The sequence below is a fragment of the Gadus macrocephalus genome, chromosome 14 (assembly GCF_031168955.1).
Source record: "Gadus macrocephalus chromosome 14, ASM3116895v1".
In the NCBI taxonomy this organism is placed as follows: domain Eukaryota; kingdom Metazoa; phylum Chordata; class Actinopteri; order Gadiformes; family Gadidae; genus Gadus; species Gadus macrocephalus.
Genome location: NC_082395.1, coordinates 23,324,276 through 23,392,077, shown reverse-complemented (window position 1 = coordinate 23,392,077; position 67,802 = coordinate 23,324,276). Strand labels below are relative to the sequence as shown.

Below are 67,802 nucleotides of genomic sequence, written 5' to 3'. Positions count from 1 at the left end.
CTCCTTTCTAAGTAAAGGAGCAGCGGCTCTAATCCGAGTTCCTCACGGATGGCTGAGCTTCTCACCCTATCCCTAAGGGAGACACCAGCCACGCTTCTGAGAAAACTCATCTCGGCCGCTTGTACCCGCGATCTCGTCCTTTCGGTCATCACCCAGCCCTCATGACCATAGGGGAGGATAGGAACGAAGATCGACCGGTAGATCGAGAGCTTTGCCTTGCGGCTCAGCTCTCTTTTCGTTGCAACGGTGCGGTAAAGCGAACGCAATACCGCCCCCGCTGCTCCGATTCTCCGGCCAATCTCACGCTCCATAGTACCCTCACTCGCGAACAAGACCCCGAGGTACTTGAACTCCTTCACTTGGGCTAAGGACTCATTTCCTACCCGGAGTAAGCAATCCATCGGTTTCCTGCTAAGAGTCATGGCCTCAGATTTAGAGGTGCTGATCCTCATCCCAGCCGCTTCACACTCGGCCGCCAGCCAATCCAGTGAGCGCTGAAGGTCACAGGCCGATGATCCAATGAGGACCACATCATCTGCAAAAAGCAGTGACGAGATCCTCAGACCACCGAACTGCAACCCCTCCCCACCACGACTACGCCTCGATATCCTGTCCATGTATATCACAAACAGGATTGGTGACAAGGCGCAGCCCTGGCGGAGACCAGCACCCACTGAGAACGAAACTGACTGGCTGCCGAGGACGCGAACACAGCTCTCGCTTTGGGAGTACAGGGATTGGATGGCCCTGAGGATAGACCCCCTTACCCCATACTCCCGCAGCACCTCCCACAGTTTCTCCCGGGGGACCCGGTCATATGCCTTCTCCAGATCCACAAAACACATGTAGACCGGATGGGCATACTCCCAGGCCCCCTCCAGGATCCTTGCGAGAGTGAAGAGCTGGTCCGTGGTTCCACGTCCGGGGCGAAAACCGCATTGTTCCTCTTCAATCTGAGGTTCGACGATCGGCCGAACCCTCCTTTCCAGCACCTTGGAGTAGACTTTACCAGGGATGCTGAGAAGTGTGATACCCCGGTAATTGGCACACACTCTCTGGTCCCCCTTTTTGAACAGGGGAACCACCACCCCGGTTTGCCACTCCTTTGGCATTGTACCCGACTCCCACGCGATGTTGAATAGGCGTGTCAACCATGACAGCCCCTCAACACCCAGAGCCTTTAGCATTTCTGGCTGGATCTCATCAATCCCTGGGGCTTTGCCACTGCAGAGATGTTTGACTACCTCAGTGACCTCCACCAGGGAAATTGACGACGAAACACCATCAACCTCGAGCTCTGCCTCCAACATAGAGGGCGTGTTATTCGGATTCAGGAGTTCCTCAAAGTGTTCCTTCCAACGTCCGACGACCTCCTCAGTTGAGGTCAACAGAGTCCCATCCTTACTGTACACAGCTTAGATGGTTACCCGTTTCCCCCTCCTGAGGTGCCGGATAGTCTTCCAGAAACACTTTGGTGCCGACCGAAAGTCCTTCTCCATGGCCTCTCCGAACTCCAAGCTTAGCCTCCGACACGGCAGCAGCTGCAGCCCTTCGGGCCTGTCGGTACCCTGCAACCGAGTCAGGAGTCCTCCAGGATATCATATCCCGGAAGGCCTCCTTCTTCAATCGGACGGCTTCCCTGACCACCGGTGTCCACCACGGTGTCCGAGGGTTACCGCCCCTTGAGGAGCCTAAGACCCTAAGGCCACAGCTAGCCACCGCAGCTTCAGCAATGGAGGCTTTGAACACCGCCCACTCCGGCTCAATGCCCCCAACCTCCACAGGAATGCCAGAAAAACTCAGCCGGAGGTGTGAGTTGAAGATACCTAGGACGGGGGCCTCCTCCAGACGTTCCCAGTTCACCCGCACTACTCGTTTGGGCTTACCAGGTCTATCCGGAAATTTCCCCCATTCCCTGATCCAACTCACAACCAGATGGTGGTCGGTTGACAGTTCCGCCCCTCTCTTTACCCGAGTGTCCAAAACATGCGGCCTCAGATCAGATGACACGATCACAAAATCAAATCATTGATCATCGGCCTAGGGTACTCTGGTACCAGGTACACTTATGAGCACCCTTATGTTCGAACATGGTGTTTGTTATGGATAATCCATGACTAGCACAGAAGTCCAATAACAAACGACCGCTCGGGTTTAGATCAGGGAGGCCGTTCCTCCCCACCACGCCTCTCCAGGTGTCTCCATCGTTGCCCACGTGGGCGTTGAAAACACCCAGCAGAACTACGGAGTCCCCTACTGGAGCCCCATACAGGACTCCATTCAGGGTCTCCAAGAAGGCCGAGTACTCTGAGCTGCTGTTTGGTGCATAATTACGCACAAACAACAGTCAGAGTTTTCCCCCCTACAACCCTTAGGCGCAGGGAGGCGACCCTCTCGTCTACCGGGGTAAACTCAAACACCGCGGCGCTCAGCCGGGGATTTATGAGTATCCCCACACCCGCCCGGCGCCTCACGCCCTTGGCAACTCCGGAGAAGAATAGAGTCCAACCCTTATCCAGGAGTACGGTACCAGATGAGACTGTGTGTGGAGGTAAGCCCCACCAGATCTAACTGATAGCGCTCCACCTCCCTCACAAGCTCCGGTTCCTTTCCCCACAGCGAGGTGACGTTCCACGTCCCCAGAGCCAGCTTCTGCCGCCCGGGTCTGGTCCGTCGAGACCCCTGACCTTCGCTGCCACCCATGTGGCTGCGCACCCGACCCCAACGGGTCTTCCCACAGGTGGTGGGCCCATGGGATGAAGAGAGGGGGGGTGCCACGTAGTTTGTTCGGGCTGTGCCCGAACGGGCTCCGTGGCAAACCCGCCTGGTGGCCGGCTCCTGGAGCCCTCCGTCTGGGCCTGGCTCCAGACGGGGGCCCCGGTCTTCCTCCGGGCTGGGTCACATCTCCTCTTCTTACGTTATTCATTGAGGATTTTTGAACCATTCTTAGTCTGGCCCCTCACCTGAGACCACTCTGCCATGAGAGACCCTACCAGGAGCACAAGGCTCCAGACAACACAGCCCTCAGGTTCACAGGGACACGCCACCACGATAAGGTGACGGTTCCAGGAGAGATATACTATATTGTATAACCTAACGTCCCACCAATATTTATACCACTTGCTTACTCTCTATATGTCATTCATGGTTTTATATTTATAATTTTTATTTTACTTTACATTTAATTCTTCATAATTCAGGCATTACAGAACTTTCATGGTCATAAATAAAAACTACGAACTGCAGTTTAATTTCTTTGTTTGTTCTTGAATTGACGTAGAATGGAGCAAAGGCTCCTGGGATTGGGAAATGCGTTTATCCAATAAACAGATGGAGGTCAAGTCTATTTTCGGAAATGTAGGGGGATATATGAGTGTCCCCACGTCGAATGGTATGACCCAAGATACGTCAGACAGAGAAAGCGCACAAATTCGACGGTACCACCTTGTCATTTGTTTACCCAGGTGCCATGGCAACACCATTGCTACCTCTTATTGGCTGAATCTTTGAGAACGTTGTAGACTCAATCGATACAAGGTCGCGGGGAGACGAAGCTCTGTTCGTTTGTATATTTTATTTACGTGACCATATTTTTGTTTTATGTTAAAAAAAAAAGAATCAAAGAACCAGTTCTTCTTGTTTTGGGGAACAAGTTCTTGTCGTTCACGTTCGGGATTCGTTCGTTGTGAACGAATCGGTCGCGACCGACCAATCCCTACTCTCCACTCAGTCTCTGCTAGATCAGTGGCGTTTTCTCCCGGAGGCCAAGGGAAGCCAGGCTTCCCTGTTTTTTTAGGCTGTAGTTGTCATCCAATAAAAACATTTATATTAACAGTTTCGTTAATTATTTTGTGCTGTGTTGCTGTAATTTCTTCCCCATTTTCATCCTCTCATTGACCATTTCACAATGCGCGATACTGCGCCCCTGTTATATACTGAAGACGCGGCGAAACACGACACTGCACACGGCGAGGAAGCCAGCCCGAGCTGGCATCCCTTGGTGAAAAAAAATGAAAGAATTGACCAATCAGGTGAGGCTACCGTCATGACACTGCCCTCCTCTGATTGGTCGGGAGGGTGTCAGGAGGGGGCCAAGGGAAGCCACTCGGCCCTTGGCTTCACACCAATCAAATCAAAGCATCATTATCAACGTCACCGAAAAATCAATAACAAAACAAATAGCGCGAAATTAGCATAGTTTGAATTGTTTACATTTTTGAGTAGCCTACTTAGCAAGTGCAGTTATGGAGGGTGGAGATTTAGATTATTTACTTAAAAATAATTTTACCAAACTACCACAACAGCAGTGAATCTAAATAAAATCCGATGGCAGGCCAACACCGAAGCTGAAACTGCGCGTTGAGAGAAAGCAAGGCTTCTTTCGGATGTTCAATGAAGAAAACTACGCGAACGGAGTGGCTAGCTGGCAGCAGCAAACCTCAGCGACTATTTTGCTGGCCATGTCTTCTTTTGGACAAGGATTCATGCTGCCTCAACAATCCCTGGGTCACTACAGGATTCGTGGACCTTGCCAACTTGTCCCGGGCAATCAAGAGGCACGGTAAATCAAAATGCCACATATTATTTATCATATCAAATACTGTGATTGTGTGAGTCGTGTTACACGTGAACATGAAACTTGAAATAGCCGACAGCTGCGCTGTCGATTCTTTGACCATCAGCGGCTTGTGCATTTCGGTCGGGGAGGGGTTGCATTTATATAACAATGTGTGTGTGTGTGACATACGAAGCTGTGCACCATGGGTGATCGGGCCTTTTCTGCTGCTGCCCCTAGACTATGGAACGCCCTCCCTGACCACCTGAGGGCTCCACAGACTACAGCTCTTTTTAAACGGAACCTCAAAACCCATCTCTTTAAAAGAGCATTCAGCTAAACTTTCTTTGAGGTTCCCCCTTTTTTTAATAGTTTTTTGGTATTTTTTTCTCTGAAGCACTTTGAGATTCTTGAATATAAAGTGCAGTATAAATAAAATTTATTATTATTATTATTACAGCTCTTTTTAAACGGAACCTCAAAACCCATCTCTTTAAAAGAGCATTCAGCTAAACTTTCTTTGAGGTTCCCCCTTTTTTAATAGTTTTTTGGTATTTTTTTCTCTGAAGCACTTTGAGATTCTTGAATATAAAGTGCAGTATAAATAAAATGTATTATTATTATTATTATTATTATTATAATAAAATGTATAATTTAATGAGATGTTTAGGAGTAGGCCTAGTGTTTTTGTGTGTGTGTGTGTGTGTGTGTGTGTGTGTGTGTGTGTGTGTGTGTGTGTGTGTGTGTGTGTGTGTGTGTGTGTGTGTGTGTGTGTGTGTGTGTGTGTCAGATTACAGGCATGTGTAAGTCCTGGTAAATGACCAGGCGCTCAAATAACTCTTGTAGTTGCGTTAAATACATCCAAGCTGCAACGTACTATTTTCTCTAAAGGTTTGGCCTCACTTGGCTTCCTCAAAAAAGATCCCCACGCCACGCCACTGTGCTAGATCGTCTCTCGTAACTCACAGAGCATTACCGCAACTCCAGAACTGTTTCCACAATGCTGATCCGTCCTGTTCCGAACCCTCGCTTGTCTGACCACCCGCCTATTGTCAAGTCCCTGCCGGCCTGTCTGCTTCCCTGTTTCCTGCTCCTCGCCTGCCTGTCTGCCCTCCTGATACCGACCCCTCGCCTGCCCGACTACCCGCCCGCCGACGGAACCCCCAGTCTACCTGATTGCCTGCCGGTCCCCGAACTCTGGCCTGCCCCCGTTTACTCTGCCTGCCCGATCCTGATCATCTGTGCCAACAATAAACCTTTGGACTGCCCTGTCACCATTGTCAGTCTGTGCACTTGGGTCCTGCCTAACCCCCCCGTTACAGCACAGTCTGGCCAAGAATGGACCCAGCCCAGGCTGACGACCGGATCTCCCGAGTAGAGAGTGCCCTGCACCAGGTGATGTCCGCTACCATGGCTGCCACGGCACAGAATCAGCGGGACCTGGCGCACGTCCGCCAGGAATTGGCGAACACCCAAGTAGGCGCCGCCGCTCCACCTCTCGTCCCTTCGCCCCGTGAGCGCAATGTGGGGATTCCCGAGCGTTATGATGGCGACCCTACCACTTGTAACGCCTTCTTGTGCAACTGCTCCATCATCTTCGCCCTTCAGCCGCTCACCTTCGCCTCCGAAGAAGCCCGGGTGGTTTACACCATCAACCACCTCTCTGGGCGGGCGCGTCTTTGGGGCACAGCTGAGTGGCAGAGAGGGACCCCCACCTGCCGCTCTTTCCAGACCTTCGCCGACAAGCTTGAGGAGTCTTTGGTACCGGACCTCTGGGGGCCGAAGCCGGATAGGAACTGTTGGCCCTTTCCCAGGGAAGCCGCTCACAGACTATGCCATTGATTTCCGTACCAGGGCCCCCATGAGCGACTGGAACCCAGCTGCTCTCTGTGATGTTTTCTTGCGGGGCCTGGCTGGGCACAACGAGGACGAGCTCGTCGCCCGTGATCCACCGTCTACGCTGGAGGGCCTGATCGAGCTCGCCACCCGCCTCGACCACAGTATCCAGGCTCGCAGGAGGGAGAGGCGTTCAGAGGCTCCGTCACGTCCTACCCAGCCACGTAGCCCTCCTCTCCCCAGGTTCCCAGTAACCAGAGGCATACTGGTGAGCTCCGTAGTAGACTCTACCTCTCCCAGAAGATCGAGCCTCTCCGGTGAGCTCCTGCTAACCTCCGGTTCCCCTCCCATAGCCGCCCCCGTCGATTCAGGGGCCGACTAGAGCATCATGGACAGGTCCCTCGCTCTGCGGCTGGCACTCCGGCCAGAGAGACTGCCGTCGTCGATTTCTGCTAGAGCCCTGGATGGACACGTGCTGGGGATGGTAACTTCTCGGACAAACCCTGTGCACATGCTCCTGCCGGGGGGCCACAGGGAGACCATCCAGTTCCTGCTTCTGCCTACACCCAGCCAGCCTGTCATCTTGGGTTACTCCTGGCTTCGCAGGCACACCACCAACATTGACTGGTCTACTTTTTCCGTCTGGGAGTGGGGAGTGACCTGTCAGCAGTCCTGTCTCAGGACGCCTGTTCCCCTCGTTCCTGCCCCAGCCTCGGACATCTCCGGGTTCCCTGCAGCTTACCATTACCTGAGGGAAGCCTTCAATAAGGCTAAGGGTACCTCGTTGCCTCCTAACCGTCCCTACGATTGTGCCATCGATCTGCTTCTGGGCACTTCACCCCCAGTGGGGATGTGCTCCAGTGGGGGCATGCTTCCCGGCCCATCTGCCATCCCGGCATCCAGCGGACCCGGGACTTCCTGCAGCGACGCTTCTGGTGGTCGTCTCTGGGGAAGGATGTCCGGGGCTTCGTCAATGCCTGCCCTGTATGCAACCGGAATAAGACCTCTCGCCGCCCACAAGCCGGCCTCCTGCATCAATTGCCCATCCCCCATCGTCACTGGTCGCACATCTCCCTGGACTTTGTGTCTGGTCTACCTGCGTCCAAAGGCCACACTGTCGTCCTCACCATCGTCGATCGATTTAGTAAGCTGGCCCATTTCATTCCCCTTGCTAAACTCCCCTCTGCCAGGGAGACTGCGGAAATGGCCCTCCACCACGTCTTCCGCCTCCATGGACTGCCTATTGATGTCGTTTCTGATCGGGGGCCCCAATTCACGTCGGTCTTCTAGAGGGAGTTTTACAGCCTAGTTGGGGCTTCCGTCAGCCTGTCTTCCGGCTTCCATCCCCAGTCCAATGGACAGACCGAGAGGGTGAACCAAGATCTGGAGAGCACCCTTCGCTGCCTGGTGAACCGCAATCCGGCTTCCTGGTCCGACCAGCTAGTGTGGGTAGAGTATGCGCATAACACCCTCACCAGCTCATCCACAGGCCCAGGCCCGGAGTGGCTAATCGGGAGGACTGGGACAATTCCCGCTGGGCCGGTCTGACTTTTGGGCTGCGAGGGCCGGTGTTCAATTATTATTTTTATTTATTTTGTGCCGGTGTTCAGTCATGGCACTGAGTGGGTATCACGTGTATGCTGTTACCGCTGTCGCTGGGCCGTCTCCACTTGCAGCTCTTTTCTTTTGTCATCTGTCATCAAATCAGGGAGCTGGCAGTCTTTTTGATCATGTCAATGAAACTGGGACGAGGACGCAGCTTAAGGGCACGGCCACCAACAAGAAACAGACGCAGACGCAGCCTGACGTAACGTCCGTGCACAACGTCCGTGCAAGGAAAATAATAATGCAACATGGAAAATAAAAAGAGCAAAGGTGGCGCAGAAAAGCGAGGATTAAAAAGAGAAAAGCCCTGGAGACACATGCAGCCAAATGTGCAAAAATCGGCAGCATTTTCAATCAAACGTGCTCGCGGTCTAAAACGACCAATGAAAACGATACGGGTACGACAAGATGTTGAACAAAATGCAACTTTACCTGCACCGTTCAAGTGAATTAATTAGCCTATCAAGTCAATGAATTGGTTGGCGTTGTAACATATAGCCTGTCTAACCTCACGTTACATAATTTAAATAATATTATGATGCAACGCCACATAACTGGCCACAAACTTTGTCTTGTCTCAGATACAAGATGCATCACCAAGCACCATGAGCCCACAGGTCCAGAGTGTGCAGGTAGGATTGCTCATTAAGAGAATATTATTAGAATTAATATAATGTAGAGTATTGTGTAGACCTAGCCTGGTCCTACCAGACTCGTGCTTCATTTCATTTGCACAGAGAGTCTGGACCTACTCGATTGACAAACGTTAACTCACTTGAAGGCGGGTGTCTGTTGAAGTTTTATCAGCCACCCCCCGACTTAGAGAAGGAGTCCTCCTGTGCCTCTGCACAAGCCCTCATTTGCCACTGCAGATGCACCTGGGACCAAATCCGCGGACCGCCACGCTGCCGCTGCCACCGCTCCACCCGCGACCTCCCCCTTAAGTTGGAGAGTCGCAAACTGGCCCCCAGGTCTGTAGGCCCCTTCCCCATCACTCGTGTCATTTTACCCCGGAGGCGGGACGCCTTCGGCTCCCTAGGTCCATGAGGATCCACCTGACATTCCATGTCTCCAGAGTCATGCCCGTCCAGGGGAGCCCTCTGGCTCCTCCCGTTCCGCCTCCTCCCCCTCTGCTCGTCGACGGCGGACGGGTGTACACTGTCTGGCGCCTCCTTCGTTCCCGCCGCCGTGGACGTGGGGTACAGTACCTGGTGGATTGGGAGGGGTACGGTCCGGAGGAGCACTCCTGGATCCCGGCTCGCTTCATCGTGGCGTCTCATCTCTGTCTTCCACTGGTCCCATCCTGACCAACCTGCCCCGTCCTCTCGTCTGCCCGCTACGGTTCCATCTGCGGGTGGTTCTTCTGACCTCCCGAGGAGAAGGCACTCGGATGTCGCGTCCACCTCGTCTACGGAGGACGCAATCTCCAATGCCTCGGAGGAATTCTAACCCTCCTCCGGGCCCCCTCCACCCTCCCTGTTCGATCTAGGACGTCTGGAGCCGTCCCTTGCCGGGGGGGGTACTGTCATGGTCCGCCCCTGGTTTTCCCATTCACCTGCCTGCCACCGTGATCTCCTCTAATTAACCCAACCACCTTCACCTGTGCTCCCTCTATATAAATCCTCTCTCCACTCAGCCTCTACCAGTTCGTCTCTCGTTACTCAAAGAGCTTTCCCGCAACTCCAGAACTGTTTCTACAACGCTGATCCTGCCTGTTCCCGAACCCTCGCCTGTCTGACCACCCGCCTGTTGTCGAGTCCCTGCCGGCCTGACTGCTTCCCTGTATCCTGCTCCTCGCCTGCCTGTCTGCCCTCCTGATACCGACCCCTCGCCTGCCCAACTAGCTGCCCGCCGACGAAACCCCCAGTCTACCTGATTGCCTGTCGGCCCCCGAACTCTGGCCTGCCCCCGTTTACTCTGCCTGCCCGATCCTGATCATCTGTGCCAGCAATAAACCTTTGGACTGCCCTGTCACTGTTGTCAGTCTGTGCACTTGGGTCCTGCCTAACCCCCCCGTTACACATATATCCAGCAGTTATTATTATTGAGACATTCTCAATATTTTATTCATATTGTATCTCAACAAAAGCATCAAAACAGAAGCTGCGATGAAACAGAACTGACTTTGATGCCATGTGATGCGTCCACACTTAAACTTCCATTAAAGAGCAGCCATACTGCAATTACCAAAAGCCGCTTTCATCAGCCTCGGCACGGCCGTCAGCAAGGATGGGCAGAACTCAATGGTCCCATTGTCTTCTGCTTTATTTCCCATCGCAAACATCGTTTTTTCAGTAGCCGTGCTGTTTGTGTGATCAGACTTGCAAATGTTTGAAGTCATTGGTTTGTGTTGTCATCTTTCTTTGAGAAGGATCAAAAGATACATAAGGTCCTTTACATCAATCCGAAGAGCCACAACGCTAAGGTTGGCTCTCTGGATTCAGTCATTTGCCCTCAGATTTGGATAACATTGTACAGCAGTAGCTAGGGAGACTAGAAGAAAAAGGTTATTTAAATGTGAATGTAAATATTTGGAGAGATTTGGCAGTCCAATCTTTTTTATAGTTCAAAACCTATTGAGTATCTTTCTTAAAAAGTTATTTTCCCAGACTTAAGGTCTAAGGTCTTAATTTTTTAAATGTTATTAGCTAGTGATTTATAAATAGGTTGGAGCACATAACCTAATCTGACCATTTATTTAAATCCATAATATCTGCAATTGTTCCTCTAATGATATTTGTCGGCTGCATAATAAGGCGTGGTGATCATCCCTTCGAGCGTGTTTGCTTTAGTCCACCGTTCGCGTCATCCTGCGGTCCGTCTGCGTAAACCCAAGTCCTTCTGAGCACAATGCACAGCAAACATCCAGGAATGTGAACCCGCCAGGTGCTGCTTCATCTTTTGTCCGGGCCTGAAAGGAGATTTGAAATCTGCCTTACGTAGCTTATCCCCTCCTCATCCCGTTCCTCTCCACTCAGGACGGACTCATTCATTCATTGTGCTTTTTGTGTTTGTTTTTAATCATTGTCCACTGCAAACATCCTCGGTAGCACTCCGCTGCTGTGGCCCAATACACCCCAGGAAACAATAGATATGCAATACCAATGTTTGTTGTATCAAAACGGTTTCACCAGCGCAATTGCTTTGTCCCATAGAGCTGTTCATTTTTAGTTACAATAGCCTACTATTTTATCCACTATGCAATAGGCCTATGCATGCTGTGAAAACACCTGCACCTCAAGGAACATGGAAATGACACAAGACATGGTCACACATTTGAGCTATTTGTGAGGAGGATCACTCAGGCATATGATTATGTTCAATGGGCATAATTAACAGGCCAGACGTTGGGATTATTCAAACATCCTTTCTACAGCGTTTCTTTATACGAATGCAGACCATTATGCCCATTTTGTATTACAGTTTAGTAAACAGACAACTATATTCACATTTTCACATTTAATAATTACAAAATTGATGTTAGTAGGCCTACAGAATAACAAAAAGTTTCAAATGAATAGTGACACTGCATTAGTCTGAACAATGTGTGGGATAATTCAGGTTTTAACGTTTGTTCTTTGGCCTCATAAGAGGTTTATTGAATGCCATATTCCTTGATCAGTCACTCAAGTTAAAATATATAGTAAATATATATATATATATACATATATCACTTATGTAGGTTTGTTAAAATGTAAATTAAAAAGTTAAGTAGACCTATATTTGTTGTTTTGACATTTCTTTTGCACTATTTACAATACGCCTACAGAAGGGAGAAGGTTTCTATTTGTTAAAAAAAGGCAAGATAAAAGCATGAACATTATAGATAGAAAAAAAAAAAGGAAATTGATAATGTTTTTTTGAAGGCTTCCATGCGTCACTCAGCGAGGGCGTGCCCTCCATAGTGGGGTATATCAAGCCGGGATCCACAGCATCCAAACATCCAATCCATCAGCGTCACCGCAGACACCTACCTCCACCTTGCATCTCCTCGTCTGTTTGTGGACAGAACTCAGGCACTCACTCGCACAATGGACGCAGAGGAATACAACCGTAGAGGTAGAATTCCGTTTAATTCCAATGCGATTGACCTCTTCACAGGCCTAATGTACCGTTGCAATGTAGAACCACTTTTAAAGTTCTGAAAAGGTAACAACGTTTGAATTGTAGTTAACGTGTCTGTTTTCCAAATAGCGAAAGAGTTAGTGGATTACATCACGGAGTACCTGGGCTCCATCAGAGACAGGAAGGTGATCCCGGAGGTGAAGCCGGGGTACATGAAGGAGCTGCTCCCCGACTGTGCGCCCTCCGAGCCGGACAGCTGGGACTCGATCTTCAAGGACATCGAGCGTGTCATCATGCCCGGGGTTCGAACCTTCACTCAAAGTCGCTGTCTCTTTTAATTAAAAGAGCCGCTCACTCAATTGAATGTTAATTGGTGTTAAAGCGCTGGAGTAAATTTCCTTCTTCTGCTGTTCCTCAGGTGGTTCATTGGCAGAGTCCCCACATGCACGCCTACTACCCGAGTTTGACGTCGTGGCCCTCCATGCTGGGGGACATGCTGGCGGACGCCATAAACTGTATCGGCTTCACCTGGGTATGTAACGCTATACAAGCGCAACACCATGTTTTTTCCACATTTTTGTCATACAGGCTATTGGTTTCTATTCGTCAATTTATTAATTATCAATAATTAATTTGGCACCATTCAACCCGTGTTATGTTCTAATACATACAATCATGCAATCAAACAATCAACAGTAGGAAATACTGACCTTTACAATGTGTGTGTTGCCTTTGTACAGGCCTCCAGTCCTGCGTGCACAGAGCTGGAGATGAATGTGATGGACTGGCTGTGCAAAGCCCTCGGGCTTCCCCCCTTCTTCCTCCACCACCACCCGGACAGCGTGGGGGGGGGCATCATCCAGGTATCGTACACGCACACGCACGCGCCACGCCCACATGCACACGCACCATATTCTACTGTAGGCTGTGAGTTGTGAGCTGGTAAACCTAGCGATTGTTAATTCTTGGCACTTGGTTCTGTGAACATCTTTACTGTACTGATAGTGATATATTGTTTCTCTTTCTTCTGACAAATGTACTTATGTCGCTTTGGATAAAAGCATCTGCTAGCTAAATAATAATCTAAAATGTAAGCGTAGCTAACATAAGATGTAACATATAGCCTGTTTTAAAGTAACACGTCACAAAAAGCTGCTGAGAAGTCTGAAGGGAGATGCATTGGCCTTATTTGCCGTTCAGTTCCTCCACTCAGTTAGCATTTAGCTCCCAGATGAAGCCAAGATGGCTGCTAGGTGAACGACCCCACTGACTCTAACATTCCGGAGGTGCCCCAAGACCTCCTGGGTGAACGGGTCCTCAAAAAGCTGACCAAGTACTACAGCGTGCCCAGCTTCTGTACTCTTCTCCGCTCCTCCGGTCCCCTGTGTTCAGAGCACGGTGAGTGAGAGCACCTTGGTGGCTCTGCTGGCGGCCAGGAGAGACCGGCTGCTACAGCTCCAAGCTGAGGTGGATCAGCCTGTGGACGACTCAGTGCTCAACTCACGGCTGGTGGCGTACGCCTCTGACCAGGTCAGTGCTGACTCACTACGTTATGATACTATATAACATCATAGCATAGTAGTGCATAGCATTTTGGAAAAAGTCTGCCGAGTCAGGATCGCTTTAACTCACTTTATTTGGTAAAGTTTTGGACTAGTCTTTATGAAGCAAAAGGAGGGGAATTGTATAGACACATGTGGTGATACACTTAGTAGGGCATTCTGAAGGATTACCTGGAGCGTTCTGCCCCCTGCGCTATGTGTTGTGACTTATCTACTGGGCAGGCATGGACTCAGTTATGTGCTCTGATTGGCTAAGCATGGTGCTGCCTCCTGGATACTCGTGTGTGTCACTATGCTGCTCTCTTGTGGCTACGTTGGCATTGCAACTTTGTTTGTGGCTATGTGCGGGAATTACACTTGTTTTTGTGGCCTTGAGCTTCTGGGTCTCTCGAACACCTGGGCCACTCGTATCTCTACAATTGGTACATGAATGAATTCTTCTTATTTGGGCCGGACGCCTCTCTAGGATGGGAAAGAAGCCTCTCTAGTCGCCAAGGACATACAGTATGTGGCGTGTTGGTATGAATGTGTGAATTATGTTACAGCTGTGATACGTGTGTATGAACGACATTGGATACTCTGAGTATGAATGACTCTTCTGCTGTAATACAGTGAGTATGAACGACTCTTCTGTGATATACGAGAGTATGAACGGCTGTGCTGTGATACGTGTCTCTGCAGGCCCACTCGTCCGTGGAGAAGGCTGGGCTGATCTCTCTGGTGAAGATTAGATTTCTGCCGACAGATGAAAATTTTTCTTTGAGAGGGGAAACATTGAAAGAAGCCATTGAAGAAGACCGGAAGTTGGGACTTGTCCCCTTCCTGGTACGTACTGACCGCCTGCTGAATCTATTATCACTTAATAAAGGACTAGATTGGCCTGAGTCTTCTTCTCTGTGGAACAGGTGTGCGCCACATTGGGAACCACGGGAGTGTGTGCCTTTGACAACCTCTATGAGTTGGGGCCTATCTGTAAGTTCTCATTTTAGAATGTGTATTAACCCAGACAACACACAGCCGCAACACATTAACCTTAAAACCCTGCTTAATGTGAGCATGTGATATGGATGCTCAGGTTCAACCGATTGATGTGCTAACAGCGTGTGTACGTCTGTGTACCGTGGGTTCTGTGTGTCGATGGTTCTGCGTTGTGGGTTCTGCTTGGCAGGCGCGGAGGAGGGCCTGTGGCTCCACGTCGACGCTGCGTACGCGGGCACCGCCTACTTCTGCACCGAGCTGCGCTGGTCTCTGAAAGGCATCGAGTTCGCTAACTCGTTTGTTTTCAACCCTTCCAAGTGGATGATGGTTCACTTCGACTGCACAGCCTTCTGGTGAGTCAGCTCAAAAACTTGCAGACATGACATTTGTATAAATTCCCATTGAAAGGGTGAAGCTCATTGCCCCGTCCTGATTGGTTTAGGGTGAAGGACAAGGTGAAGCTCCAGCAGACCTTCAGTGTTGACCCAGTCTACCTCAGGCATGAGAACTCCCAGGCCGCCACCGACTTCATGGTACGAAGCCCATGTCCCCCCGACCCACTCCAGAATCCAGCCCCCATTTTGTGCTCTCTTGTTGAATGGCGGTCTCTTATTTTACAGCACTGGCAGATTCCACTAAGCCGGCGTTTCCGTTCCCTCAAGCTCTGGTTCGTCATGCGATCCTTCGGCGTGAACAACCTGCAGGCTCATGTCAGACATGTATGTTGTATTGTTTTAAAGTATTTTCTTTCGTTTTTTGTATATTTTTGTTTTTTGTAAAATTGAAATAAAATTCAATTTTATTCGTATAGTCCTTAATCACATATACAGTCTCAAAGGGATTAACACACCACATATTTATAAACCAATAGAAGCAATGCTTTAGAGGGTGTGGTGTTTCAGGATCTGTTTGTTTCTCTGGATTCAGGGCATCGAGATGGCGAAGCTGCTAGAATCTCAAATCCGGAAGGATCCTCACTTTGAGATCCCTGCTCAGAGGCATCTGGGCCTGGTTGTCTTTGCTCTGACGGTATTTAAAACAGTTCACTGTGCATTCAAACTGATGTATTTTGATTTTAACTTTGAGTTTGAGTTGTTAAAAACATCTAAATTGTTGCGTACAAATGGTTTTGTTTGTAACAAATCTAGCTTGAAAATGGCAATATATTACATATCATATGTCATATTCTAGTATGTTATTCACATTTGAAATTCGGTTTCATTTCATTTTTTTTTTCAAGCCCTTAATCGACAATGTGCTGATCGCTGCACGATATTGGAATATCGCATAGTGATATTTTGCCTTTCTGCGATGCGTGTTGCGATATGACAATGGATTCATTGCATTGTCATAGTGCAATACAAAGATTCATTATTTATTATCATTGTAAAATTACTGGTAGTGAAGTATCCGGCAATGAAGTATCCTGTAGTGAAGTATCCGGTAGTGAAGTATCCAGTAGTGAAGTCTTCAGTAGTAAGGTATCCAGTAGTAAGGTATCCGGTAGTAAGGTATCCGGTAGTGAAGTATCCGGTAGTGAAGTATCCGGCAGTGAAGTATCCGGCAGTGAGGTATCCGGCAGTGAGGTATCCGGCAGTGAGGTATCCGGCAGTGAGGTATCCGGCAGTGAGGTATCCGGCAGTGAGGTATCCGGCAGTGAGGTATCCGGCAGTGAGGTATCCGGCAGTGAGGTATCCGGCAGTGAGGTATCCGGCAGTGAGGTATCCGGCAGTGAGGTATCCGGCAGTGAGGTATCCGGCAGTGAGGTATCCGGTAGTGAGGTATCCGGTAGTGAGGTATCCAGTGTCCTTCTCTTCAGGGAGGGAACGCGGTGACTCAGGAGCTGCTGCGGCGGCTCACCGCCTCCCGCACCATGTACCTCATCCCCGCAGACATCCACACCAAGCGCATCATCCGCTTCACCGTCACCTCGCAGTCCACCACGGCCGAGGACGTCCTCTCCGACTGGGCCACCATCTCCAGGACGGCCTCCGCTCTCCTCGCAGAGCTCAACCCTCCTCAGACCGGCCTAGAGGACCCGCCAGCCGCGGAGGACGAGGTGCTGAGCGTCCTCTCCCGGGCCGACAGTGTGGAGACCGGGGAGACCCGCTCTGAGAGGACGGGGGGCCCGGCGGTGCCGCTGGACAAGGCCCAAGTGGAGCTGTGGATCGACAAGGCCTGGAGCCGGCCCCGCAGGCCCATGCGGTCGCTCAGCTGCAGCAGCGCGCCGCTGCCCCACGCCTTCACCGCACCCTGGTCCAGGTTCGACTTTGAGGCGGCGCCCGGTCCTGCAGACCCCATCATTGTTCCTCCTCTGGGCGATGCCAAGACGCGGCCCCCGCCTCCGTCCGCAGGGGCGGATCAGCTGAGTAACATTCCGGAGGTGCCCCAAGACCTCCTGGGTAAACGGGTCCTCAAAAAGCTGACCAAGTACTACAGCGTGCCCAGCTTCTGTAACCCGTGGGTGCCCTGCAGCCGGTACCAGCCCTGCTGCCCCCTCAGTGTTCAGCTCAACCCCTGCCTCCTGGCCTCCGCGTGCAAAACCCTGAGCTGCGTGTGTTCCCATTCAGCGGGCGGCGCAGCTACCTCCACCTCCTCTGCCCCCCTGGACGCTTCCACCCAACAGGATCTACTGTAACAACCCTACAGGATCTTCTGTAAAGACACCACACCCTACAGGATCTACTGTAACCACACCACACCCTAGAAGATCTACTGTACCCACTCCACACCCTACAGGATCTACTGTACCCACACCACACCCTATAGGATCTACTGTACCCACACCACACCCTAGAAGATCTACTGTACCCACTCCACACCCTACAGGATCTACTGTAACCACACCACACCCTAGAAGATCTACCGTACCCACTCCACACCCTACAGGATCTACTGTACCCACACCACACCCTATAGGATCTACTGTACCCACACCACACCCTACAGGATCTACTGTACCCACACCACACCCTACAGGATCTACTGTACCCACACCACACCCTACAGGATCTACTGTAACCACACCACACCCTACAGGATCTACAGTAACGACACCACACCCTACAGGATCTACTGTACCCACACCACACCCTACAGGATCTACTGTACCCACACCACACCCTACAGGATCTACTGTAACGACACCACACCCTACAGGATCTACTGTAACGACACCACACCCTACAGGATCTACTGTAACGACACCACACCCTCCAGGATCTACTGTACCCACTCCACACCCTACAGGATCTACTGTACCCACACCACACCCTACAGGATCTACTGTAACGACACCACACCCTACAGGATCTACTGTACCCACACCACACCCTACAGGATCTACAGTAATGACACCACACCCTACAGGATCTACTGTACCCACACCACACCCTACAGGATCTACTGTAACGACACCACACCCTACAGGATCTACTGTAACGACACCACACCCTACAAGATCTACAGGATCTACTGTAACGACACCACACCCTACAGGATCTTCTGTGACGAAACCACACCCTACAGGAACTACTGTAACCCAACCACACCCTACAGGATCTACCGGATCTACTGTAACGACCCTACAGGATCTACTGTAACCAAACCCTACAGGATCTACTGTAACGACCACACAGGATCTACTGTAATGACCCTACAGGATCTACTGTAACGACCACACACCTACAGGATCTACTGTAACGACCCTACAGGATCTACTGTAACGACCACACAGGATCTACTGTAACGACCACACACCTACAGGATCTACTGTAACGACCACACAGGATCTACTGTAACGACCACACACCCACAGGATCTACTGTAACGACCCTACAGGATCTACTGTAACGACCACACAGGATCTACTGTAATGACCCTACAGGATCTACTGTAACGACCACACACCTACAGGATCTACTGTAACGACCCTACAGGATCTACTGTAACGACCACACAGGATCTACTGTAACGACCACACACCTACAGGATCTACTGTAACGACCACACAGGATCTACTGTAACGACCACACACCCACAGGATCTACTGTAACGACCCTACAGGATCTACTGTAACGACCACACAGGATCTACTGTAACGACCACACACCTACAGGATCTACAGAATATACTGTAATGACCTTAGATCCTATAGGATCTACTGTAAAGACCGAGTGTACCTCAACATCCAGACGCTTCGTGAAACAGGACTGTCACGCAGCAGATATTTACAGTCATTCATGTTTCAGACAATTCACTTTACTACTATTTTTTTTAATTATTATTTCCAAAACTCTTTTCATAAGGTCATTTGAAGCATGATTAATATTGATATGTTTCCCATAATGCTCTAGAAAGCAAACCTATTCATTGCTGACACGTTCCTCATTGAATCACATAACACACTATAGTTAATCAGGCTGCCCCCAACCCCCCCCTATCTGAGCTGTACAGCCGTGAAGTGATCAGGAAAGCCGACCTGATCACAGAGGACCCCTCTCACCCCCTCCATCACACCTTCCAGCTGCTACCACCAGGCAGGCGTTTCAATGGACCACTGACCCATAAAAACACCTACAAAAATATCCTTCATCCCCTCTGCAATAGCCCTACTGAACAGCACCAAATGAAGACCACAGTCAGCTGATACCTCAACACCCATCTCTTGTCTCGTCTTTTATGTCTGTGTGAATGTTTATATGTGACATGTCAAAGAAAATTTCCTGTAACCCTTGTACAACAGACAATAAAGTCTTATCTTATCAACTGCTATTCCGCCTGCAAACAGTTCTGCCGTGTTGCCCGCTGTGAAAGGTCAGAGCCTGATTCTCCCCTCTGTGATGCTGTTGAAGATGTCCTGGGTCATGGGGACATAGCCCTCACTGCTCTCCAGGTAGTACAGGGGGTCTGTGATGACCCCGGGGTGGAATCCCTCTTCCATTATCCCACGCTTCATTTTCTTATGGTTTCCGTTCACCGTCAATGCATCCTTATAACAATTTTCAATCAATTTAGGCATGTAAATGAATTTTAGATGGTTTCGATTTTATAAATATCTTTGCATTAGATTGCAGCAATGTTTGGCTATGGTTGTTTGTTAGCGATCATTGAAGCCCAGGAGTTGTCCTATACTAGAACTCCAAACAGGAACCAGGAAAACATTCAAGATAAATAATTTAATTGTAGGCTCATGTCTTAGCCACAACTAGGAACTTTGATCACAGCAGAATAAACAGTTCAACGGGAATAGGTTGTTGCAAATTGAGTAGAGAGTGGTTTATTTGGATGCAACTCAAGAACAAACATAATTATATAAATATAAATATATATATAGGTGAATGTCTTATTTTTAATACTGAATTGAAAGATTCAGTATACAGGTGGTACGCAACGTCTTTGATTGGGTTACCACAGAGCAACAAATTAATATATATATATATAGGCTAAATATATGAGCAGCATTTATACAGCACACCGAAATTTGTATGTAGTTACGTCAATATATTTTAAGTTAAATTCTCGTATTATTTGGATATAGCTCTTGAGTTTGACATAGGACTGATGGTGTCTAACCTCCCGTGACCATCCCCATATTCACGTTTGCGTTTCTCACGATGAGTCGGACTTGGCTTATTATTATTATTGGCTTACCATCCAATCAGAGGGCCGCATTAGTCGGCAAGCGGTGACTCCCACTGGACTTCTGCTCCTGGGACACGCCCACTAGACTTCTGACCCTGGGACCTAGTCGATCCAGAACATGGAGAGAGCTGGCCAGTGACCAGGCAGTAGACAGTCGACGTCCTCCAAGTTCACAGCCATGTTTAGTATTATTAATATACTTGCGGGTCTGGCCATTGTGCCATTATTTCTTTACATCAGGAATCCGTATATCTTTCACGACCTCGGCTATGCGTTTCGAGCAATTAGATGCGTGACTCGGATGAAAAGAAAGCAGAAGTTGAGTCCGTCGTTTTTGGGATGTTTCCTGGAGAAGGTGGAGAGGCATCCGCAGAAACCCTTCATCATCTTTGAAGGCACCTCTCACACATACAGTCAGGCCGATAGACAGAGCAACAGGATAGCTCGGGTGCTGTCGACCCACGCTCAGGTGAAGGGAGGTGACACCGTCGCCCTCTTCATGGGCAATGAGCCGCTCTTCGTGTGGGTCTGTCTGGCCCTGGCCAAGGTGGGCTGCATCGCCTCTCTGCTCAACAGCAACATCAGGTCCAAGTCCCTGCTCCACTGCCTGTCGTGCTGCGACGCCAAGGTCCTCATCGCTGCTGCAGGTGCTCTCTTCAACCGTCATGACTCCTTATCCAGACATGGGGATAGACGTTTATGATGGTGTATTCATTGTGTATTGGTGCAGTCGGCTCAACTCTTAAAATCAGGTGATTCGGCTAAATCAAACACGATTCTGTTTCACCCACCGGTATCTTAACCAGGCTGTGACGTCACACCTCCGCTATAAAACCTCCAGCACGAGGAAGGGTCTGCTCGGCATGGCTTGCCAATGGTAGCCATCGGTAGTCACCACTGTTTATAAACACGTTAACAAAATTAACAGGGGGAAAAACATGTTGGGAATAATGAGGTTAACCTGTGGCTCTTCCTCTCGTTAACTGCTCATGAAACATTTCTGCTCATGTTATATGTGACATCATGTCCAGGTGAACTCTGAACAAGTGAGGGTCACTCCTTGTGAGTCTTGATTCACTCATGGTGACTCATTGTCACTCAACACCTTGTTGATGGAGTTACCCCTTGACTGCATATTTATGTAGTCCAGGGGAACCTGTCTGACTGGAAGAGGCCAAACGGCCATCAACCAGTTAAACTCCTCCCCCTTCCGCCTGACCCAACGACCTGCCCCCGTCTCTCCTCAGAACTACGGGGGGCGGTGGAAGAGGTGATGCCCACCCTGCTACAGCAGGGGGTCCGCGTGTTCATCCTGAGTGACGACAGCGACTCTGAGGGCATGGAGGGGCTCAGTGCCAAGATCCAGCAGGCCTCGGACCAGCCCCTGTCCCCCCACCTCAGGGCCAACATCACCCTGAAGGGCCCAGCGATGTACATCTACACCTCAGGGACCACCGGTACGTGGCCCCGCTGGTCCTCTCTCCCCAGCCGGCTGAGAGAAGCTGTTCTGCGGCTGTGACCTCGGCTCCGTGCCGCATGTTTTACGGGCGTCCTCTTGTGTGGCAGGGCTCCCCAAGGCGGCGCTGGTGACTCATGAGCGGGTGATGCAGGCGGCGCTCATGTTTAGTTTGTCTAACGTCCGGGAGAACGACGTCTTGTACCTGTACCTCCCGCTCTACCACACCTCGGGCTTCCTGATGGGGCTCTGTGGGGCCATGGAGACAGGTAAAGGCGCTCGCTGGGAACACCTCTTTAAAAGAACATGTATTTCTGGGTCGTAATCATCGTCCACCATATTGACAAAATCACACAATGACTGAGACCTGGTAATGATTCTGAGTGAATCTATTCTGAATCAATTTAATCAAGTAGATTAGATAAGATTAGATTAGATTAAATTTACTTGATTGTCATTACACAGTAACAGCTTACAATGCAACAAAATGTAGGTGGGTTTTACCGGAGTGCAAACTTCAGTTTTAGCAACATGCATCTATAAATGTATGTCCTTAAGGTAATTAAATGAGGTAACTTTGTAAAGCAAACTCAACCAGTCTTGGTACTGAAGTACATCTCGGTTCAATACAGCCCCTACAGTAAGGACAAACAGAGCCCTGTCAAGCTTTGTCCCGGCATCCATAAGACTTTTGAATGGTTGAACCCCTCTTTGAACTGTATCCTCTCGTTTTAATGCCTGGAATCCTTTTTTAATTATTTATTTATTTCTCCTCCACTATGGAGGTAATACTATTTATTCATTAGGCTTAGGCAAGGATTTTATTTTCTGCGGGGCTGATGGGGTGTGTGTGCGCGCGCTTGTGTGTGTGTGTTTGTTTATTGTGTACTGTTGGGTATGGACACACCCTGCTGCTCCTCCACATCTGAAGTTCCTAACGGGAAAAATAAAGTTATTTGAATTGAATTGAATTGAATGATTCTCAGATATTTCCCTCTGCTTTTCCAGGGATCACTGTGGTTTTAAGACGAAAGTTCTCCACTTCCCAGTTCTGGAACGACTGTCGGAAACACGACGTGACGGTTATCCAGTACATCGGCGAGATCATGCGCTACCTCTGCAGCACGGCGACGGTACACCCAGAGCTCCTCACTCATCATCATAAGATCATCTGCTTATTCACCTGTATAACCCATCATGGCAGCTGCTTATTCACCTGTAAAACTCAACAGGGCAGCTGCTTCACCTGTATAACTCATCATGGCAGCTGCTTATTCACCTGTACAGCAAAACAACAGTTTGGATAGAGACAAGAGGAGACAAGTTAAGGGTACTGATTACATCCTACCTCACCTTTTGTCTCCTGCTCCTCTTCCTCTTCCCAGTCGCCCAGTGACAGAGACCACAAGGTCCGCATGGCCATCGGGAACGGCATCAGAGCTGACACCTGGTCCGACTTTCTGCAACGCTTCGGAGATATCCGTATCTGTGAATGCTACGGAGCGACGGAAGGGAACGTTGGTTTCATTAATTACATCGGAAAAGTTGGCGCTATCGGAAAAGAGAATTTCCTTCAAAAGGTGAGTGCAGATGATCTTGAATTTCTGAGCATTGGCGTTCATTCAGTAGATGTTTCGTAAGGATATTTTGAAGCATGCAGAGTACATCAAATCAATGCCTCATTAGGCATTGGTTCTAAGTTATGTCCCACGTGCCTTGGATGTCTGGTGTTTATGGTTCTTGGGTTCCCTCTAGATGACGATACCCTACGCCCTAATAAAGTATGACACGGAGAAGGAGGAGGCGGTCAGGGACTCCCGGGGATTCTGTATTGAGGTCCCGAAGGGTGAGAGACAACGCACCATGTCACACTTTGAGAAATCAAAAGCCCCGATGGTACGCAAACGTCCAGATCTGAACGAGTGTGTTGTTGACGCCAGGAGAAACCGGTTTGCTGGTTGGCAAAATCACCCCGAGGTCTGAGTTCAGAGGTTACGTGAAGAACAAGCAGCAGACGGAGAAGAAGAAGCTGCAGGACGTTCTGGTGAAGGGAGACGTCTACTACAACAGTGGGGACCTCCTTCAGATCGACCACCAGGGCTTCGTCTACTTCCAGGATCGGATCGGAGACACTTATAGGTCAGTGCAGATAAGAAAAGCCTAACGACTAAGATCCTACGAAGGCATTCCATGTCCGTTAACGGCTGTGGTTGAGTGAATGATTCAGTGTTTATTGTTGTGGATCTACGGCCTGACGTCTGCCCGTCACACACACAGGTGGAAAGGGGAGAACGTAGCCACCACCGAGGTGACGGACCACCTGGTGATGGTGCACTGTATCGAGGAGGCTAACGTCTACGGGGTGGCCGTGCCTGGTAAGAGCTTCCTACTCCTCGTCTCAGAGTCATAACTAACATCACGTGACCCTGTGAGTGACCTGAAGAGCACTGTGTGACTGTTTGATTTGATCAGGGCACGAGGGGAGGGTTGGAATGGCGGCTCTCACGCTGAAGGAAGGCCAGGACTTTGACAGCAGCGCTACGTACCAGCAGGTCAAATCCTGCCTGCCTGCGTATGCAAGACCCCAGTTCATCCGGATCCAGGTAAAGCGGGCGCAACATGTTCAGCATACCCGTCTAATACCAATATCAACTCTAACTCCTGAAATCAATTTGCTTTCCCAAAATAATTGGCATCGTTCATCAGGATGCATTGATGGTGACCGGGACCCATAAGCAAATGAAGCGAGGGCTAATGGAAGAGGGATTCAACCCTGCGGTCATCAAAGACCCGCTGTACTACCTGGAGAGCAGTGAGGGCTATGTCCCCATGACCCAGGACATCTTCAACAGCATCACAGAGGGGAGGATCAGGCTCTGAGCCCTCAAAGCAGGGAACACGGCAGAGATCTGCCCTGCATGGCTGACATGACTTCAAAAAATTGGTTCTGATTTAGGATCATCAGGGAGTAATTATGTTAATGAGATTAAGCTTTTATCTTGGTTTTAATAAAACACAATCATCTGTATATTAACTCTGTAATACATCTTAATATTGCATCCTATTTGTGTATCTTGCTAAATCATTGTATTAAATATATACTTTTTTTAAATAATGTACAGTGTTGTCATTTAAAAAAAATCAAAGCTTGGGCAGGAAATGTGTGCAGTACTAACAATTTGTCGGAAAACCTGAGTGACAATAAGTGATTATGCTGTTCATGATGAACTTGGCTAAAGATAAAAAGAGCAAACACTGAGTCACCTTTGGTCCATTTTGAACAGCGAAGAGTGTTTGCACTACGGGCAATCCTGAACAAGTCTCATTACTGGATGGCACTCTTAACCAGTTATTGCTTTAACATTAATCACTTTAAAAAGATGCAGGTGCACCGACTACACTAGGGGCCTTATAGTGAGAAACGGCTCATGGATGATGGTTGCCTAAACCTGCCATCATTCACACACTCGGACAGTTACCTATGCCCACCTATTCTAAATGATATTGTAACCTCCGATTTCTATTTGTGAAAGAAATTACACATATTTTAGTGAGTTGAAATATTCGCCTGGAACGGAAGGTTCTGCTCGGTCCGTAGTTAAACATTTATTATGTTTGATTCATGCTCCTTCCTACCAAACGCGCTTCAGTTACCCCATTTGTACAATAATTACAATCATGCCCTTTGTCCTTTGTTGTTAGGACCTGGTGTGTAACGAGTCGGCTGGTTTTAACAGTAACGATGATTCGTGACAAAACCTGATTTTGTTAATCTCTTTATTGTTCTGAAAACATTACATGACGGTCTTTGTCTTGGAAGCCAACATGAACTTATTTTAAGTGCCAGTGAAATAAATTGGATGAATACCTAAGAACGAATAATAATGTTCTTGTGCATCTTTTCTTTCTGTGTGTGTAGTAGTGTGTATTTGATAACAAAAAAAACTTCACAAACTTCACTTCTCAAACATCACAGTGTTGAGAAGGGAGAAATACGTTTCTTCATTGCTCTGCGTTTATCAGTGTCAATCATTAGGCAGAAAGAGGTTGTGAAATGGGCCTTGATAATATTGGTCAATCATTGATGTCGTTGACAGTCAGTCTTTTCAATGCAACTTGTATCAATCGTACGTCACATTTAACCACAGATGTTAACCGGCCCAAATGTGTCATGTTGCAGGCGATGTGGCTGTCGGTCAACGATGACCTCACAGCTGTGTGGACCACACACACACACACACACACACACACACACACACACACACACACACACACACACACACACACACACACACACACACACACACACACACACACACACACACACACACACCTCTCCAGGTATGATATCAAGGGGATGATGGTAAAGTCGGTCAGAGGCTCCCCTGTTGATAATGCTCAGCTAGTGATAGATAACGATAACGGGCAGAAACATTCTGTCCGAGCAGTATTAAGACTTCAAGCTAGTCGGTGGAATGATAAGTGTGGCCGAGGATTTCCCTCCATTTACAATCTGACCTCTTTCAAATTACAGTTTGACTTTCCCAGAGCAGATGGAGTCGTAAGAGTCCTGTGTGAGGGGGCTGTACGTCTTCCTGCCGGGGTCCACGATGAACAGCGGGTCCCGGATGGTGCTCGGATCAAAGCCTTCCTTCACTAGCCTGAATTTGACCTGTTTGAACGTGCCGGTGAGTTCAGGGTCATTCTGGAAAAGAAACGTCCAGTCAGAGCACAGGCGACCGGTTAGGATAGTATACACATAAAGCATCTGCAGAAAGAAACCATTATTAATGGTTAATAACGTAACAAAGTAAAGGAGATGATTATTCATACGACTCAATCCCCCAGCACCACCACCTGTCCACCTTAACGTAGGCGTAGCGCTTGGTTTTGGTTCTACTCAGATGCCGCCAGTGGCTGAACAGAACACAAAGTAGTTAATGGGAACCAAAAATAGGCAAATACAATCTAGCGTCCTCTGTAGGAGGCTGTGGTGGATGAAGTACTCGGACCACATACTTGAGTAAAAGTTGAGATACCTAGTGTAAAATATTACTCCAGTAATGGTGGAAGTACTCCCTTTAAACGTCGTAATTCGAAGGCTAAACAGACAGCCATCGAATTGCAAAGTTGGGAGAAACCCGCCCAAACTGCACGAATCACCATTTGTTCTGATCGGTACACTTTTGGATCTGTCACTTTATTGTCTATGGTCACGCATGCTGCACACCGACAGACTCGCACACACACACACACACACACACACACACACACACACACACACACACACACACACACACACACACACACACACACACACACACACACACACACACACACACACACACACACACACACACGCAGGGGCAACGCGCAGACAGACACACACGTGCGCACAATCACATTCACGCGCGCAGGGGGAACGCGCAGGCAGACACACACACGCACACACAGACACACAGCATGCATGTCTTGGAAAGGAAGGAACGACAGGTTTTTCGAATGGAGTGGAGTAAAAAGTACGATTTTCCTCTACGAGGTGTAGTTGAGTAAAAGTAAATAATGATACTCAAGTAAAGTACAGATATGCTAAAAAGTGACTTAAGTACGGACCAAATTACTGTCCACCCCTGGTAGGATGGTACGATTAATACGGTTCCACTTAGATAACATTGCATTGACATATCTGGCTTACATTCGACTGCTGAGGCAAAACATGTTTCTCTTTTTTGGTCATTTCCATCATATTCCGCCTAAATCTGCGTAGCTTGTGACTTCTTGTGATTCACAATTGCTCTCCCTTGCGCTTGCAACATGCACTGGAGTGGGTGTGCTGTTTGATTGACCTCCTGTCCTGCCTCTTCAGCCATTGTGTTGAAGCCCAGCAGAAAGCCACTCCTTCTGCTTCCTTTTTAGATTTCCTCCCTTGTATCTGCTCTATTTCCATTTCATCATTCTCTAAACACACAGGGTACTTCAAGGCGTACACAACACTTACTCATATCCTCTACACTCAACACGCAGACACACCCTGGACCATTCCCCCTCTGAAAAAGACTGTGTCTGCATGTTTACAGATTGTACCTCAAAAATAGAGATCCCTAAGGTGAGGAACCTTTGACCAACTAACTCCTTAGCACTAACTCAGGATCTTAGATCTTAACGAGTTGGCAATAACGAGATGGAACTAACAAGTTAGCAGTAATGAGTTGGCACTAACAAATGAGTGCTAACTCCTTCGTGCTAACGAACGAGATAGCAGTAACGAGTGTGTACTAACGAGTGGGCACTAACGAGTTGGCACTTGGCACTAACGAGTTAGCGCTGATGAACGAGTGGTGCGTCGACGTGTTCCCTGGCTGCAGGGCCGGTGTTACACAGAATTATGCGACCCACCGAAAAGTTTGACCCCAGGGGGCGCTGTTGCATATTTTCTGCAATATCCACGAGTTTGAAACGTAGACAGGCATGACAAAAACATACATAAAACATAACATCTCCCCCCCAACCATTTGCCTTTTTATTAAAGGCGCTTAATAAATACATTTGATTGATTTGATTAGCATTCTACAGACCCATACAATGGATAGGGCGTTTAGTACGGTCCTTCACCGTTGCTTCTTCACCCATAAAAAGCTACATTCAGTGTTAAATTACGCTGATTTACCTTTGAGCATTTCCTATTATAGGCTGCTGTGTAAAATGCTGTTTAGAATTAATGTTAGTATCAAGAAAAGAAAGACCCACCGGAAATCTTATGTTTTATTTATGTTTTTGTTATAATGCACACCTGCATGTTGCAGAAAATGTGCAACAGCGCCCCCTGGGGTCACACATTTTGGTGGGTCGCAGAATTCGGTGTAACACGGCGCTGGCCGTGTTACACCGAATTACACCGGTGCCCTAGGCGACTCGACATCAAAGAGGAACTGAACTGAAATTTGAAGTTTAGTTGATATAACAGATGTATTGTCTGCCTTCTCATTGGTACAATAACTAAAAATGGCTGAACTTGCTAAAAGGGATTAAATTGTACGGTGAAAGGGGTGAAAGGGGTGAAAGGGGTGAAAGTGTTACAGTGCGCCGCCATGTTGGATTTCAACAATCAGTGACGTCACTGGCATGGTAACCTACTCCGACTCTGTGGCTCTAGCAGCCATAGCAGGTAATAAGTCAGGCTCTGAGGCTCGCTGAAATGGCTACGGAAAAGCAAACAACCAGGTCTACAGGAGGATCATCTTTTGGATTCCCCTTGGCTGCATTAATGAATTATATAGGGCCAAGGCAGCTGGGGTAATCATACATTTCCACAGGCTACCTTTGAACAGGAAACCAGCCCTTAAAGGCCCACTATGCAACTTCGGGCATTTCTTCGCTGTTTTCTTGGTTTTGGCACGCACATTTCTCTACACAGCGCCCCCTACAGCTTCGTAGTAGATATTTCACAACACTGTCGTAACAACTCGTTGACGACCCTTCCCCATGCACTTCTACGCGAGCCATGTGCATTTGTTTTCAAAGAAGCCGGCGAATGCGTGGAGCCATGTCCGAAGTAGATGTTCATAAAGTGTAGGCAAGGTTATACATTTTTAAAAGGGTGTATTTGTATTGCAATAAACATAAATCCATCCTTTTTTATAGTTGACGGGGAGAATTTATATCCTAGATTATAATTGTTTTATCTTAGGTTGAACAGAACAATCAGTGTAAGAGGTTTGGCCAACATAATAATCTAAATAAACAAGAACCTGGATTCGGGGATTCAGTCTGTATCTGGGGGACGAGCCAGACGAACAGCAAAACACCCATGGAAACAAAGGTGTTTATATGGTTGCAACCAGTGTTGGGATAGTTCACTTTCTACGTGAACTAGTTCAAAGTTCAGTTCACAAATTTTAAAATGAACTAGTTCAGTTCAACGTTCATAATTCAAAGATTTGAACTAAGTTCACAGTTCCAAAAAATGAACTAATTCATAGTTCTTTTTTTCAATATGTTGCTGTGTGAGCTATTATTTTTTTCCGGTATTTTGAACATCGAGCCCACTTCGTGATTTGTCTAGGATGAAATAGAGTGGTTGAATCAAGCATCGTAGCGAAATAGTTTCTATCGTGTTTTATTGTACATTTAGCGCATTTTGTAAATCCCATTGATTTCTGTTGGAAGACTCATTGCTCGTTGGCCGGAAGCGGAAAGGGAACTAGTTTGGTTGTAGTTCAAATTTGGTTGTAGTCTTTTCGCTCGGTTCTAGCCCTACTGTTGAGTCGGAGAACCGAGCGAAAAGACTACAACCAAACGTAAACAGCCCCCATTTCCGTTTCCGGCCAACAAGCAATGATTCTAGGAGGTATTCTAGTCCGCTGAGCTATGAGCCAGAGAGCTAACGTTATGGATTTGACATATTTATAATTCGAAATTCGTCTCAGCCTTTATACCACAGACACTCTGGGGTCTATAGCATATAACCGTGTTGTCTGATTACAGTTTGATTCATTTTTCACAATTTAACAGATCTCGTTTTGAAGAATAATCACCGCGCCATTCGTTTCAATGGGAATCGGGACGGTCTATACTTTCAACATAAAGTGTATTTATATTTTTTAATTCGTCCCAGCCTTTACACCACAGACACTATAGGGTCTATAGCATATAACCGCATTTTCTGATTGCAGTTTAATGTAACAGTAAGCTGACAACACCGCAACTGCAAATTAACCACACGAAGATAACCATGGCAACCGGTCAAACAAATGTTCTCATTCTGCGCGCGCATCCGCCGTTTTGATAAACAAATAACGAAGTTAAACCGAGTGTGCGTGCCGTTCACAGACACCAGAATGAACGAGTTCACAGTAACGTTCATCAGGCAGTAATACAGTACGTTCAGTTCACGTTCGCCGAAAATATGAACGAGTTCATGAACTATCGTTCAATGAACGCGTTCAGGCACAACACTGGTTGCAACCAAGCAAGCTAGAAACATACAGGGCTCACAACAAAACGGTCGAGAAAACACATTTGTACAGAGACTATCAGACTATCAACATCAAGAATACCACGAAGACAAAGGCCACCCAAGGGTACTTTCAATTTCAAAAGCAACATGGCCGAGTCGGCGTCTGATTTGCAGTCTTCTTTTTCTTTCAGTTCACGCTATTCCTGAACAGCTTGCCCAACGTTTACTCGTGTCTGGCCTCTCTGCCGGTCAGTCTCCCTTTTCTCTTCTTCTGTTCCTCCGACATTGGGTTTCTCTGTCTCTTTTTAGTCGGCTGATCTATGATGAATATAACAATCCCTTTTAGTGACTTGTGATGATATCGAGCCGGTTCCGTGTTTGGGGGTCTGTGCCGTAAAGCAATTCGTTACTTCGCGAGACCCGAGACTCCCGCGAGAGTGGGCGGCGGGTCGCCGGCAGAAACATATTCCTTTTCTCCGCCAAGATGCGCAAGGGTGAGTCGAAACAACGAACAATCGAACAAAAATGTATAATAGAACCATCGCAATGACTCTTAGCCTGTTATAGTAAGGTAAATCAAGCCAAAAAAGTTGCATAGTTCCCCTTTCACTCGTGTCTGATCTCTTTTCTGGTCCATTCTTCTTTTGTTCCACCGACGGTCGCCTCTTGGGTCAGTCGATTGATCCATGATGAATGCAACAATTGCCTCGCAACTGGCTGTTTATATCTAGCCGGTGCCATGTTTGGGTGTGTGTCTGTGCCGTAAAGCATTTTCGAAACTACAATCTGACTACATTTTCGAGGATACTTCCGCTGCGTCACATCCGGATTGTGTCGGTCCGAACAGAGCAAGTACTTTAATGGTGGAGAAGAGCTGATCACCTTTAACCTAGATGTTGTGTGCCGTGTGACACCAGTGAGTGGGTCCAGGACATTCTCACCTGATGGGCCATGTGACACATCAGTCAGAGAGTCCAGTCTACTCCCATTTTGATGTACTCTCTGAAGACAATGCTTACATTCACACGTCTGCATCATCTCTGTTTGTATAAGGATAATATATGTTCTAAGGTCACATTGGGATTCAGAAGACATAGGGGTATGCTGACATCCACACAGTATGACCCTGATGGGAAATTCTATATTTGATGAAAGTCCAACTTTGTATTGTGTAAAATTCGGGGATATAAGGAGCTGCCTGGGATTCATTCAGTAGTGTGTATTCAAGGATACCATTCTGCTTTGTTGTCTCTCGTTTGCGGGTGGCAATAAACTCTTCATCTATACTTGACCTGGACTCTCCGATTTCTCTTGCTTATAGCTAGTTGAAGTGAATTAGATAAGTTGTTATTATTAATGTTACAACACAATCGACCCAGAAATGGATGCAGAACCATCAGCATAACTCTCAACCTGCATACTTAATGTAATTTTGGCTAAAAAAGTTGCATAGTGGGCCTTTAATACAGGGGTTTTCAAACTGTGGGGCGCCAGAGTTCTTCAGGGGGGGCGCGACGTGAGAAAAAAATAAACCCAAAAAAAAACCTGAAAGACGATCATTCAAATCATCAGTCGTACTTCAACTGTAGAAGTAACATAATACTAAATCCATTTTCAACCGTTTATCTTCGTGCAAACCATTTAACAAATCTACACACTTAATATCTAAACAGAATTTCGATATCATTTAAAATGTCTTCAGAATCACAGTTTTAGTTTCGTTTTCAGCTGTTTTCATTGAAGACGTCAGCCCATTCTGATACACCTACTTCTAGACATCGTAACTCATTCCTTTCTCAACCGTTTACCATCGTTCAAACCATTAAACAAATCTACACACTTGTATCTTCAATACTATCGAAACGGAATTTTGATAGCATTTATACTTTTTTCAGAATCACAGTTTTAGTTTTAAACCGGCGTCGTTTTCAGTTGCTTATAATAATTTAGGTCACCATAGCAACGCCGGTAAACAAACCCCGCCGAATAGTCGAATCTCTGGACTGAAAAGGCAGATAATAATAATAATAATAATAATACATTTAATTTAGAGGCGCCTTTCAAGACACCCAAGGTCACCTTACAGAGCATATAGTCATCATTCAAAACTATGTAAAACAGACTAGGAATAAAAGGAAAACAGAGGTTAAACATGAAGAATAATAATAATTAATAACACTCAAAGACGCCTAAAGTGAAGGGGGGACCTCACTAACCACCACCAATATGTAGCACCCACTTGGGTGATGCACGGCAGCCAATCGGTGCCAGAACGCTCACTACACACCAGCTTGAGGTGGAGAGTTAGGGATGAGGTGGAGAGTGAGTGAAAAGAACATATTTAAACACTATCGACCATATTTAAACACTGTCGATCACATTTAAACAATATCGACCACATGTAAACCCTATCGCCCACATTTAAACACTATCACCCACATTTAAACACTATGGACCACACGTAAACCCTATCGACCACATTTAAACACTATCGCCCACATTTAAACACTATCGCCCACATTTAAACACTATGGACCACATGTAAACCCTATCGACCACATTTAAACCCTATCGAGATCTGATTCGACTCAGAAAATTCAGAGTCGGGGACCCTGAATGAATCTGTAAACTGGCCGTTTACACAGATTAAGATGTTCAAATGTATTTAAAAAAGGTTAAGCTAAAACATGCTTAGATAAAGTTGTTAAATTGTGTTGTTTAAAAAAGATGTTGTAATGTTTCAGAAATATGTTTAAAAAATATGTTAAAAAATTTGTTTAAAATGTTTCAAAAATATGTTCCAAATGTTTTAAAATTATGATCGGAGATGTTTGAAATGTGTAAAATAATTAAAATAGCTTTCAAAACGCAGGTATTTAGAAAAAAAAATTGGGGGGGGGGCTCAGCTGAATTTTTTTCTCTGAGGGGGGGCTCACTCTCTCACACTTTGAAAACCCCTGCTTTAATACATGGCTGGCAGCCTTAAAACTGACAATCAGCCCCTGTCATCTCAATCTCCACAAGCTAGCACTCCGACCATAAAGTGTATAAACTATTACTCCGAGGATATCACAGATCTATGTTTCCAAGCTGCTAATTAAACCACGGCGGGTCTGTAAACAGAAGGTCCACAAATGTCCCGACGTTGTTCGCCGACTAGCCGATTGCTGATGCAGAGGGAGTTAAACTCGAAGAAGTAGTTTCATAGTAAGATGTATCTGTGCAATATCCATCAACATCAACCAGAAAGTAAACCTCCAACATCCACCTAAAGTAAACGAGACGCTCGTGAATCCTCCTCGCATCTATGCTCATCCGCGGGTGTATCTCCCAAAGTGCATCTAACATGTCTTTCAGGTCCCGTCCACCCGGAGCCGATTTTTTTGTGAAACCATGTCTTTAATAACCATGTTTTTAGGCAGATAATAAACCATGTTCTTTAATAGGTCCATGGTCCCAGGGTAGTTTCAAATAAAACCGGACCTATGCGGTTTCGTGTTAGGTTTCGTGTGGACGCCTGAAGCGACGTTAGAGTTGCGTTGAAAGTTACAGTTTTTTTTTTTTATTTGTAGCTTTAAATACAGCCCCTTGGTCAATTTAATTACTAACTGTACATTAAAAAGTATTTTCACTCAATCTAAAAAGGTTAAACAACTACTATCTCCTCCTCGACTTCAATGTTTGCATACAGCGCACAGGCTGGATGCGGGCAGGCTTGAGGCGCTCCACTTATTTTTGTGGAGAACCAGCGCCTTGAATATGTAGGTACAGTATTTGTACAGCTCGATGCGTTTCCGCAATGAGTCCGTCTTTACGGAGATATTCCTGAAACGCATCAAAGGATATCGGAGGGGGAATGATAGTTTTGGCCTTGTTACTTGGTTGCTATTTATGGGGCGCTCCAGCGTCTCCGCTCGGACGTCCCTTAGAGAGAACATGGCCACTTCCAAAACCTCTCTCTCGCCGCACAGCATCCGAAATGCCCTGTGCAAGGTTATGCAACCTAATCCCACCATTAGATGATCAAGGTTGACCCGAACCTCTCGGCAGCAGACCGATTAAATGGCGGTGTCCATGCTCGAGCAGCACCCACACGCACACCAGTCACACCCACACGATCAGAAAGTGGAGTGCCTAAAATTGATCCCTCTCCACCGCATGGCAGTCGGACAGTACAGGCATGTCCCTCACAGGCTCAAACGCGTAAGCAGCCATATTAAAATCACTATTTTCCGCCGTGCAGTGTAGAAGACGTTCCTGTGTCTGCAGGAACGACCTAGTCCTACCATGCCAGTGACGTCATCGGCGCTCTAATACTAAAAGACACATTTTCTTTTGTTGCCAAAAAAGAAGCTATGTATTAATTTTTATTTATTTTTTTTTGTGTAATTTCTTTTTATCATGGTCATAGCACGTTATCGATGTTGATTATTTCAGTTCAGTTTATCTTTAAATTGTGCCCTGGACAGGACTTCCGAGCGGGGGGGGTGCGCCTAGCGCCGGCCTTGAGTGATGGGCCTCTTCATAACTAATTTATATATTTTTGTAATTCAATAATGTAATATATATATATATATATATATATATATATATATATATATATATATATATATATATACATATATATACTGTATATATATATATATATTTTTTTTTTAAACCTTATTTTTTGGTGCCCCCCCAGGTACTTGATGCCCTTCGCACTAGGGAGCGGCGGGCCGGCCTGGCTGTTACCTGGATCCTGATAAACTGCGGCCAAGCGAACTGAGGCAGAGAGTGGCTGATGTGAGCGAAGGTCTCTCTGCAGTCCAGGGTCTTCCCCTCTTTCAAGGTCAGCGTGGCCATCCCAGCCCTGCCTTCGTGTCCTGGAACGAGTAAGTGGTCTTCGTCAGGTGATGGAGTTAGGACTTTAATGGTCTCCTACTAATCTTCATATCAACATGTCGGGCAGGACAACGTTTGAGACGCCATGCAGAAAAACTATTTTCTGACCTGGCAGCTGGACTCCGTACACATTCGAATCCAAAACAGAGTCCATCATGGTCAGGATGGAAGCCACCTCTGTGGTGGCCACGTTCTCTCCTTTCCACCTGCAGAATGTGAGTCAGACAGGATTTGAGGAAGATTTTCAGAACTTTGTGGCTCTCACAACACATTGTCACTATGGCTACAGCACGCCGAAACGGTGGTAGTGTTGAACTTCAAACATATGTGAATACTGAGCATTCATGTTATCAATGCATTCACAGTTTAACTTTAGTAGTTAACGACAGCATCCATCGCGTGTGACATCCAGACTCGAGCGCACCTGAAGGTGTCCCCGACGCGGTCCTGGAAAAAGACGAAGCCGTCCTCATCGATCTTCATCAGGTCTCCGCTGTTCAGGAACAAGTCCCCCTTCTCCACCACGTCCCGCACCTTCTTCCTCTCCGTCTGCCCGGGGTTGTTTAGGTACCCCCCGAAGGGATTCCTGGCCGTGATCTTAGACAGGAACAGTCCGGTCTCCCCTTCGAAAGGGAAGGAGAAGTTAAACTGACCTGTACTCCCCGAAACCTTTCAGCTGAATGCGAGTCTGTCCGTTCATACGGTGCATGTCCTTTACAACTGTTCTAAGGTTCTAGCTGTTTAACAGAACCTTGTCAGAACTCACCGGTTGGAACCTGGACACACAGGCCGTATGCGTCTCTGACCAGCTCCTCCCTCTCCGGGTCGAACTTAACGAGCACGTAGGGAGAGACCCTCTACCGTACAAAACAGTTCACATCATCATACACTCAATATGGGGCCTCATGTAAATGACATGAAAAGGGTGAGTCAATCATAAAAAGTTAATCATTCAGCCAATACAAACCATCCCCCCAGAAACATAGCGTAGATCAATGGTATAGTGTAGCCCCTTTATGATGTTTTTTCAGCCGAGTACCCCCGTCACCTAGCCTGGCTATTGCCAGACCAAGCTCAATCGTAGATTGCACGTTGGTCTGGGGAAGCTGCCTTCATTTTCTTCAGCACAAGAGTCAATCAATGGGCTTAGTTCAAATGACTCTGTACGCAATTGGCTGCTTGCCGTCGCTTCCCTGTCGTCATTGTGTTAAACCAGCCAATAACATTAAAAGGGTGCAATTACCGGTACTCACAATTTAATGAGAAACACGCAGATTCTCTATTGCAGACTTTTCAGAATTTAACCTTCCTCAGGGTGAAAATAAATCGATAGTTGGATTTTTTTTACAGCAGTACCCCCATTTGAGCACCACTGGCGTAGATCACACTGAGAGCAATAAAAGGACCTCCGATCCCAGACGTACCCGGTGGTAGAAGTTGACCTTCCCAACGGCGCCGACTCGTCCGGGGTAGTTCATCAGTGCCGTATTCCCGTCGCTCGACCCGTAGAACTCCGTGATCCTGATCTTCCCAAAGCGTTGCAGGAAGAGCCTCCACACGTCGGCGCGCAGGCCGTTCCCCACGACGACTCGGACCCTGTGGCGCCGGTCGTCTGCCCCCTGCAGGGGGGGGGCGTGGAACAGGGAGGAACAAGAGCATTGGTTAGAACCAGGAGACCCATGGAGTAATGTACACACTTATTGTATGTTGTACGTCCTGGCACTTAATGTATGCACTTATTGTGTGTTATACGTCATGGCACTTAAAAACAGTACTTAGCATGGTGCAGCATCTTACCCTAGCTATCTGTGTTGTATACTGGGAATGGGTTAACCTAGTGATAGTTAGTGCTTGGCATTTGGTTCTATGAACATCCTTAAGGTACCGACAGAGATGTTGTTTCTCTTTCTTCCAACAAATGGACTTATAAATGTAAATGATCTATGACATCTAGTAGAACACATGAATGGATACATTTTGAGGTGAATGAATGGCTGAATGTCTGGTGAAAGGCTGCAGGTGAGGTGGTGAGCGGACCGCGGGCGTGTTGCAGAGGTAGCGGAGGATCTCCCCGATGTAGAGGATCACCGTCACGTTGTGCCGCCTGCAGTCCGCCCAGAACTGGGAGGCCGAGAACTTCCTCTTCAGGACCACCGTGATGCCTGGAGGAGGAGGAGGAGGACCATGAGGTAGAAGGGGTTCCCCTCGATGTGTGCATGTAACTCAATGTTATATTCTAGTCCCATTATGGTATGTCACTAGAATTGCTTTAAGTACTGAATTCAGCATCACCAAGCCTTTGCAAAATAGATTTGAAACCATTGTACGATAAAAGTTAGTAGAATTTATAGACTGATAACACTGATTCCGTACTGTAGAACCACACACAATCCTCTCTCTCGGCTGGTTCAGACTACACGATTCTCAGATATTCCTCCACAATTTAACATGTAACACAATACGATCACAGAGCCAGGAAATCGGGCCTTGTCTCGTTGGAAGACACACTACAAGATTCGAGGGTGCGATGCTCTCTACTTTGTATCATTCACGTTTGTAAGATATTTAGAAAATCGAAGGTTTAGAACTGACATAAATGTTTTTTAACATTTTTGTCATAAAGGTTCCAGTAGATTTTATTTCTGCTCAATGCAGCATCGCCTCACAGTAGTTGCGTTGCGCGTGACATGAGCGATATAAAGTACCCGCAGCAACAACGTAGCCTAGCAACAGAACGTCAACAATGGATCCTGAGTACCTAAAATTTTTAAAAAACAGTCAGTTCTAAACCTTAGATTTTCTAAATATCTTACAAACGTGAATGATACAAAGTAGAGAGCATCGCACCCTGTGCCCAGTCTTCCGACGAGACAAGGCCCGATTTCCTGGCTCTGTGATCGTATAGTGTGACATGTTAAATCGTGGAGGAATATCTGAGAATCGTGTAGTCTGAACCAGCCATAAAAGCTGGAAGAAACATGCTTTTGGGTCATTGAGTAACGTGATAAATTAAACATTAAGACATTATGTCCCCACTATGAAAGCCGCGGTCCAGAACGACCTGTTCCCACATCCTCCCACAAGCCTGACCTTCAGTCTCACCAAGGAAGAGGCATGTTAAACATTACCTTCCTCATTCTTATAGCACATCAGAATGACGCCAAATGGATTCAAGTGAACACACACACACACACACTCACTCTTTGCCAGCAGGTGCAGGGAATCAAACCAGCAACCCTTGGCTGAGAGATGGCTTGTGGTCCCTCTCCCTCTTTTCCCCTCCCCTAACCTCTCTCTAAGCCCCGCCCCTCCACTCTCTCTATGCCCCGCCACTCACCTCTAATGGCCCTGCCCCTCACCTCTCTCTTTGTCCCCGCCCCTCACCTCTCTCTATGGCCCCCTCCCTCATCTCCCTCTGGCCCCGCCCCTCACCCCACCCATGGCCCCGCCCCACCTCTCTCTGTGCCCCGCCCCACCTCTCTCTATGCCCCGCCCCTCTCTCTGGCCCCGCCCCTCACCTCTCTCTATGGCGCCGTGCAGCCCGGCGTGCAGCCCTGACATGTGGTACAGAGGCAGTGTGAGGTAAAGACGGTCCTGGGCGCCCACGTGGGCGTGGGTCAGGAGGAAGGCCGCCGCCCAGGCCTTGGCCTCCGTGCTCACCGTGGCTTTGGGCAGACCTGGAGAGCAGAACACACAGAGCACCGGGACGTACATCCTTCAGAAGGACGTCCAGAGCAGCGCATCCTGATGCAGCAGAGAGTATCACTACCAGTCAACTCAGAGAGCAGCTGTCTGATATTTCTGACCACCAGGTGGGACGTTGATTAAAAGTCCTTCAGTGGATAAAGTCATATAGTGACAACACACAAGGCCGTGGGCCCCAGGTGAAGGCTGGGTGCAGGCTTGTGGATATGTATGTTGTATGTCCTGGCACTTAATGTACGCACTTATTGTACGTTGTACGTCCTGGCACTTAAATACAGTACTAAGCATTGTGGGGCGTCTTATCCTAGTTATCTGTGTTGTATATGGGGAATGGGTTAACCTAGTGATTGTTCGTTTTTTGCACTTGGTTCTATGAACATCCTTACTCTACTGACAGCGATACGTTGTTTCTCTTGGATAAAAGCGTCTGCTAAACGCCCGTAATGTAAATGTAAATGTATGTATCATACTACTCCCTTAGGGGCACTACTTCCTCTAGCTCAGGGGTCAGCAACCTTTTCAACATGCAGTGCCAGTTTGACATTTTCTCGTTAATGACTGTGCCTTAATAAAATTTAAGCTGAATTATGACAAAGCGACCAAAATCATTTGCAGAAGACCTGGAATTATACTATTTCCATATAGTCCACAATCATGCATCAACATTTAAATGTTTTCTTGGTTGTTATATTTGCAACATGGGCTTCCAAATTATAATTACATATGTCCCATCTTAAAACAACATTTACAGAAACTCATTCAAAAACATATTTGCACTGTGAGAAATGTAAAAAAGCTAGAATACATGAGAATGTTGGAACCATCCACATCAATATCTTTAAGACATGTACAGCTTTGCAAAACCATGTGAAAGCGATGCATACAGGCCACTTGCTACAATATTTTTAATATTTTCTTCTCTATTACTCACAACATAGGTTTAAAAACTATTAATTTATCCCATTTCAGAACACTGCTTTCTGTAACTAATTTAAACATATTTGTACTGGGAGGAAATGCCCAAAACAGAATAAAGTGCAAAACAAATCGGTAGTAATGATTATGCTGCCGCATTGTGCTGTGAATTCTTGTAATAATAATAATCAAATAAAAATAAAAAATAGTTTTTATTTAATTTTTTTAAGTGTGCCAATGATTATGCTGCCCCGTGCCAGTGCTGGCACGCGTGCCTATTGCGACCCCTGCTCACCTGTCGTGCCAGAGGTATAGAAGTATGCGGTGGGGCTTGTGGCCTTCACCTGAGCCCTGAGCTGGGGGGACAGAGGCTGGTCCGAGGCCTGCTGGATCTTATCACTGAGAGCCTCCAGGCCCTCGGAGCCACAGGCCTCCCCCAGGATGAACACTCGGATGCCCTTCTGCCGCAAGCTGGGCAGCACCTCCTCCACGGCCCCCCGCACACCTGGGGAGGGGGAGCACAGGTGAGGGTGGGGTCAGAAAAGGCTCTGGGGAGGGGGGGAGAGGAGGGGTTAGGGGCGTGGTCCGCTGACATGATCAGGTTTGATCCATAACAGCCGTTCTATGATAAAGGGGTGATATTGCGCCACCAGGCGTGAGCGTGATTAGCCGTTACAAGCTGTTTGAAAATCAGCCTTTTCCTGTGTTTTAGTGACATCACAAGTGGGCGTGTCCACCTAGATGTATGATGGATAGATCAGCAACATTTGCTACAGTCCACTGGGTAGGCTGGTAGACTGATCACCCGCAGCGCTACCATTGGGCCCGGGTGGGCCTGGGCCCACCCATTTTAGGAGTAGTGAGTGATTTTCATTCTAGCCGTTCATCCAATAAGCAGCCTGAGGAAAGCGTTGAGTAAAAGCTTCTCAGCCAATCAGCGGCTTTTACCCCACGTGTGGACTGCCTGCCCACAGGCTGCAATACGCACGTTGATTCTGCTGGGAAAATCATCACCTGTACAGCAAAACTCAGACCTACAGAAATTAAATTATGGACAAGCAGAGGATGGAGCTGAACATTAGCGTCAAGCCCGACACATACGGCTTCATGAGAGCCGCTGCTGCCTGCTTGCCACGTGACAAGGCTCTCATCCGGCCCGCCTGAGCGCACTTTTCCATTCCGGTGGAAGACGCAGAGCACACTGGTTTTGTGCAGCAGCATAAAAGAAAGGCAAAGGCCAACAAGACCATGAACGAAAAAAAAGAAACACTCTTAGAAGTGCTCAACGCATGCCCCTGTGATATTTTCCCCAACATGAACAGCCTCCTCACATTGCCCATGATGACGACAAGGTCCCTGGACCTTCAACATCTCTCCTCTGGCTCAACTGACTCCCTCTCTGTTGCTGACTCAGTGGACTTATACAACCAGTCCCTGAGCAGTCTCCTGGATCTCCACGCCCCCTTAACATCGAGGTCAGTCTCCTTCTCGCGCTCCGCACACTGGTACACCAGTGAACTACGTACAATGAAGGCTGCTGGGCGTGTCCTTGAGCGGCGACTCAAGGCCTCTGGTCTGACCGTTCACAAACAGGCATACAGGGAACACAGGAGGGCATATGCTGAAGCCCTGAATAATGCACGGTCCAGGTTCTATTCCGCAATAATCAACAATAGCCCTGGTAACTCCAAACAGCTCTTTTCAACTGTCCATCACCTTCTCAAACCCCCTTTACCATCCCAATCTGATGTCACCACGGAGAGGTGCAACATGCACATCAACTTTTTTAAACAAAAAGTGAATAACATCCGCTCACACCTCTCCATCACTACTGCCCTGCCCCTTCAAACTGCTGACCCACCGATTGACTCTGTCCAGACCCTCTGCTCCTTCTCCAGCATCACAAAGGAAGAGGTGGAGGACGTCATCAGGAAAATGAAGCCATCCACCTGTGCACTAGACCCCTTCCCTACAGCTCTGCTGAAGGCCAACATCTCTGCTGTCTCTCCACTCATCACCAATATCATTAACCACTCCCTCCTGGCCGGCCATATCCCATCTGCATTAAAAACTGCCGTCATCAGACCAACATTAAAAAAACCTACCCTTGATCCAGAAGTCCTCTCCAACTACAGGCCCATCTCAAATCTCCCATTTCTGTCAAAAGTTCTGGAAAAAACAGTTGCAGCACAACTCCAGGATCACCTCATACAACATCACTTGTTTGAAAAATTCCAGTCTGGTTTCCGCTATGGCCACAGTACAGAAACAGCCTTGGTCAGGGTCACAAATAACCTCCTGATGGCAGCAGACACCGGCTCCCCATCTCTCCTCATCCTCCTGGACTTAACAGCTGCTTTTGATACGGTTGACCACAATATTCTCCTTCACCGCCTGCAATACACCATTGGACTATCAGGAAATGTAAAGAACTGGTTCACCTCGTACCTCACTGACAGAACTGAGCACGTTGCCCTGGGCAAAGCAAAATCACACACCAACAACGTCACCTGCGGTGTCCCCTAGGGCTCGGTGTTGGGCCCCACACTGTTCTCACTGTACATGCTCCCCCTGGGTAGTGTCATTAGCAGGCATGGCTTGTCTTACCACTGCTATGCTGATGATACACAGCTCTACATCAGGACAACCCCCACTTCTTCTGCCCCTCTGCCAACATCCACACTGACCACCTGCCTGGAGGAGATAGAGGCGTGGATGAAGCTCAACTTCCTACAACTTAACAGCCATAAAACGGAAGCCATCCTTGTTGGCACGCCACATCAGCTCCGCTCCCCCACCATCACCAATATCACCTTCTCTGGCAAAAACGTCCCCCTTTCCACATCCGTCACCAACCTCGGTGTTAAAATGGACCCACAACTTAATTTTGACACCCACATCAAACACCTCTGTAAGACAGCTTTATACCACCTCAGGAACATTGCCAAACTCCGCCAATCACTCACCCTGGCTGATGCAGAGAAGCTCGTCCATGCCTTTGTCTCCTCCAGGTTGGACTACTGCAATGCACTCCTCATTGGGATCCCTGGCAAGAGCATCCAGAGGCTCCAATACATTCAAAACAGTGCTGCCAGGGTCCTGATGAGGGTGCGCAAGCATGACCACATCACCCCCATCCTGAAATCACTGCACTGGCTCCCTGTCTCACTCAGAATTGAGTACAAGGTCTCCCTCCTCACCCACCAGTGCCTTCACGGACTTGCCCCCCTCTACCTTCAGGAACTCCTCACCCCCCCGACAAACTCACGTACACTCCGTTCAGGATCCACTCACACCCTCCAAACCCGACATACGAAGCTGTGCACCATGGGTGATCGGGCCTTTTCTGCTGCTGCCCCTAGACTATGGAACGCCCTCCCTGACCACCTGAGGGCTCCACAGACTACAGCTCTTTTTAAACGGAACCTCAAAACCCATCTCTTTAAAAGAGCATTCAGCTAAACTTTCTTTGAGGTTCCCCCTTTTTTAATATTTTTTTGGTATTTTTTTCTCTGAAGCACTTTGAGATTCTTGAATATAAAGTGCAGTATAAATAAAATTTATTATTATTATTATTAAGTAGGCCTACTGTGGAGAGACTCTTTTCAGCTGTCAATCGAATAAAAACAGGCACCAGGGCAACAATGTTGACGGATAGACTGAACTCGTTGTCCCTGCTTTCATTTGAAAGGGAATTGACTGATTCACTGGAATATCAAAAAATTCTTGCTGTGTTCAGCATGAAACCCCGCCGCCTCCTGCCGTCAGCCCCGAGTCCCACAAGCAAGTTTGAATTAAATTGTGTGCATTTGTGATTATTTATTTGTTATCGTATTGAAATCGTTCCCTATCATGGATGTAGTGCACTAAATAGGGTGCACGCCATTTTGTAGGGTGTTCGAATTCTCAGTGGTCCACTATATAGTGCACTATATAGTGGACTTAAAATAGGGTACATACGATGTTCCCTACATGTTACTCCCGTATACCACAATGCAATGCGGTTATATTTTTCCAGGGGAGAAGAAGCTGAATAACCGCGAAAATGAATACATTTAATGATGGAGTCTCCGGCTTGTGTTTAGAAATGTCATCAATTTATTTGGGATTTAACATAGAATATTTAACATTGAAAATTAATTAAAAAATTTAGCAAGGAAATGTAACATTCAACATCAATACAACCTCCAGCCCGGTTTGTTTAGATGATGTCGGCGCAACACGTCACACAAATACCAGGCGCATTTACTGACGCAAATGACGTTTAGAAATGTTCAGCGTAGTGTCCGAATTCTCGTTCCCTATTCCCTATATAGTGCACTATATCATGTACACTATATAGGGAATAGGGAACGAGTGTATAGGGAACGATTTCGAACACAGCTCATAATTCGATTCACCGGAAACTCGACTGAAACAGTTCAGTCGAGTTTCCGGTAGCACTGAGTCTGACTGACTCAGCTGAGAACCATGCAATGGGTGCATTCCATGATGCGATTCACCGCTACCGGAAACGGAAACGGAAACTGGACTGAACGAACGAACGATTCGCGAACGACTCATCTTGGCGAACTGACTGACGCGAACTGGTTCACGTAAACGAATCATTGAATCCACCATTACTGCCAAGGTGTATGTCTTTGTCCGCTTCAGCTCTGAGCTGAGGACAGCGACACAAGAGCCACACAGGTAGGCTACTGAGTCGCTGTCCTCAGTGCCGCAGAAAAGCGCTGAAACGGAGATGAAGGTGAACAAGTTTTTTTTTTTGGCTTATTTTAACTGGCCCATCCAGTTTTCTGGAGGCCCACCCACAATCAAAATCCTGGCGCCGCTAGTGGCTCCAATATACAGGTGGACACTTGTGATGTCACTAAAACACCGATTTTCAAATGGCTTGTAACGGCTAATCACACTCACCTGGTGGCATATACCCCCCTTTAAGAATGGACGCAATCATGCCATTGTAAGAGTTACTTCTCTGTCTGAAAGTGAACTGACGTTTAAACCCGACCTTGATTGTGAGGCCTACATCAATATTGACAAATAAACGCGACGCATCCCTACCTGCGTCGGCGATGAGGACTTTGGCGCTGGTGCAGGAGAGGCACTGCAGCAGAGGGCTGGCTCTGATGCCGTAGTTCATCAGGGCAGGCGCGCAGCCCAGTTTCGCAAGTCCGAGCAACAGCCAAACAAAGAGCGGCTGGTTCCCGAGGAACAGCGCAACGGTGTCCCCTTCTCTGAGCCCGGCATGCTGCCTCAAAGCCCGGGCCACCTTGTTGCTCTGAAGGTCCCCATCTCCGTAGGTGAACAACTCGTCCTCGAATATAATGAAGGGCTTTGCTGGCTGCGTCTTGGCCAGCTCCAGGAACCGATCAAGCACGGTGAAGTACGGCGTGGTCTGCAGGAACTTCGCTCTTTGTCCACTGATCCAAATATTTAAACGAGCGTGCATTACATCCTGCACAAAGTAGGGGAATTTCCTGTAAAGTAATAAAAGAATGATAGCCAACCCGGACAGGATGGTGAATAAAGTTTGCATCATGCTGATGCCAGTTCTCGCAGAAGGGTTTCCCTCCTTTGCGCTGATGTTCGCCTGTGAATTGTCTGTTGTTGATTCCAGGTTGACTTATAAGCAGTTATTCAACGCTCTCATTGCACAAATAGATATGTGCCTCCACCTTGTGGCGTTTATACCAGCAGTTAGAGCTTTTAAAATCATTAAAGGCCTACGTGCTGGTTAACTGGAAGTTTTGAATAATGGGTGCATGAAGTCCTCAAAATATGTGTATCATTTATAAAATGTCTCCAAAATAGTGCTAAAGTCCATTTTTTGTTGTTTTTAGCAGTAACGGGTGTTTTCTAACGCCATTCGGCGATGAAGTCACGTTGGGGAGACGTGGTGGAAGGTAGCCTCAGCAGCCTACTGCGCGTTTTCACTGCAGGGTGCGGAACGGATCGGATCGCAAAGGTGCGGTAGGGAGGGGGCGGTATAGCCCAGCTCAGTTCCGAGGTCGCGTTTCCACTGCCGACAGTACCCTTTGTGGTAGGCCGGATGTCGATCGCCGCGGCAGCTACGTAAACATCGTAAAAAACGTCTTCCTCCCCAAGAATGCAGACGAACGTCTCCACCTCCTTGTTCGCCCAAGCAAGCGTTTTACGCGACAAGTTAATTGTAAAGAATAATACCTCAAGGCTACTGCAGAGAATGTCTAATATGAGGAGATTGGGCACTCGCGGGTTAGTTCCGGTTTTCTGGACTGGTTGCAGTAATAATCTCTGACCACGCGGGGCGCTCGTAGGCGAGTCCAGAATGAATGGGAGCCAACGGGGTTTTATCCTCAGAATCCACTTTTCTCACGATGTAATTTTTTGTTAAGTTGCTATCAAAAGGTGGGGCTAAGATAATAAACTCAGCTGAATATTGCATTTTTTAAGGTCACGTATCTGTTCTAAAAAGGCGTTAAAAACAAGCGATGACGTCACACATTGTCATACTGTCAGAGGTACTGCTTTACGGCAGTTTGTAAAGCACTTCCCTTTTCCCGCTACCTCCAACCAGCTGTTGGAGGTAAGGCTTTTTTTTGCTTAATACCCTAGTTACAGAGTTTTAGTGAGCTAATGTAATAAAAAAGAAATGCGCGAATGTTTTACATATTTTAGCGACCAGTGTTCGCAACGTGTCGTTCTCTTCCGGGTTCGTGCCGGGGATTCTGGGGGATTCTCGGAGCGCATGTTGTTGGGGTTATTGTTGCTGTTATTGTTGTTGTTCTGGGTCCGTTGCTAGTTGTTAGTGTTATTAATGATCAGTGGGGTTAATGGGTTGGGATTGTTCATTGTTGTGTGTTGTTCTGTTGTGTGTCGTTGTTGCCACCACCACCGAGAATGACCGAGAATGACGAAATGTGGGATTATGGAAAAAGGCACGTTTTCCGACATGACGCGTCCAAAGGAGGAAGACTCGGAGGAATGGCTCGGCGCGACGGCGGCGCAATATCGCCACCCAGCGGCCGTTGGCGGTGTTGCAGGATCGGCGGCGGTCGGTCGCCACCTGGTGGCCAGGCTGCCCAAGTTTTCTGGAGCGACGCCACTGGAACCTTACCTGGCGCAGTTGAGGATCGCAGCGCGATACTACGGTTGGGGTATGGACGAGTCCGCCGCCCAGCTTGCCCTAGCTTTGGAGGGAACGGCGTTGCAGGTTCTGCTGGACCTGGCCCCAGCAGACCAGCGGGACCTCCATGCCCTGACCCTGGCCTTGGAGAGGCGTTTCGGGCAGCGGAGGGTCGTGAGCCACAGCCGGGAGTTGCTGACCAGCCGCCGCCGCCGGGAGGGGGAACGTTTGGGGGCCTACGCAGCGGACGTACTGCTCTACGCCCAGCGGGGCTACCCCGACTTCCCTGCTGCGGCTAGGGAGGAACTAGCCCTTCAATCGTTCTTCCGAGGACTTGCCCCGCCGCGGCTGGGACGGCACGTCCGCCTCGCCGGGCCCCCGAACCTCGATATGGCTCTTGAGCTGGCGGAACGGGTGGAGGGGGAGCTGTCCAACCTACAGCCGTCCGGTGCCCCCCAACCTCACGTCCGGCAGGCGGACTACGAGCGGGACGAGGACGACGAGGAAGAGTGTTTCCAGGCCTGGACCTCGCCCCAGCGTCCCCGGCAGCGTCCACCACAGCGTCCACCACCCGACGACAAACGTAGGTCCGGAGATGACCGGCGCTGTTTCCGATGCGATGAGCCAGGCCATCTGGCCCGTGACTGCCCTGCACCGGCACCACGGGTTAAACCATCTCGTCCGGCGGAAAACGGCGGCGGAGCGGCCCAGTGAGGGGACCGCCGCTCCGGATTCCTGCCCCTCTCCACGGTCGGTGCGCTCTGGTTGGCGGCCCGGGCCGCGCCAGGGGCCTTTACCTCCGCTGCGGGATCGACGGCCGACCCTGCACGGCCCTGGTGGACCATCTCCCTGGTGCGTCCGGGCGTTTTTCCGGGCACCACCGGCACACTCTCGGGGGGGTGGACGGCGACCAGCGTCCGCCTGACGACCGTTACGGGACAGGAGACCGGAATGAGGGGAAGGAAGCGGCTGGCTGTCCGGGTGGGTGACCGGGAGGTGATGCATGAGTTTTGGCTCGCCGACATCCGGGACTCGTGCATCATCGGCCTGGATCTGCTGAACCGTTGGGGTGCCAGGATGGACATGGCTGGAGCAACCATCACCGTCGGCACGGAGACGGTGGCGCTCCAGTCCGGACGAGGGGAGCACGGGGGCTCTGGCGGCCAGCGGAGTAGTCGCCGGGTTGTGCCCCAGGAGCCTCTGCCTCTGCCCGGTTCCTGCATTCCCCGCGGCCCTGTATCTGCCGCCTTTCCTTCCCCTGAGACCACCGAGGCCGTCAATGCGCTTTGGCTGCGCAGTGGAGCTGGCCTCGACGTACAGCAGAGTCTGCAGCTGAGGCTGTTACTCGAGGAGTACGGGGACATTTTTGCAGCTCGGGACGAGGATTGCAGGCGGACAGGGCTGGTGCAGCATGCCATCGACACCGGCTCTGCTCGGCCCATCCGCCTGCGGCCCCACCGATTAGCACTAGCCAAGCGCCAGGCGGCGGAGGACAAAGTCCGCGAGATGGCTGCCGGGGGAGTGATCGAGCCCTCGTCCAGTCCATGGGCGGCCCCGGCCGTCCTGGTGAAGAAGAAGGACGGTAGCTGGAGGTTCTGCGTGGACTACCGGCGCCTCAACGAGGTCACCCGGAAGGACTCGTACCCGCTTCCACGGATCGACGACGCCCTGGACTACATCGGGGGGTCTAGCTGGTTCAGCTCCCTGGACCTCCGTAGCGGCTGGTGGAGTTGGCACCCGAGGCCAGACCTAAGACTGCGTTCACCATTGGACAGGGGCTGTGGCAGTTCCGTGTCATGCCGTTCGGACTATGCAACGCGCCGGCGACGTTCGAACGGATGATGGAGAGGGTGCTGGCGAGCATCCCCCGGAGTCGTTTTGTTGTTCTGTTGTGTGTCGTAACGCCATTCGGCGATGAAGTCACGTTGGGGAGACGTGGTGGAAGGTAGCCTCAGCCTAGTAGCCTACTGCCGCGTTTCCACTGCAGGGTGCGGAACGGATCGGATCGCAAAGGTGCGGTAGGGAGGGGGCGGTATAGCCCAGCTCAGTTCCGAGGTCGCGTTTCCACTGCCGACAGTACCCTTTGTGGTAGGCCGGATGTCGATCGCCGCGGCAGCTACGTAAACATCGTAAAAAACGTCTTCCTCCCCAAGAATGCAGACGAACGTCTCCACCTCCTTGTTCGCCCAAGCAAGCGTTTTACGCGACAAGTTAATTGTAAAGAATAATACCTCAAGGCTACTGCAGAGAATGTCTAATATGAGGAGATTGGGCACTCGCGAGTTAGTTCCGGTTTTCTGGACTGGTTGCAGTAATAATCTCTGACCACGCGGGGCGCTCGTAGGCGAGTCCAGAATGAATGGGAGCCAACGGGGTTTTATCCTCAGAATCCACTTTTCTCACGATGTAATTTTTTGTTAAGTTGCTATCAAAAGGTGGGGCTAAGATAATAAACTCAGCTGAATATTGCATTTTTTAAGGTCACGTATCTGTTCTAAAAAGGCGTTAAAAACAAGCGATGACGTCACACATTGTCATACTGTCAGAGGTACTGCTTTACGGCAGTTTCTAAAGCACTTCCCTTTTCCCGCGACGATAACACCAGCTGTTGGAGGTAAGGCTTTTTTTTTGCTTAATACCCTAGTTACAGAGTTTTAGTGAGCTAATGTAAAAAAAAAAGAAATGCGCAAATGTTTTACATATTGTAGCGACCAGTGTTCGTAACGTGTCGTTCTCTTCCGGGTTCGTGCCGGGGATTCTGGGGGATTCTCGGAGCGCATGTTGTTGGGGTTATTGTTGCTGTTATTGTTGTTGTTCTGGGTCCGTTGCTAGTTGTTAGTGTTATTAATGATCAGTGGGGTTAATGGGTTGGGATTGTTCATTGTTGTGTGTTGTTCTGTTGTGTGTCGTTGTTGCCACCACCACCGAGAATGACCGAGAATGACGAAATGTGATATTATGGAAAAAGGCACGTTTTCCGACATGACGCGTCCAAAGGAGGAAGACTCGGAGGAATGGCTCGGCGCGACGGCGGCGCAATATCGCCACCCAGCGGCCGTTGGCGGTGTCGCAGGATCGGCGGCGGCGGGTGAGCCATTTCTTTCTCCTAAAATAGAAACCTGGATTAGAATCATAATTTTAAGACTGCATCAATTTAGTTTACATCAGTAAACAATCTGCTAGAGAGCAGCGTTCTGTTGTTCTCCTCATGCCTGTTCCTTTCTTGATCTCTACAGTCGGACCTTGATGCTGTGACAACGGACAAGTCTTCTTCCTCTGTCCTTTTCCCCTGCCTCTGTATGTTCAGTGTTGTTAAATCATTTCTCTCTTTTTTTTTTTTTTTATTAGTTACTGTTCTTATTGTGTTCTTGTTAGTGTGATGTTTGAATAAACTTGCCTGTTGCAATGTTGGTATAATGTTTGTATAATTACTGTTATACAACTGTTACTGTTTCAATGTGACCCAGACCATATTTCTCATTTAACAAACATGTGTAGCTTATAATGTGTTGCATGGCAGAGCAATTATATTCAATGGCTTAAAACAAACCCATCTGTAAAGATCAGTGAATGCATAGAAATGACAAGTGTAGATGGTTTTCCCTCTGTGCAAGGTCATTAGCCCAAGTCCTACAAAAAAATAACGACTGTGATAGCAGATGTTGAAGTTGTTAAATCGTTAACTAACCATTTGTATGGAACAATCGGTTAAGGTAAGTTAAGTGCTTGAGTCTCGACACTTTAGAGAATGTCTAGCGCGCAACTTGAATAAGCCATGTGCGATATTACCCGGGCTCCAGCGCAACTTTCCTTACCAGGTGAAGCCTCAGGTAGCCTAGGACCATTCATACAGGAGCAAGCAAGAACGTTACCTTTTTCTGTCCTTGGGAAACGAAAAGACGGACAATCCGTTTCCACTGTAAGTGCAGTTTATCATTGCACATTTACGAGGCATTTCTTTTTTAAACTATCTTTATTTTCGAAAAATAGACTGACAGATTAAATGATATTGAGCGGGATATTGACTGTATTATTTAAGGTGGTCATACCGTACCTACCATGTATATAACACATTGAACATTGAACACAAGAAATGGAAGAAATTCCATTTTGCCCATGTACTTTCACCATACATACTATCTAAAAAATAAAAGTGCCTGCAGGAAAATATAAATACAGTACGCAAAAATTGAGTTAACACGTTTCTGATTGCTCTTCAGCTTCAGATGCCGTCAAGAGGGGTCTCTGGTCGTAATCAGTCGCAAGTCCGTCCCTGACCAATCAGCATTCATTAGCAGAATGCTAGCGTGTATGGCCAACAACGGCCCAAACTGTAAGAAATCGAAAGGACATAAGTACTCACTCGTTTGACTTTTGAACCATAATCTATATTGAACTTGCGGAATCTACAATAAAATTTGCGATATTTCAACGACAAGCAGGTGAAAGAGGCATAATTAGCCGTCTAGCCCCATAGACTCCCATTCAATCTGGACTCGCCCGCGATCACCCCCAGTGGATGTCTCATGTAACTACAACCAAAATCGGTACAATGGGGCGTATAGGGAGTGCCCAGGCTCTTCGTAGACGGGCTCTGGCTACTGTTCGTTTGTTTTTATCCCCGCGTCACCCGGAAGTGACGATTCTGTCGACCAATCAACGGAGGGGGGGTGTAGCTAGAATTTCACGGGACCCTTTCAGGCGTCTCGTCTCGTTTGCGGTACCCCAACGGAGGAGTCCCGAGAACGGGGCCGGAACGGGTACGGCAAAGTCCGGGTCACGCCCACTTTTGGCGGTGGAAACGCGACCCGACCCGCACCTTTGCGATCCGATCCGTTCCGCACCCTGCAGTGGAAACGCGCCATACTAGAACGATGTGTACCAAGAAATGGAATGGAAAAATGGTCTGTTTTAGTAGTAAACCCTCACAGACATAGCATAGACATTGGCTGCTGGGACGCGAGAAATACGGCCGCCATCTTGGAGTGGTCAACCGGGAGCAGCAACAGCGGCGGACCATCCACAATAGGAATCGGGGGATTACTTTTCACAAGTAAGATTTAACATTACCGTACTATTGGTATAATTGGTATTGAATAATAAAACACGCCAAACTATGTGGCCTTTATAATAGCTACACGTATGACAAAAAAACGCATGAAAATCAGTGGTATTCAGTGAGGTATGATTAATTAAATGCGCTGACAGTTCATTGCTCCAGCCAAACGGATTACACTGAGTGGAGCGGATGACCACTCCAAGATGGCGGCCCCGCGTCTTGTCAGCGCCAGTAGGCGGTAGCATTCGATGCTCCGTCTATCATATAAGATGTCTATGCTCACAGACGTCAAGGTACTACGGAAGAGGATTAGGGCCACACAGAAAAAAAAAGTAGTTCTGACTTTAATGTCAAAATTCTGACTTTAAAGTCAGAATTCTCAGAGGTTGATTCCTTACAGGTACCCGTAGTTCTGGCTATAAAGTCAGAATTCTGAGATTAAAGTCAGAATTCTGATTTTAAAGTCAGAACTACGGGTAGGCCTAACCAAACTCTGTGGGAGAGACACTTTGCTTTATGCAGTAGGAGGAAGAAGAAGCCATTTCGTCAATGGAAGACCAAAAGGTGAGTGAAACTGGAAAATGTGTTGTTTTGGTGCAAGTTACACTCACCTTTAGGTCTTCCATTAACGAAATGGCTATTTGAATGGCTTTTTAACTGTCAATCTTTTCTGAAAATAGACGATCATATTTTCAATAACTGTTTTGACAAAGTAGGTTTTGCCGGAGTTTGATGGTCCTGCTGCTACTACCATGCTGAGCATAGGGTCGCATAGGGTCAAACATATTGTTCCCCAAAGCCATCTTGCCACCCTTCTTGCCCCCTCTGATGGGATGGATACTTTGTGACAAAAAACATTAAACATTCAATATTTAACATACGATATATGACATTCTTTATTAACACATTAATCGGGTATATATACAATGGTCGAGCTGTAAAAAAAAGCCAGGGGGGATGGTGGATTTTAACTTTTAGGGACAGATCATTTGTGCTGATGACAGCGCATATGGTGGGAGACCAACGGTGTGATAATTATTTTTATTTTATTATATATTTTCGGGGATAAAATAAGAGCAAAAACGCAGCTGATCGGACGCATCAAACGATTGGGAGGCATGCATCACATTTAAGGATTTTAAAAAACAATTCTAATCTACAACATGTCTAATGGGCTCTAGCCTGGATACGTAGTAGGCGAGTAACGTTGGAAAAGTTGAGCCGACCTACCGGTATTAAAATTATACCGGTATATTTTTGAAAGCGATATGTAGTTGAGACAATATCGCCATACCGGTATATTATATATTATTTTGATGTTGCTTCGCAAGCGCTATTTTATAAAGCCGACCGCTGCTCTCTGAGCCTACAAACCACGTTCAGCTGCTAAATCCCGCCCCTTACATGTACGTAGTGTTTTCTCATCCACGTTACGCACATGGACCTATTAAAGAAGGTTACGCATCACAAACTTTGAACCAAAACATGGCGGACACCAGGGGCAAAGTGGGACACTAATAGCCACCGGGAGAATCCTCTCCGGTCCGGCCCTTCCCCCCCCGCCAACAACGTTTTTTTTTGTTTGTTTTTTCAGTAATAAAAAAAACATCGGTAAAAATGAATGATATAAATATAATTAAGAAAATAAAAATGTGTAAAATAGGCCACAGTTCTGCTCTGTGCGGAAGAGAATTGGCACTCCGAGAATTGGCGCACTTCCTTACAAGACCGGTAAACAAAAGCAAGCAACCACGAACTTGCTCGCCTTCTCTGTCTGACGTGTCTTTAGGGTCATGCCATTAGACGTGGGGCCGCTCATATATCCCCCTACATTTCCAAAAATGGACTTGCCCTGCAAGCTGTTTATTGGATAAACGCATTTCCCAATCCCAGGAGTCTTTGCTCCATTCTACGTCAATTCAAGAACAAACAAATTAAAGTAAACTGTAGTTCGTATTATTTATTTATGGCTATGAAAGTTCTGTAACGCCTGAATAATGAAGAATTAAATGAAGTAAAAAAAAATAATATAAAAAAAACCATGAATGAGACATAGAGAGTAAGCAAGTGGTATAAATATTGGTTGGATGTTTTTGTGACATATATTGTTTATTTCGGGGATTTTCACGGCGTCTTTGGTGGATAAATTATGCTCAGGGCCGGCTTGCAGACGCTTCGCGGCCGCTCACAACTGTGGGCTGGTCCAACTGACTTCGCAGGCCGCTACACAATTGCGGGCTGGCCGGCCGGCCGACCGGGAAATCTCCCGATCGTCCCGACGGCCACTCCGCCTCTGGCGTACACGGTGGTAGAGAGTGAGCAGTTGGTTACAAAAAAAAGAATAATGGCTCTTAGGGATGGGCCGATCGTCGATTCTATCGACTATCGACGATAGATGGATTCCATCGTTGATCGTCACAAGTTGCTGATAAAAAGGCGATCGTTTTTTTATTATTTTTTGAAAAACGGCTCTGTGGTGGCTTTTTTTACAACTTAAGATGCCCCGCAAATTGTAGGGTGGATTGCCCTAATGTGGGACATTTTTTGCTTTTCGGACTTCTGTAGAATATTACGATGTGAAGGCAACACATTAAATCCACATCCAATACCTTTTTGAAACCCTCAGGGGGTGCCCTAATCAAATCAAAAGAAAATCCAGATAACACATTCGTAAAAGAAATTATAAAGATATCAGTGCTCTTAGTGCCAAACTGTCTGAGAAAATGTGCCGCTTCCTAATGTGGGACAGTCATTTGCCTAATGTGGGACACCTAAACTTTAGTGGGTGTGGCTCTTCCCCAAACAAATGAATGTTAGCGAAACCAGAGCCCGTCTACTCATATTAGACATTCTCTGGCGAAACTATGGGGAAACCAAAGCTGTAGTGTCATGTGATCAAAATAATTTAACCTTTGAACTGTCCAGTCATAAATAAGGGCGGGAAAATCATCAAACAGGAAGTACCTGCCGTGAATGCTACCACAACGTCAGTGACATACAGTTTTGACCAAATTAGTGTCCCTTAGTGTCCCAGTAATGTCCCTTGCCCTTAATATATCTGTAGTAATAAGGTATTTTAATACTGCAAAAGATCACTAAGAACATATAAATAACCATTACTGTTGCATAAACCCTGCTCCACCACACATTCTTGACTGGGTTGAAGTTTTACAACTGTCCCACATTAGGCTAATCATACTGTCCCACTTTAGGACACATACTTGTCCTAAAGTGGGACAATAGAAAAATCGATTAAAATCAAATATATAGTTTAAATATATACCATGCTATACAATTTTTTTATGAACAAACATTTCATAAACACATTAAGATAAAAAGTAGCATGATTATTTTGATAATAATTAATTTATACTCTTAACACTAATTTGGTCAAAACTGTATGTCACTGACGTTGTGGTAGCATTCACGGCAGGTACTTCCTGTTTGATGATTTTCCTGCCCTTATTTATGACTGGACAGTTCAAAGGTTAAATTATTTTGATCACATTACTTTGACTTTTGCCCAAAAATCATAATCGGTTTGTTTGTTTATTAATATTCGAATATCTATTAATCATATTTTGACCATTAAAAGCCTTCAGTTAGACCTGGATTGGGCTTTGCGGGGTTTGTTTACCGGCGTTGCTATGGTTACCGGTCTTGCGTGTTCCAATGGTTTATTAGGTATCTAATAAATCGCTATCTAATCAATACTTACTTCATTCACTGCCTCTTCCGTGGTCATTACAATATTATGAATAGACTGCGTCGGGTTCTCCGGCGTCTCTCACTCTTGGCCTGCCCATAACAGGTTCGAATATTAAGGGCTGCCTAATATTCGTTCGAATTTTGATTTATTTTTTGATATTCTAATTATATTCGAATAACGAAGTTCGGAGTTGACGCATTCTTAAGTTGGCTGTTTTTAGCTGATTCTACCAAAACGCTATAAACTTGGAATGATCTCATGGTAAAAACTAAATCACTATTTTAAACCACTTACAAGGCTAGAAGTAGCCCGACACTTCTTTGGTAGTATAATAAGGGAATTAACATATAAAACAAGGCATTGATAACTTTGTAAGTGTACAGATTGTTGATTAAAGAGGACATTTTATATACACAATACCATCAGTAGTTCACCCGTCAACGCCATCTGTGTTAGAGCTTGCGGGTTGACTGAAAAGCAGATCAACCATATTTATATTTTTAAGAAAGCACTCTGCTGATTAAGTTCTGATTCTGATTCTGATTCTCACAGGTCATGGGATGGATGACAGCCGCATCACAAGGGCCATTTCCCTGTGCAAAAAGATCGTCAGCAGCTTTTCCTACAGCTGGCTGAGGAGGAGTGCGCTCTCTGAAGTCCAGCAACAGCTTGGCCTCCCAACTCATCAGCTCATTACTGAATCTGCCACACGTTGGGGATCAAGGCAGCTGATGATTGAAAGGATCCTGGAACAACAGGCGGCTATCACCAAGGTCCTCCCCTCTGACAAAAAGAGCCGGCACCTAGTCCTCACATGGCAGGACATTGAGGTACTGGAGACGGTCCAGAAGGCTCTAAAACCCCTCCAGGAGTTCACGGACGCACTGTCAGGGGAGGACTATGTGACCCTTTCCTATGTCAGACCTGTCCTTCATCTTTTCAGCACGAGTACCCTGGCAGTGGAGGAAGGTGACACTGAGCTGTGCAGGTCAATAAAGTCCACAATTGTGGACTACCTTACTGATAAGTACTCTGATCCAGCCACAAGTAACCTCTTGGACATGGCCACATTTGTGGATCCACGCTTCAAAGAAGCATACATTCCAAGAGACAGGGTTGATGCCTTGAAACAAAAAGTTGTTGAGGAGGCAAAGTTTCTTTTGGCTGAAGGCAGTCAGCTGCCTCTGTCTGAGCCTGTAGAGCAAGAAGTGTCAATGGCACCATCCGCAGCAAAGAAGAAAAAGTCACTAGCCAGCTTCTTCAAACGAAGCACAGTGACCAGCAGCGGCAACACACCGACACAGCAGGAGAGAATTGAAAATGAACTTTCAAGCTACTTGCTGTCAGCTAGGATTGAGGGTGATACAGATCCTCTTAAATGGTGGAGGGAATTTGAAATGATCTATCCAGCGCTTAGCAAGGTAGCAAATAAGTATATTTTAGTACCAGCAACCAGTTCTCCTTCAGAACGAGTTTTCAGCTGCAGTGGTAACATTGTAAGCTGTTACAGTGCATCCCTGAAGCCTGAAACAGTTGACAGGATTGTTTTCCTAGCACAGAACCTGTAAGAAACAAGTTTGCATAGGAAGACTTAAGACTAAATATTCTGGTTAAAGGTTTGGTTCAAAGACTATTCTCAGTCTACCTCAGTGAATATTGACAATATATCTTGCCATTTGAGTTTATTATGGCTTATTTATTTTCTATACATTTTATTTTCATAGATGTAGGCCTGTGTTTTATTATATTTAGGTTTTGGGGAGGTCAAATAAGACAACAAACGGTTTAACTATACGTAACATTGATGAATGTACTGAGTACCCTGTACTGCTTATTGCAGGGGGTCTCAAACTAAATTTACCTGGGGGCCGCTGGAGGCAGATTCTGGGTGAGGCTGGGCCGCATCAAGTTTTCCACAAAAAAGTACAAATATCCAGTCTTCTCAAGCTTTACTATTAACAGTTCTGTAACATGAATGCTTTTTTGAACATGAATGGCTCTTTTGAACATGAACCACTTTAAAACATGAACCTTCTTCAGAACATGAAGTGTCCTTCTGAACATATGGCTTTTCTTGCCTACTCCTTACTGCCAGAGACCTGGCAGCACTTCCTCTCACACAGCTCCTGCAGGGCCCATGCAGGGCTTTATATATATATATTTTTTTTTTATAAAGCTTGCTGCGCCCAACAACCTTGCAAAGACGGGGTGAAATGTGCAGAAGCATTTTTCACCACAAACGTTGGTGTGTGTGTGTGTGTGTGTGTGTGTGTGTGTGTGTGTGTGTGTGTGTGTGTGTGTGTGTGTGTGTGTGTGTGTGTGTGTGTGTGTGTGTGTGTGTGTCAAGCCCGACCCGGCCCGTGCACGTTCTGTACGAGCCCGGCCCGGCCCGACACATTAACTGTAATTATGAGCCCGAGCCCGATTTCAACCCGAATTTTTTTTTAATACATGTGTAACTTATGATATATAAATTTCGATTAATATGTGTCGGCCTCAACTTGATACAAAACACTCTTTCACACGTCGATATTTCCTCTCCCACTGGACACACAGGAACACACACACACACACACACACACACACCCCCCTACCGACGTATCCAGGCCCATGCAGTTATAAAATGCAATCAATCATGTCAGAACATAGACATTTTCTATAAATAGCCTACCAACGTTTGCAGTGAAAAAAAACTGACGCACATTTCAGGCTCAGGGATATGAAGCCCCACAACTTCAGGAACTCGGTTGCTAAGCGGTTAGTTTCAGATGCTTCAGTAAGATCGAAATACATCAGAGGAGTCACACAGGAGAGAACCCGGTCAGGTGCATGGTGTTTGGAAAGAGATACACACAGAAAGGGCGTATCTCCAGCGCACACAGACTTGGGAGAAGCCATACCGTTGGCCGAGCACATTTCACTGCCGTCTTATGCAAGTTTTTTGTGCGCAGCAAGCTTTATAAATGCGGCCAACGGGCAAGCGCAGCGACTCGGCAAAAAAAATAAAAATAATAATAATAATAATAATTAAAACGTGCGGGCCGCACTAACACTTAACTTTGATATCAAGTAGGGGGCCACAAAATATCGTCCCGCGGGCCGCAATTGGCCCGCGGATCGATGGTTTGAGACCCCTGGCTTATTGGGATATTTGCATTGCAGTGAATGAATCACTTCTGATCAAGGACCATTGTTTCCTCCGATTAATCCATGGTGACTTTACAAATCATTCAGAACAACAAAGTACAACTGCCTTTATTTTATTTCACAATAGCTTTAAGATACCTTTACCCTAAAAAGGGTGATATTTTTCCACCACGTGAGTGTCATAGGCCATTACAAGCCGTTGTACATCCCAAATGTGAATGTCCTTGTAATGGCTAAACAAACGCACTGCTGGTGGCATAATATAGTGGTAGAGCACGAAGGGGGCTTTTGGAACTGAAGCCCCGAATCTCACTTCAAAAGCCCCGGATCCTTTAAGTCTCTTCCTCTTATAAAAAAGAAGAATAAGAAATTCCAATTAACGTGACAAGACATGGGTTAAAAGAGATAATTTGATCCAGCAGATCAATCTCAAATGGACTAGAATGCAGGAAATCGTATCTAAGAAATATATTCTTAGATGGGGTAAGGGGTAAGCCCCAGATGGTCACAATGTATGGCTGCACCCTATATCACCCCTCTAAAGGAAATTAAAGTTGAAAAAATGGAAATCTATGGAAACCCCCACATATGTTTAACATTGACTTCATCTGAATTGTTAGTTATTTTTTTAGAAAGATAAGAGACTACATCCCCTATGAGTATTCTGTTTACAAAAAATAAAAATAAACATGAAAAACAATAACACGACATTAGGAAAAGCTGCTTGGAAATTATGTATTTACCTTAGGCCTATTCTTACATTAAGTGTAAAAAATATTCATGAAATTGTGTTTTATTGTATTATTGGTTGCACACTTCTATCTGTTTGAAAGGGTTTGTTTTCAAATTTGGCAAGTTACTAAACAGAAGGATAATTTGATGAGTATGCAATCCCACAGAGCACTTATTAGAAAGACAAATTCTCACACCAGGAACATTTTCGATTAGTATTGACAGTACATATGTATTGAATTTATACAAATGTATCTTACCTTCTTCAACTCGATTTTAACTGGAAAGTTAAGTCTGTTCAGCAGCAATGCATCTGGGGACTGATGACATGGGGAACCAAGCCGTTCCTGGCCGAGCTCACCAGGGAGGCAAACATGAATTCGCATTCATGAACGCACGCAGTGCACCCGCAAATGCATGTCTTTTCTAAAGCTTAGGCCTACACAACTTTTAAAAAAACATACTCACGTGACGCGCCGTGTTGAGGCACTTTAACAGTGTCAGCAGAGTGCAATGCTTCTGAACTTTAATCAAACACGCAGACAAAGTTAAGCTTCATAAAGTAGCCTAAAATTCCTTCGTGGTAATGCAAACTTGCAAAATCATTTGCTTAGAACGTTAATATTATTTTTTGGCTGATTTGTGATTGGTTGGAAGGAGTAGCTGCGGCAGACCGCCCTTCCTATGTTCAACATGGTATGGATGATTTACCTGGCAACTATTATTGTGTGAAGGGAAGTCATGTTGGGACCCCCTCCCTGAGGGACCCCCTCCCTGAGGGACCCCCTCGCTGAGGGGCCGTAGATAAAGTGTTGTTCTAAAGTGTGAACGGTGAGGACCCCCCAGCCCCCCCCGACTACAGCTTGATGCCCCCGGAGGAGAGGAGGCTGTACACCCGGGGGGTCAGGGGGCTGTAGCTCTGGGCCGCCTCGTCCAGGACGTACAGGGGGTCCGCGATGCTCTCTGGGTCGAACCCTTCCTCCACCAGCCTCCTCTTCAGCTGCTTGAAGGTGGAGGTCACTTCTACCTCCGTCTGCGAGGAACACAAACACACTTTTAGAGAACGTTTGTACATTTACAGTACAAGCAGCGGAAGGCTGTAACCCGCTGACCCACATTTGATTCAGCATAGATTCTCAAATGAACAATGTGGACCTTTCCTTTGTCAAAGTTAACAGAAGCTTGTAGATTTGGTTTAACCCGAGCCTTGATTTGATAAACCAGTATTTGTTTTATCAGACAGCTCAACTCATGAAAACGCTCAGAATCTGACAAGTGGGGGAAACGGCACACTTCAAAATGCACATAAAGGCTGTTTCTCAGGCTCAGGTGGCTATTATCACACTATTCTATCAAAGTGGACCAGCATACTCCTCTAATCTCATCTCAGGCCTCAAAACTACTTCTACTACTGCTGATAACGACTGCTGTTGATGTCTTGATTCTTTTAAGTTCACCTTATACTTGTATGCATGTGACAACTCTTGAATCGTGAATCTTCAGTGTGCTTGCCTGCCCCCACTGGTCAAACTGTAGAGCTGCACTCCAATCTACTACAACATAACAATGCAGCTGGGAAACAAATGACTCTCTGCACACTAATGAAACCACCTGTAATAGGCAAATTCTATGTTTACATTCTGTGTCCCTGTATCTGTTGGATTGTCCCTGTGTTCAGTGAACCTTTTTCGAGGGATGTGTTCAAAGGCTGTATTTGACCCCCTAGGCCTAGGGGAAGGGATAAGGGCCGGCCACAAACCCCATTTTATGACACCTTGTGGAGCTCCAATGGATAGATTACCATCTGGTTAACAAAAGCTTTGTTTTATTGGGGGACAGCTGCCCTCAGAATCACCTGTTTCCTGAGTCACCTGTATCCTGAGGAGGCTCACCTGTATCCTGATGCTCACCTGTATCCTAAGGTCACCTGTACCCTGAGGAGGTTCATCTGTACTCTGAGACTCACCTGTATCCTGAGGCTCACCTGTTTCCTGAGGAGGTTCACCTGTACCCTGAGGTTCACCTGTATCCTGAGGAGGCTCACCTGTATCCTGAGGAGGCTCACCTGTATCCTGAGGAGGCTCGCCTGTATTCTGAGTCACCTGTATCCTGAGGAGCCTTACCTGTATCCTGATGAAGCGAGGCCGGGCGTAGGAGGGCAGGCCGACCACCTGCTGGTACACGAGGCCGCCTTCGAACGGAGCGCCTTCCCTCAGCGTGAGGACGGCCATCCCCACCCTCCCCTCATGGCCTTCAGGAGAGCAGGAGACACAGAACATGGGTCAGCCCAGAGCGTGTCACGGAGGAGGCGGTGGGAGCAGAACAGTGTGTTTCCTGGTGTTGGTGCTCCTAATGTCCAAGCGGTTCAGAGCGTGGAGGGGAGCAACTCACCTGGGACCTCAACGCCGTAGACGTTGGAGTCTCTCACGCAGCCCGCAAGGGAAAGGGCGTCCGCGACTTCTGTGGTGGCCACGTTCTCGCCCTTCCACCTATTGAAACACACACACACACACACACACACATGCAGACGCACACACACACACACGTATTCCTTTAGTCTTGCAATCTTTCCTCAGTTAACTTGGATACAGCACATATAAAACAGCATGCGTGTTCATTTAACTGTTCTCATTTAAGGGGAATTACATTTAATGACCATTTAATGAACCATTCTCCATTCTCCCCTTGGAACTGAACTTGTGTTCTTTAGTAGGATCTGTTCATCTGTTCTGTGTGTTATCCCTTCATGTGTTTTGAGTCAGCTCCCCTCAGAGGAGGTGACTCCCGTTCACCGGTCTGAGTAAGCTCCCCTCAGAGGAGGTGACTCCCGTTCACCGGTCTGAGTCGGCTCCCCTCAGAGGAGGTGACTCCCGTTCACCGGTCTGAGTCGGCTCCCCTCAGAGGAGGTGACTCCCGTTCACCGGTCTGCGCTGCGGACCTGAAGGTATCGCCCACGCGGTCCTGGAAGTAGAGGAAGCCCTCCAGGTCCAGCCTCAGGAGGTCTCCGCTGTTGAAGTACAGATCTCCAGGCCTGAGGACGTCCCGCAGCCTCTTCTTCTCCGTCTGCTCCTCATTCCCCACGTAGCCGATGAAAGGAGCGCGCTCCGTGATTTTGGACACCAGCAGCCCAGTCTCACCTACGTAAAGAACACACGATATGCATATACATTTCCACAAGTTCTTGTGTATAAATATACACACACACACACACACACACACACACACACACACACACACACACACACACACACACACACACACACACACACACACACACACACACACACACACACACACACACACACCTTTAATGTCATCAATAATTTTGAAAGTGCATGAATCAATCGTTTACAATGTATGACCCTTTCTGGAATGCGTCCAAACCGTCCCCTGGTTTATTTCAGGAGGGACATCCTGTTCTAGAACTATTCTGAATCCTGGTGAAACACCGTCCCCACCGCAGGTGTCTCCTGGGTGTCAGCTCAGTTTCTATGATCGTGTTTTTTGGTAATTTCCACACAATCCATATATGAGGGAGAAGAGCGCTGGAGTCGGTCGGGGTGGAGAGGTACAGCGCAGGGTGGGGGCGGTTGAATCTGATCCCCGAGGACGTGCTGATGGAGTCTCGGTGTGACGTGCTCCTCCAGTTTAAAGCCTGCTCACCTTTAACAGCCTCGATGCAGAGGCCGCGGGCATCCCGCCGGGGCTCGTCGCGCTCTGTGTCGTATTTAACCAGCGAGTACGGGAACAGCTTCTACGGGCAGAAATAGCTAGAGTGAGCACATAACATGACAAAGCCCTCGCTGAAGGCAAACCATTGATATCCCGCTCAAAGTCAAGTGAAAAGAAAATGGCTGTTGCACCGTTTAATAAACACAACGGCTCGGAACGAGCTGAATATTCAAACAAACGCCGCTAAGCAGCTCTGTCAAGTGCTTCAGATGCATTTACATTTAGGGCGTTTAGCAGACGCTTTTATCAAAAGAGACTTCCAATAAGTACATTTGAGAAACCACAATATATCTCTGTCTGTACAGTAAGGATGTTCATAGAACCAAGTGCCAAGCACTAACAATCACTAGGTTAACCCATTCCCTGTGTACAACAGAGGCAGCTAGGGTAAGATGCTACACAATGCTAAGTACTATTTTTACATGCCAGGACGTACAACATACAATAAGTGCAGAGGGGTGTGGGGTTGAACAGATGCCTTGAAAAGAGCCTCCCAATTCAATGCATTGAGTTCATATTATTAGACTAACTGTGTGATGGTACGCGGCCGTACGCGGGAGATATCAAACATACGTACGTGCTGCAGGAAGTTGGTGCGTCCGATGGCGCCGATCTTGCCGGTGTAGTTCAGGAAGCCCACGTTCCCCTCTGTGGAGGCGTAGAACTCCCGGACCCCGATGTTCCCGAAGCGCCGCAGGAAGTCCGTCCACACGTCAGCCCGCAGCCCGTTGCCGATGGCGAGACGCACGCAGTGGTCCCGGTCGTCGGGCCGCTGCCCCCCCCGGGAGGAAGGAGAGAGGACGCCTCTTTAGTCCTGAGAGGCTCGAGAGGTCATTGAGGTCATGTAAAAGGTAAACGGACTGCATTTATACTCTAACCAGTGGCCACTCAAAGAGCTTTACATAATTCACCCATTCATGGACACATTCACACATTCATGCACACATTCACACCGACGGCAGAGTCAACCATGCAAGGCGACAGCCAGCTCGTCGTGACTCGTGAGCAGTGAGGGTGAGGTTTCTTGCTCAGGCCTGCTCTGCTCCTGAGCCCCACGCTGCCCGTTAATGTATGGTGTCGGCGGTGAGAGTATAGCATCGAACACACGTGAGGTCAGCACCTTCTAAAAAAGGGGTTCACTTACAAAAGAAAATCCACTGAATGTTTGGTGTCCCGTTACAATAATATCCTCTCTGGCCCCACTTACAATAAAACAAACCTACAATATGAAAAATCGTACAGATACCCAAAAGACTGGTTGGCTCACAGAGGGAGATCCGGTGTCCAGGCCTCTGGATATGGACAGACAGTAAAGGCCAGCATCTATTCCTGTCGGAACCAGAAGGCACCAGTTTAATGGCCGGTAACAGGAGCCTGCTCTGCATGTGACGCTGGGGCTTCGGTTTCAATGGCCATAGACAGTATTTACACTCGCTGCCACGCCCTGGGTTTTCCCTCCATCGGACCTAGCGTACCGGCGACCAGACAGACCAACCGGTGCGGGCGACCAGATTTAGTCACTTCTCCGCAATCCAATCAGAGGCCGAGGATGGAACCGCACCCCGCCCTCATACTTGGTTTGCAATACGTGCGTCACCTTCTGAACCTTTGCAACCAATCGTATCGCCGTGTTTCCTTCGGATATGAACTCGGCAGACCGGGGTCACGTTCCTGTTCTGTCGGTTGCACTTGGAAATATGGATATTAATAATACCGTCTAAATGCCACTTCATGGGAAATAACAGGGGGGGTAAAATGCAAGGAAACGACATTCCAACAAGTGGTTGAACTAGAAACTGTGCTCAGCAGAGCTCAGACCTAGAGCCTGTCCATGAAGGGTCAACCTGCACACCTTTATCCATCCTGGGGCTTGACCTCAGACGCTCACGTACTGTCAATAAGAAGGACTGAGGAACAACAGCGTGTGTCCTACTGTAGGTGTGTTGCAGAGGATGTAGGAGTGTGTGTCCTACTGTAGGCCTGTTACAGAGCATGTAGGGTCTGTCCTACTGTAGGAATGTTACAGAGGATGTAGAAGGGTGTGTCCTACCGTAGGCCTGTTGCATAGGATGTAGTGCGTCTCCTACTGTAGGCCTGTTGCAGAGGATTTAGGAGGGTGTGTCCTACTGTAGGCCTGTTGCATAGGATGTAGGGTGTGTCCTACTGTAGTAGGCCTGTTGCATAGGATGTAGGGTGTGTCCTACTGTAGGCCTGTTGCAGAGGATTTAGGAGTGTGTTTCCTACCGTAGGCCTGTTCCATAGGATGTAGGATGTGTCCTACTGTAGGCCTGTTGTATAGGATGTAGAGTGTGTCCTACTGTAGGCCTGTTGCATAGGATGTAGGGTGTGTCCTACTGTAGGCCTGTAGGATAGGATGTAGGGTGTGTCCCAGGGCCGGCCCTGACCAATTTGGCGCCCTAGGCAAGATTTTTGCTGGCGCCCCCTACCCCGTTGGATCGCACAGTAAATTCGACTACCAATGTTCATAAACTCAGAGAAGCTACAAAGCTTTGTCTTTGAGACTCTTTGATTTTAGATAGAAAATTAAACACACGAAACGTATTACAAACCAAGTAACAAGCAATGAATCACTCATACAATAAGTATGCACAAAATACTGCAAAGAAATGCATGATGTTTTACTAAAGGCATTCATAAGCAAAATAATAGAGTTCAGATTCAAATTATTGTAAATACAATTAAATGTAGTATGGTTTATCTAATTTGGTTCTAACCAGAGATTAAACAAGCACTCAACTGAAGTGTAAAAAAAATACAAAATTAGGGCTGTGCAGAGGTAGACGGGACAGCAGCACCTGATGCTGTGTCACTGGGGGTGGTACTGAAATATTTTAAAAGTGCATCTGAAGGGAGAAGAGAAGTATATGTGACGACTGCATGTTACATTTTAATAAAAAAAACAGATGCTTGGTGTGCTATACATGAGACTAATATAGACTAATGAAAATGTGATGAGATTCATTCAACTTTATTGTCATTGCAATGCAATTCAGTCTAACCACAGTGCAAAAAACTGTACCTGCCCCCCTCACAGAGGGCAGGTTCAGAGCAACGATGCTATGACTTTATGTTGCTGTGGGCTTAAATAATATTTCGAAATAATAGTAGTAATGGCACTAAAAAAAAAAAAGTAGTATTATATATATATATATATATATATATATATTTTTTTTTCTCCCCCCGTTTTCGGCGCCCCCCGCGGATGACGGCGCCCCAAGCATTTGCCTATACTGCCTATGCCTAGGGCCGACTCTGGTGTGTCCTACTGTAGTAGGCCTGTTGCATAGGATGTAGGGTGTGTCCTACTGTAGGCCTGTTGCAGAGGATTTAGGAGGGTGTGTCGTACCGTCTGTAGAGTATGTCCTACCGTATGTAAGGTCTGTCCTACGCTCTGTCCTACCGTAGGCGTGTTGCAGAGGTACCTCAGCACCTCCCCGATGTACTGGATCACCGTCACCTTGTGCCTCCTGCAGTCCACCCAGAACTGCGAGGCGGAGAACTTCCTCCTCAGGAGGATGCATGAGCCTGGATCACAACCAGAGCAGAAACAAAACCAGAAGCACTTCAACGATACAGTTCACTTCTCACTGTGGGAAAGTGAATTGGATCAATTCAGCTTGAAGACGCTGCAGGGATGCTTTTAGATTTAAAATGCAACAGCTGTCCGTCAGCTGTTGGGGGATGGAACACTCCGTCAGAACATCTGTTCTGTGACCCCCGCCTTCCTCTGATGAGTCGATCCATCCTGAGCAACAGCTCCCCCTCTGGTGGGTGGTGGCAGTGCCCCCCACAGGGAGGACAGAGTAAGAGAGGGAGGGCCGGTCTTATTGTCTGCTTCTTTTCTAATTTGTGCTTCTTCTGCTCTGAACTGCTGCTCTTCTCCCAACTTTATAATCTTAACGATAGCCCCTCTTAATGTTTACCTGAGACAGTAAGCTATTTCACATGACTAAATGGGATTTACTTAGTAATCATATGGATTGAGAACATTTTACATAACTTTATAATCTTGATAAACCTATTCTTCCAATCCTTCATCAGCCATGCTTAAAAAACCCATAATATCAGCACCTAAGTGCTGTTGGTCATCCAATTACATCACTGCTGCTACAATCGAGGCTGCGAACGGTCATC

General features: G+C 47.4%; 4 protein-coding genes and 1 long non-coding RNA gene across 5 annotated transcripts in view; 3 read left to right on the top strand and 2 right to left on the bottom strand.

Annotated features, from left to right (window-relative positions):
* Positions 1–9,265: 9,265 nt before the first annotated feature.
* Positions 9,266–17,478, top strand: hdc (histidine decarboxylase). Its single transcript, XM_060072349.1, has 12 exons — positions 9,266–12,055; positions 12,191–12,363; positions 12,480–12,593; positions 12,802–12,924; positions 13,454–13,591; positions 14,305–14,448; positions 14,529–14,595; positions 14,792–14,954; positions 15,044–15,134; positions 15,222–15,320; positions 15,529–15,630; positions 16,421–17,478. The coding sequence occupies exons 1-12, from the start codon at positions 12,028–12,030 to the stop codon at positions 17,237–17,239; spliced, it is 2,061 nt and encodes a 686-aa protein (XP_059928332.1). The 5' UTR covers positions 9,266–12,027; the 3' UTR covers positions 17,240–17,478.
* Positions 17,479–20,355: 2,877 nt separating this feature from the next.
* LOC132472630 (long-chain fatty acid transport protein 2-like) lies at positions 20,356–26,040 on the top strand. Its single transcript, XM_060072348.1, has 10 exons — positions 20,356–20,891; positions 21,492–21,701; positions 21,811–21,969; positions 22,709–22,833; positions 23,086–23,280; positions 23,456–23,546; positions 23,641–23,839; positions 23,978–24,075; positions 24,173–24,303; positions 24,407–26,040. The coding sequence occupies exons 1-10, from the start codon at positions 20,423–20,425 to the stop codon at positions 24,578–24,580; spliced, it is 1,851 nt and encodes a 616-aa protein (XP_059928331.1). The 5' UTR covers positions 20,356–20,422; the 3' UTR covers positions 24,581–26,040.
* Positions 25,461–45,783, bottom strand: LOC132472629 (long-chain fatty acid transport protein 2-like). The gene is made up of 10 exons (XM_060072346.1): positions 45,225–45,783; positions 40,456–40,665; positions 39,059–39,217; positions 37,578–37,702; positions 36,965–37,159; positions 36,307–36,397; positions 35,965–36,163; positions 35,649–35,746; positions 35,391–35,521; positions 25,461–26,405 (listed from the first exon to the last, which is right to left on the bottom strand). The coding sequence occupies exons 1-10, from the start codon at positions 45,700–45,702 to the stop codon at positions 26,229–26,231; spliced, it is 1,863 nt and encodes a 620-aa protein (XP_059928329.1). The 5' UTR covers positions 45,703–45,783; the 3' UTR covers positions 25,461–26,228.
* LOC132472632 (uncharacterized) lies at positions 41,024–44,284 on the top strand. Its single transcript, XR_009529125.1, has 2 exons — positions 41,024–41,512; positions 43,741–44,284. It is a non-coding gene; the product is annotated as an uncharacterized LOC132472632 (long non-coding RNA).
* A 12,518-nt stretch (positions 45,784–58,301) lies between the features above and the next one.
* The window catches only part of zgc:158482 (uncharacterized protein LOC100009650 homolog), a 12,400-nt gene continuing 2,899 nt past the window's right edge, over positions 58,302–67,802 (bottom strand). Inside the window, exons 4-10 of the mRNA XM_060071152.1 lie at positions 67,069–67,193; positions 64,225–64,419; positions 63,579–63,669; positions 62,854–63,052; positions 62,307–62,404; positions 62,039–62,166; positions 58,302–60,948 (exon numbers count right to left, since the gene is read on the bottom strand). Coding sequence (XP_059927135.1) covers positions 60,772–60,948; positions 62,039–62,166; positions 62,307–62,404; positions 62,854–63,052; positions 63,579–63,669; positions 64,225–64,419; positions 67,069–67,193 — 1,013 coding nt within the window. The 3' untranslated portion in view covers positions 58,302–60,771. The remainder of the gene's footprint in view (positions 60,949–62,038; positions 62,167–62,306; positions 62,405–62,853; positions 63,053–63,578; positions 63,670–64,224; positions 64,420–67,068; positions 67,194–67,802) is intronic.

What these genes read in the sequence shown, in the direction of transcription:
- hdc (XM_060072349.1), top strand. Translation starts at nt 12,028, where the DNA reads ATGGACGCAGAGGAATACAACCGTAGAG. An exon ending in TGGGGGGGGGCATCATCCAG is followed by an intron (nt 12,925 to 13,453) that starts GTATCGTACACG and finishes CCCTGTGTTCAG; the next exon opens with AGCACGGTGAGTGAGAGCAC. An exon ending in TGGCGTACGCCTCTGACCAG is followed by an intron (nt 13,592 to 14,304) that starts GTCAGTGCTGAC and finishes GTGTCTCTGCAG; the next exon opens with GCCCACTCGTCCGTGGAGAA.
- LOC132472629 (XM_060072346.1), bottom strand. Translation starts at nt 45,702, where the DNA reads ATGATGCAAACTTTATTCACCATCCTGTCCGGGTTGGCTATCATTCTT. An exon ending in AGTCCTCATCGCCGACGCAG is followed by an intron (nt 40,666 to 45,224) that starts GTAGGGATGCGT and finishes CCCCCTCCCCAG; the next exon opens with GTGTGCGGGGGGCCGTGGAG. An exon ending in CGCAGTTTATCAGGATCCAG is followed by an intron (nt 26,406 to 35,390) that starts GTAACAGCCAGG and finishes TTTCTTTTCCAG; the next exon opens with AATGACCCTGAACTCACCGG.
- LOC132472630 (XM_060072348.1), top strand. Translation starts at nt 20,423, where the DNA reads ATGTTTAGTATTATTAATATACTTGCGGGTCTGGCCATTGTGCCATTA. An exon ending in GGTCCTCATCGCTGCTGCAG is followed by an intron (nt 20,892 to 21,491) that starts GTGCTCTCTTCA and finishes GTCTCTCCTCAG; the next exon opens with AACTACGGGGGGCGGTGGAA. An exon ending in CTGTATTGAGGTCCCGAAGG is followed by an intron (nt 23,547 to 23,640) that starts GTGAGAGACAAC and finishes TGTTGACGCCAG; the next exon opens with GAGAAACCGGTTTGCTGGTT.